Source organism: Meriones unguiculatus, chromosome 14 (assembly GCF_030254825.1).
Source record: "Meriones unguiculatus strain TT.TT164.6M chromosome 14, Bangor_MerUng_6.1, whole genome shotgun sequence".
Classification (NCBI taxonomy): Eukaryota; Metazoa; Chordata; class Mammalia; order Rodentia; family Muridae; genus Meriones; species Meriones unguiculatus.
This window is the reverse complement of record NC_083361.1, coordinates 12764444-12836532: the sequence shown is the minus strand read 5'-3', so window position 1 is coordinate 12836532 and position 72089 is coordinate 12764444. Positions and strand designations below refer to the sequence as shown.

The following is a 72089-nucleotide window of genomic DNA, read 5'->3' as shown; positions in this document are numbered from 1 at the left end:
CTTTACATTAGGACTGTGAATGTAACCCTGCTCTAATCTATATCTTTTACATATCATGAATATCAGATATTTTCAATTTAAATGAACAAACTGTGCCAACACATATCTGTGAGTACAGTGACTCTTGGGACAGTGTTACTCACCTATTTCGCTTCATTGAAAATCTCACTAACTCAGGCATCAATAAGTATACAAATATATCATGATAGCTCTAATAATGGTTTTTATATCTCATAGTCTATGATTTTGTGTGGAGTTATCCTAATGTTATGACATCATGTGATGGTTGACTGATTCTTAGATGTCTGGGTATTTGTGTTTGAACTATATTCTTTCTTTGAAAACATTCTCAGGGCATTCTATTAAGTATTATTCAGTGTATGAATTAGCACAATTAAATAATTGTGAGTCTTAGACCTGAGCCATTTTATACACATGCTCAGTGTTTACCATAGGTCAAAAATCAGTACTATTACATCTCCCCCATTGGATTAAAATACCTGGATAATCACTAATGATGGTTATTATTTTATATGATAAATATCTCTGAAAACAAGGATACTTCTCACTACCAAAAATACAAAGTGGTGCTTGTTGTAAGATTATAGGGATATATAAAAAACAAAATGCAGGATTGATTTGAGTAACTCATGAACCTATTTTTAGGGAGAGTGTTAGTTCACTATGATCTCTCTGTCCATCTTTAGATATTTTCAGATATCTATTTTACCATTTCTCAACATGAGCTCTCAAAGGCTTAACCTAGGCAACTGCCTTACTTTCTTATTTCTTAAATAATATTTTATATATAGAAGCTATTACTATACAATAATAACATTATACTAGGATGGCTTGACATAATTTTCAGAGAAAGAAAAAAAAATAAAAGAAAGCCTGCTTACAAAACTTACCCTATTTGAACAACTTTAAAAAAATAACCATTTTTCTAAGTGGGTCATTACAACAAATGTATTCAGAGCCTATCGTCTGATTTCTATGTCATGAATGATTGATGTAATTAAAGAGAAACTCGTGTTGTGGGAATCTTTCTGGAATAAGCACTCTAACACTAATGAGAGCGAAAGAGAGATGTTATCAGCGGACCAGAGCCAGCATAACCCCCGAAAGGCTGCAGGCCAAGTTTGCATTGTCATTGTGTATTCTTTGCTACAAGGCGGCAAAGGCAAGCAATCAAGATTTTGCAGAAGCTTATATGGCAGTCATCAGTGAGCAATGACCCATTGCTTCAGCTATTTCTCCAGGTCATTCCATTCCAAGTAACAACTGAAGTCAAGTGTATACTCCTGGACTCTTTGTCCAAAACCAGGTAGTTTGGGATGGAGAAAAAGCTCAGAGTTAAGAACACTGGATTCTCTTTCAGGGGAACTTGGTTCAAATCTTGTCAATCACATGGTAGCTCACAATTGTGTGTAACTCCAGTTATATGAGATACGATGTTCTGTTCTGGCCTCCACGGGTCCCAGACATGAAAGTAGTGCACTGATATCCATGTAAGCAAAATATCTACACCCATAAGGTAGTTTTAAATTAGGCTTTAAAAAATTCGGGTGGGAGTAGAAGTGTAGAATTTATGTGGGTCCTGATTTTTATTTTATTAGTCAATGTGTCTATTTTCATGTGGGTGCCATGCTGGTTTTATTAACTTGAAATTGAGGATGGTGATGATACTCCAAGCAGTTTTTGTGCTGTGATTGCTTTAACAATACTAGGTGTTTTGTTTTTCCATATAAAACTTAAGATTTTTTTTTCAATTTCTGTGAAGAATTGCCTGACAGAATTTTGATGGGAATTGTACTAACTCTGTACATTGCTTGAGGCCAGATGCCTAATTTCACAATATTAATCCTACCAATCCATGAGCATGGAAGGTTTTTCCATCTTTTGGTATCTTCAGTTTTTTTTTTTTTCCTTCGGTGTCTTAAAGTTTTCAGTGTGCAAGTCTTTCACTTCCTTGGTTAGATTTATCTAATTTTTTGAGATTATGGTGAATGGTATTGTTTCCTGTATTTCTTTGTATGTTCAAGAGACAATTCCTCTCACCACAGAAGAGGGATTGCTGAGAGTTAAGATCCAGAGGAAGTAGATATCTATAGCAAAACACTATTTAGTATATATAACAAGGATTATGTACACATTCACTCTCAATGATTAGGGACTGTTAGCACAAGACATTACAAGGTCAAACCTGTCAAATACCACCATAGATGTGGAAGGAACTCATGAAGTCTCACACCTAACAAAGGAACTATTTCCAATTGATGACTGCTGAGATAGTGAGGGCATTTAGGGCATTAATCCTGAGAGGCTATCCATGCCTCAGCAGATGCTCAGACACACAGGCTACACTAAATGGATTCAGCAGGTTAAAAAAAAGTACATGAAGTTGGCACACAAACCTTTTAAGGGGAGTAGGGGAGGAATTTAAATCAAGGAAAAAGGTAGATTTGAGTAAAACATCATATGTATGTGTTTTAAATTTTTAATCATAAAATAGAAAATAAGAACAACTTGAGCAGATCCAAAGCATTGAATGAGATTGGAGTGGTTATAAAATGCTTCCTCTAGACAAAGCAAGGCACAGATGGAGTTACTATAAATTATTCCAGACGTTTGAAGAGGAGCTAGCACAAGTGCTCATAAATCTGTTCCACCAAACTGAAAAATCTTGCACCAAATGAGGTGACTCAGGCTCAGATAGACTAACGTTTTCTCTAAGATGAAGGGCATAGCTAAGAATTTTGAGATTTGTTTATGTAATTTGAAATGTCTGTGGAAACTTGGAAGCAGTTATGGGGCCATGGTAGATGGGAAAGCCTTAATGAAAATGGAGATGGTGAGACTCATGTGATAGGAAAACAAAGCAATGGGAAACTGAAGGTGCTAAGATTTAAATAGGGATGGGGACAGATGTGGGAGAAGGTAGTGTGAAGGGACGGAGTCACTTATACCAAGGATTTAGTCAGCACTTAAGGTGTTCATAATCTGTCACAACATCTGCTCCTGTCATTTATCACTTACATTTTTAGAACCTTCAGTTTTCTTTAAGTGTAGTTTGTTTCCTTCTTATTGCTAATGACAGCAGAAATGATAAAGCGCAATTTGCTATAAAAGCTAAGTACCAGTTGGCAACATGTGATGTAAGGTCAGAGTTACTGACTGAGCAAAAGAATCTAATGGTTGGTTATATGATTAGCATATTATATAAAATATATTAAAATCCTCTTCATACTTTTGTCTCATTTTGGTTATCTTTCAACATTTTTTTTTATTTTTTATTTTTTTTATTTTTATTTTATTTTTTTATCTTTCAACATTTTAAATGATGATATTACTCTAGCCCAGTGGTTCTGAACCTTCCTAATACTGCAACTCTTTAAGGTAGTTTCTCATGTTGTGCTGGCCTCTAACCATAAAAATATTTGGTTGCTACTTCATAATTTTGCTACTGTTATGAATCAAAATATAAATATGTTTTTCAGTGGTCTTCGGTGCCCCCTGTGAAAGGGTCCTTCAGCTCACACAGGTTTAGAAACACTGCCCTAGACTAACAAATAGGAAATAACCAAGTTAGCCTCTTTAGGGGAGAAAAGAATGCAATAGGGCGTCCATAGATCACCGCCAGTCCTTCATATGTCAGACCTCAGAATTTCCTATTCCCTACATGTGAGATTCTCTTCAGAGATGAGAGAAAGAAAATAGCATTTTCCCCACTATCACACGGGGCAAAGTGTTCTCAGCAGAGTTGTTTGGCTGCTCACAGTTGTGTGTCCATTGATACTGAAAGTGAAAAGATAATTGAAGGTCTAAGGGGAGGTGAGGTCACAGAATCACAAATCCATCGCTATCACAGGCACTGGATGCCTCACTCCAGCTCTTATACTGTTTATAGGGAACATGGAACTGACAGCAGGATCCCAGACAAGAACTGCTATCTGAAAGGGTGAGCCTACAAAGGAAAGCTTGTGTCAAGAGTCTTGGTAAGTCATCACACCAGTAAATAGGACTTGAGGTTGGACCAGGTTGATGACAAAGCCAAAGAGGAAATGAGAAACCCTGAGGAAAAGTTCAGGCAGCAAAGAGGCATGGGGTCCTGGTCACACAGATAACCCTGTTTCTCATGGAAAGCAACCCACGCTAACAGTTGTTGTAAGTACTTAAAATGAATGATTATGTTTAATTAGAACTGTTTGAGAATTAATCAGTTGCTCAATGCAGTCTGGAACCCTAGACCGGATTTTCAGTACATATTTTCAAATGTGGGTTGAATTTACCAGAACTATCTAGTTCTGTGTAGAAGAGAATTTGTATGGGAATCAGCTTAGATCTTATTCTCTAACTTTATAATGTTGGGAGAGTAAACTCACCTTTCTAAATAATTATTTGATTATAATAAAATTCTTCTTAAAACCTGATGAAGACCTTTGAGAAAAAAATAACCCAGATACTATGAATTTGTAGCACTGCAACCTGATTTGTTTCATTACTTTGAAAATACTTTCATCTTAAAAACAAAATGACTCAGGTTTAGGAAATTAATGAGGAAGTGTATATGAAAGTGAAAAGATACATATAGAATCTACTTTGCCTTGTTGTTTTGGTGAATAATTTAATCCCAGCACTACAGTGGCAGAGGTTGATCGATCACCATGAGATTTTTTTTACTTGAGCCTGGTCTATATATTGAATTCCAGAACAACAAGGGCAAACAGACTCTGTCTCAAAAATAAAGTTTCTAATATTCAAAATGCAATGACACAGTCAAATTGATCTCAATTATTATTATTTATTTTTGAGATTTTGCTTTACTTAAGTTTCTTTGTTCCCTTTCTTTCCCCCAAAACTAACAAAAATACCCCCGAGTTCTCTTTTATGGCCTCTTTCTTACCAGTTGATACATATATGGACTTATAACATATATATTCATAAACATAACCCATTGAGAATTGTGTATATTTTCAAGGCTGGTTGTTCAGCCCTGGATAACAGAATGGTATGCTCTTACCTGGGGAGGTTCACTTCTCTTGCTCCCCGCTTTATTCAGTTGCTCCCCGCTTTATTCAGTTATCTGTAGTTCTCTGTGTAGAGTTGAGGCCTCCCTTTTATCTGTGGGTTTTTTTTTTTTTTTTTTTTTGAGACAGGTTTTCTTTGTGTAGCCTTGGCTGTCCTGGACTCGATTTTTTTTTTTTAAACTTTTATTAGTTACACTTTATTCACTTTGTATCCCCCCATAAGCCCCTCCCTCCTCCCCACCCTTCCACCTTCCCTCCTCCTTCTTCACGCATGCCCCTCCCTAAGTCCACTGATAGGGGAGGTCCCCCTCTCCTTCCTTCTGATCTTAGTCTATCAGATCTCATCAGGAGTGGCTGCATTGTCATCTTCTGTGGCTTGGTAAGGCTGCTCCCCCCCTCAGGGGGAGGTGATCAAAGAGCAGGCCAATCAGTTTATCTGGACTCACTTTGTAGACCAGGCTGGCTTCAAACTCACAGAGATCCATCCTTTTCTGCCTACCCAAGTGCTGGGATTTCAGGTATGTGTCACTGTGCACAGCCTATCTGTAGTTGCTTTGCCTGCATGTGTCTGTGAACAGTGGGCATACAGTGCCCATTGAGGGCAGGTTAGGGCACTGGATTTCCTAGAACTGGAGTTACAGATATTGTGAGCCATTATTTCAGCCTTGATGACATATTTATGCTGAATTTATGCCATTTTTTTCATGTGTGGGTTCTATTTAATCAGTTAGCAATCCTGCTTCAATAGAAAAATCACTAATTGCATTAATTGCACTTTAGTGTATCATCCTTTTTAATATTTTGTTAGTTCTTTGGAGATTTCAGACATTGCTGACCAATGTGTATCAACACCTCTTCCTCATCTCCTCCCAGACACACCCCATCTACTTTCCTACCCAATCTTGTATTCTCTCTCCGTGTCTCTTTCTCCCTATCAAATAAAATTTGTTGCCTATATATTATTGGGTGTGTGACATGCCCTGAAGCCACAGTCAAGAAGAAATATTGACTCTTACTCTCCCAGCAGCGATCAGTTGCCAATAACTCCTCAGCTGCAGGTGGGACTTCTTGCCCAACTCCTCTATGCTAAATTTTGCCTGAGTTGAGCTTATGTAGGACTTTTGCATGTTATCACAACTACAGTGAATTCATATGTGCAATTTCTCTTACCTAGAGAGACAGTATCAGTTTCTTGTAGTCATCTACTCACTGTCTCTGGCTCTTACAATGTTTTCATGCCCCCTTCTGTACATTTTGATTCTTTTACACTTTTTGTATTGGTCCTAACCTGGTATTATGCCTTGTTTTATGATTGCTTGAACAACTTTTTGAGTCATCATTCTGGTGTTTGAAATATGAAACATGTGAGTTCTGGGTAAATACCTGGAGTCATGCTGCACTTGGCTTACTGCACAGACTCGTCATGTTGCAGGCCCGAGATACTGTTTCCCATGGATGATGAATATGATCAAAATTTTCAGTGATCAATCTTAAATGATACTGGCTTATACAATTAATATTCACAAGCAAATGGATGCTTTTTTACCGAAAAATTCCATTAAAAGAATAATCAGAAATTACTAAAAGCAAACTGAATACATAATTTTAAAATGTGTAGCTCAGTGTGTAGCTCTTAGCTCTGGCTGGCCTGGAACTCATTGTGTAGTTCATGCTAGCCTGAAGTTCATAGATTTCCACCTGCTTGTACCTTCCACACCCTGCTTTTAAATACACTTCCTAATGTAACTCAAGTAACTAGTGTTGTGAAGGCCTGTTGAATACATGCACTCTCTGTTAACACACAGCTACTTCCTTGTTGGTACTTTATCCTTTACCAAGCTTGAATTTAGAAACACTTAGGCACTCCCTGTTCAACTCTTTTCCAAATATTCGTACACAACATCTTAGGAAAAGGTCAACATATAGCCAGAATTTGTTCACTGCAAATACTTTATAAGTTATAGCATATGTTATTAGCCATTTATAGTTCTTTGTCTAGGAGTAGGATCCTGTGAAAAATTTCACATTCCACATTACAACATTTATTGACATTGCCATTATTATAGATTTGTTTATGCAGCTAATTTGAGAACAGAATGTTTCTTCCTGGCTCTTACAATCTTTCTACTCCCTCTTCCATGTTTAAGCCACAGGTACTGAGATAACTGTTCCCAGGCATAATCCCTTATTGATTACCCAATACAAAGTGGTCAGCCCTAAAACTTTTTTTTTTTTTTAATGTTGGAATTTGCTTTTATCTTTTTTTTAATTTTTTTTATCAGTTACATTTTATTAACTCTGTATCCCAGCCGTGTCCCGATCCCTCATTCCCTCCCAGTCCCTCCCTCCCTCCCGCCCTAAAACTTTATACACACAAATAATAAAAATTGACTCAGGCTATTTTTATGTAATTTTATATACAATATGCATTTATGTATGTGTGTAACAATAATAAAGAGAAAGAAGCTATCAACTCGAGAGTGAGGAGGCAGGAACATAGGAGGGACTGGGACTAAAGGAAGTAAAGGGAAAATTCATGTAATGCTAATTTAAAATAAAACAAAATGATGTAATAAACTACAGTGTATAAGTAAGTTAACAAGAAGTCCAGAATGACTAGATGGAGAGTGTTGGGTGATAAGTGATGTACCTGAAGCCCATGCCTCATCTTCCTATGCAGGATTCCCGGGCTCAGAAATCAACAACTTACAGGATGAGGGACAGAGACGTGGCTGTAGGAATCATCTTCTTAATACAAACTTTGGCTGGAGTTTCAGGCAATTCCATAATTGTGTACAATTATCTCTCGCTTTACTTGAAGGAGCATCAACTAAAGGCCATGAACTTGATTCTGATGCATTTAACTTTAGCCAACTTCTTAACTCTCTTCTGTAAAGGAGTGCCCCAGACAATGGCAGCTTTGGGTGTCAAATGTTGCCCCAGCGATTCTGGGTACAAGCTGCTTTTCTACCTATACAGAGTGGGCAGAGGTGTATCATTTGGCAGTACCTGCTTATCAAGTGTCTTCCAGGCCATCACCATCAGACCAAGGCATTCCAGGTGGACAGAAATTAAAATTAAAGCCCCCCAATTTATTATTCCCTTCATATACTTGACCTGGATCCTGTCCTTCCTGGTAACTTCCTGGTAAACACTGATATACTTGCACACATGACTGGTAGTTTGTACAATGCAAACATTACTCATCTAAAGGATCTGGAATGCTGGTCTTTTCCTTGGGAGGAAACTGGTGAAATATTGCATGTGATCTACATGACCCTTCCTGATGCTATGTGCATGGTGCTCATGTTATGGGCCAGCAGCTCCATGGTTCTCATTCTGCACAGGCACAAGCAGAGGATGCAGCATATGGGCAGGACCAATGTCTCCTCGAGATCCTCCCCTGAGACCAGAGCTACCCAAACCATCCTTCTCCTGGTAAGCACCTTTGTTTGCCTTTACACACTGTCCTCCCTTTTTACCATTTATTTATTTTTTTTGCTTAATCCTGGTCAGTTGATAGTGAATGCCACTGGAGTATTCTCCATGTGTTTTTCCTGTCTCAGCCCCTTTCTGATCTTGAGACATCGTTCCAGTTCATCCAGGCTGTGCTGTATCTAAATAAAGAATAAAAAATTGCCCCCCTAATTTCATAAAATAGAAATAAAGTTAGAAGAATTTACATTTGTTTATAGTCACATCTACAGACGTTTAAGCCCAATATATAAGGAATCTTATCATCTGAGTGGTAACTTCTACAAAGAAACTCGCATGTTAAATGTGCATGTATAGGAATACATGGATGTGTACTTCTGTGCATAAACACATGAGCATGTATTCACTTAGATCATGTTTATTTTCCATATATAAATATCTTGTGAAAATCAGGAGGAAAATATACACATTTCAAAGGAAAAAAGCGTATAAATTTTAGACTTCAAAAGAATACTATTCATAACCACAACAAACAACATTAAAACACCTCCTTATTTTATGTACATGGATGTTTTGTCTGTATGTGTATCTGCGCACCACATTTGTGATTGCTGTCTGAGGAGTCCAGAAGAGGGTACTGGATCCCCTGGAACTAGATAAAAGCTGCCTTGTGGGTACTGGAAATTGAACCCAGGTTCTCTGTGAATCATGCAAATAGGTCTGGTATTTTTCCTGAAATGGTGTGTGCATTTGGTAAGCACTAAGCAAATTTAAAATGTCCATGCCCAAGTCAGACATGCCTTGATCAAAATGCATTAACTCAATTCTGCATGCCTCTCTTACATTGCAAATGAATACTGAAAAGTCAGAGTACCTCCGTAAGAATACTAAGGATGTGAACTACTGACATCTCACGACATAGACTGGCTTCTCACTTTTCAATTTATGTAAATTATATCATTCAGTGTGAAGTTATTTTTTTTACCGTTGGCTTCGAAAATTCCATGTGCTTTTTTCCTATACTTTCCCATATTGGTTACAGAATTAAACCACATAAAATCCTCTGTTGAAGCTCATGTGCTGAGGCTGAGACATGATTTGAGTTTCTCCAGAAAGTTACATTTGTTAAAACCTTGTCACCAGAATAAAGATAGTGGTTTGGTGCAACCTTTTTTGAGGTGAAGAGTAGGTGGTGATTATGTCCCAGAATAATATCCTCTGGATGGGATTAATGTTGGTCCCCTGGTTTGCATAAAATTTCACAACAATTTGCTGCAAGACAATTGTGTTTCACTTCCCTTTTGATCCCTGTGTGCTGTATAAGCTCTTCTGAATTTTTTTTTTTTTTGTCATTATGGCAACATGGTTGTGAAGATGCTCTTATGAAAAATGCTACCTTTCCCCATAAAGTTCTCAGAATCAGGCATTTGATTTTGACAATAGAAACAGATCCACACAGTATGTGACTGTTTTCAAATTGGAGAACCGTTAAGTGTCTGTGTGCCTTCCAAAGTATATGATGGTACTGATGTGGATTTATCCTTGGTATTTAAGTGCAGCTGCACTTAAAGGGCCATACCTTTACACCCATTTGGATTTCAGATGTAAAGCCAAACAGCCCTTACAGACTGTCATGAAATTACACCCTGAAAATAATTTATACTCATTTGGATTTCAGATGTAGAGCCAAACAGCCCGCAGAGAGAACATCTGGATTTCTACCCTGGAAAGGCTTTCATTTTAACAAAATATCACAGGACATGTTACCTTGCATAGTTACCTTTTCCTTTATTGAAGATATTTTCCTGTTTTAAGATGTTCTTCACTTCCTCCTAACACAGCAATGTATACCTTTTAAATTTATATTAGTGCAGCATTCAGAATGAAATTGTAATATATGTTAGTAATGACTTAAGTTCTGCTTTTAAGTGGGCAATATATTCAATATATTCTGAAGACTTTCTCATATTTAGTAGTTCTTTGAGAATCTTATATATTTGTATTTTGATCATGTTTCCCAGTTCCTTTTATCTTAAACCAATTAAGTCCATTTTTTTGCTACCCATATACTCTTGGATGTGTGGCTTTCCATGGGGGCATGCTTAACTCACTATAAGCCACATCCTTAGAAGGAAGTGACTGTTCTTACTAGCTATCAGTTGCTAGCAGCTGCTTCTCTGGGTGAGACACAGTTTAGTGGCTTTCATGTTCTATCATGAAAGGTTGCTAAGAACCCTCAGCTGTACTGCTCAAGGAGTATAAAGGCTGCTGCTTATAACAATTAAAAGACAAATGATGTCAGGGCTGTAGAGATGACTCAGTAGTGAGGAGCAGTGGCTGCTGTTGCATAGATCTAGATTTGGTTTCCAGCAGCTCATGATCATCTGTAACTCCAGTTCCCTCATCTCCCATGCCCTTTTCTGGTCTCCTCAGGTATTGACTGCATGGTGTATTTACGTTCATGCAGGCAAAATATTAGGATACACAAAGTGATTTTAATAATTTCCTTCTGCAAACAAAGTTATAAGATAGATTTATTCTATCTAGTATAGATTTAGGAAAGAGAGTGCTAAGTTTAGTCCTAAGTAAGGTCAGTCTATGTACCGTCCTTGGTGTAATAGTATATGGATACTTGTATTATCCCCATGACCAATTTTTGCTTGTCACCTCAAATTTTTGCCTTACCTAACAAAAAAGCAGTTCAGATTCTGGAGCAGAGCCTCCACACTGTCCTCTGCTTTCTCCCCGTCTCCACTATTCTCCATCTTTCTTTCGTTCCTCACTAGTCTCTCCTTGATGGTTTTAAAGGGCAATGTTTCTTATTTTTGCATCACTCCCACCTTGGGTCTTTTTTTTTCCTTCCCATTTTGGGAGACAGTCATTTAAAGTCTAGTATATTAAAAAGTGTGAACATATATACTGGAATTTACAACGTGTCAAACTTTTTTATTCTCCTGGTGTAACTGTGAGCTCCAGATGTAAATTTTCCTTTTATGGGCACCAGATGTAAAAACTTTTATTTGCTTGATGTAACTGTTGTCTTGGAGGTGGTAAGTCTTTATCTGCTAACCTACGCCTAGTCCTGGAAGCTCCCATTCTCTGTATAATCTACGCTGAGACTGTATTCAACCTGTGAGACTTAATGCTGCAAAAGCTCAACCTTTCTAGTTCCTCTGAACTCCGACTGGCTGCTTCAACTCAGGCATTGATGGGAACTCCTCTCCTAAGAGCAGCAGCAGCTTCTGCTTTTTTTTTTTTTTTAAATTTCGGCTTACTTACTTTACATCTGAAGGGTACCCCTTCCCTCCTCTCCTCCCAGTCCCCTCTTTCCCTAATTCCCCCCAGAAAATGGGAACCCCCATCAATTGTATCAACCTTCCCCAGCATATCATGGCATATCAGGACTGAGCACAGCCTCACCTGAGGGGATGAGGCGGCAGGCAGCGCTGCCAGGGGGAAGTGATCCAAAAGCAGGCAGTAGAGTCCATGTTAGGAACAGCAGCTCCCCTCTACTCCCAGGAGCTTTTTAGGAGAACAAAAAGTGAACAGAAATATCCCAACTGAGAATACCTGTAGCCAGGAAATACCGGGCTTTTAAGTGATTGGGGCCTGCAGTCCATGTTTCATCCTTCCCTTTCAGTCACCTTGATTTTAGAAAAATGTAGAAAAATGACACTAAGGTGGTCAAATGAAGTAGCCGCTGAAATGATTTTCTTTGTACAGACTGTGGATAGAGCTCTCCTCTCTCATTATCTCTTTACTACAGTATGGCATGCAGGCTGAAGCCCACAGATCTGATGTACTTAATTACAGCTAACTTCTTGACATTCCTATGTAATGGGGTATCCCAGACAAGGGCAGCTTTAAATTATTTATTTATTTCAGTGACTTTGTTTGCAAACTGCCTTTCTATCTCCACAGAAAGGGCAGGGGTGTCTCTTTTGGAAGTACCTGCTCTCTCAGTGTCTGTCTTCCAAAGCATCAACATCAACCCAGTACTGACTGGTGGGCACAGCTTAAAGAAAAATATCACAGGTACATTGGCTCATCTATGCCTCTTTATAGACATTTTCTGTTATAAATGCAATTGTGAAATAGAAAACAGGGCAATAGAAATATGACAGTCTGAATACTGTTCTGTATGGATACTGTTCTGCTGTTCGTTTTGACAAAACTGGTACACTGCTACTTGTAGCAAAACTGTTGCTCCCTGTTGTCCTGTGGGTGGGACTCATGCTTTGGGCCAGTTCCTTTTGTACAGACACAAGCAGAAAATGCAACACATGACAGGACCTCCAGATCCTCTATCACATTCAGAGCTACCAACACTATCCTTCTCCTAATAAACATCTGTCTGCTGTTACACGTATCTTTCAAACATTTTTGGGTCTTATGTATCATCCCAGTTGGTAGCTGGTAAACATAAGTGCACACTGTGAGCTTCTTTCTGCTCCCTTAAGAACAGAACATTATCCTGACATTATCACCAACATGTTAATTTTAAGCTTTTAGATAATTCTTATTCAATTACATTCTCAGAATAGGAAACAATTCACATATGGTTGGTTGTTTACAAAAAAGTTGATCTGTGATGTGTGTATCTCTATACAGACACATATAGGTAGATGATAGGAATATATGTGGATACATAAGCATGTAGGTTATGTGTACTATCCACTTCGCAATGTGTCAGAAAAATTACACATACTATAAATAGCCAAAGGTGAAAAAATGTGGGGATGGAGAGATGGTTCAGTGATCAAGAATGCTGGCTTCTCTTGCAAAGGACCTGGTATTCCTATCATACACATGACAGTTTCCAAATTCCTGTAACTCTTAATTGGCTTTTGCATGTGTCAAGCATGACAGCAGTACACACACACACACACTTGTAGGCACTCATACATACATGTAAAATAAAAGTTTTAAAATAAGGTGCAACATAATTGCAGGAGATACCTGATGCTTGTTTCTGGACTCCACAAATATACGTAACATACTTATATGCACACAAAATTTTATTATAATCGCATCACATCATTTTCCCCTTTCCTTTTCTCCCTCCAACCAGTTCTATGCATCCATTTACTCTCTTAAATTCATGGTCTCTCTTTCCCTTCCTCTGTCACTTTACCTATTTGTTTTTCTAAATACATAAATACAACCTGCTTAGTCCATGTTACCTGTATGTATATGATCTCAGCACTGACAACTTTGTGTTGAATAAACAATCGGTGTGTTCATCACTGGGGAAGCACATTTCTCCTCTCAGCATTCCCCAGTTCATAGTATTTTGTCTAGGGCTTGAGACCTTGCAAGCTTTCCCCCTTCTATGTCATCATCCATTGGTGCTGTTGTCTAGGTCTTGTTAGGCAGCCACAGTAATGAGACTTCATGGGTGTAGCCTGACATTTCTAGGAGACAGAATCTCAAGGCAAACTTCCCATTACATTAAGTCTTACAAACTTTACATCCTTTTTCTGCAATAACCCCTGAGTCTTAGCTGTAGGAGCTGACATAAACAAAGATAAATTTTCCAAGAAGCCTATAGTGAATGCAATGTATAGTCTAAGAATAAAATGACCTGGAGATATACAAAGATTCCAGGGAAGATATTTAGATTTTTAAGCCTATGACTTTTAGTGGGATGAGTCACATTTTCTAATAAAGACAAGAGCTGATTTTTGTGGAAAAGGACATTGTTCTGAAATGTTCATAAAACATGAAAGGGTTGTTAGGAAACAAGGAGGCAATGAGGGTACCTAGTCAAATAAGATGGTAGGTCTGTTGGTTCACTTTCTCTTACTTGTGTTTTTCCTGTTAAGAATATTCTAGGATTACAGCTCTATTCATTATTCTGTGATGACAAGGTATAGGATTTCTGTTTTTCTACTAACTAAAAATAAGTTTATTTTCGTCAATATTGAATTGTTCAGAAACATAAACCGGGAAAGTATGACTGTTGTGCTTTCCATTACATACTAGATCTATTTTTTGTTCTTTTTTTTTTTTTTTTTTAAATTTCAGTTTATTTACTTTACATTCCAAGGGTGACCCTTCCCTCCCCTCTCCCCTTAGCCCCCAAAAAGGGAAGTCCCCTCCCCCCACATCAACCCTCCCCAGCACACCAAGTCACAGCAGGATTGAGCACATCCTCATCCTGCGAGGTCAAGGGGACCCCCAATGAATAAGGTCTAATAAAATAGGGGCACAGGAACATGAGTATAGAGAATCTATAAAAATCAGTCACACAATTCCTGCCCATCCAGCTGAGCCACTTAATCTTGTGTTAATTCCTGTGAGACCCTTCTTGGTAGACACTGTATCTCTAAGCCCTTGTTCCCTTTTTAGGGGCTTTTGGCTTCCCACCTTTCTGCTTTGGTCACAATTGGTGTGATCTTTAAGAGTACTCCAGTCATTCAACAGTTCCATGGTGTCCAATAGTGGCTGGCTCTTCAATGTGAGGGACTAAGGCTCTGTCTTATTTGTCAGCCCTGCCTGGCCTAACTAAGACTTCCCTGCCTGAGATGGTGCCGTACTCTAGCAATCTCATCTACCTTCCAAGTACAGAAAGGAGAATAATGTCTTCCCCCGCTGTAAGTTGTGTATACTATTTCTCTCCATGTCATTCTGGCCAGAATTTAGTCACATTACCAGATGCTCCAGTAGAAAACGCCTTGAACCAAGGAAGTTATATAGCCAGCTAAAAATTAGCACTTCCATATTAAAGGGAGAGCAGGAGCTAGAGAGAGATGATTCAGTGGTTAAGAGTGGCTGTTGCTCTCCCAGGGGACTAGAGTTTGGTTCCCAACATCCATGTTAGAAGACTCACAAATGCCTGTTTTACACCTCCAGGGTAACTGATGCCCTCTTCTGGCCTTTGTGGCTACCTGCACACACACATGGCTATACACAGAAATAAAAACAATAAAAAGAACTTTAAAAATCAGTCTTAACAGGTACTTGAGGACAAATGGTTCTGTCTTCATACAAACTTCCTACAAAGCACTGGTACAGCCATATCCTGAGACTCCTCACAGGGCCCTAACCAAATCTCCTAGGAAGCAGGTTTGGCCAGCAGAGGCACACATGGATTCATTAGCCAAACTGACTGCATGGCAAGTGGCCCAGAAGAAGCTACCTAAACTGGTTAACTGAACCAGTTAATGCTGCACAAACCTGAGAACTCTGCCTGTGCCTGAAAGCCTTTACTGCATCCCAAGACTCTGTCCTGAGCAGTCTCTGGACCCTCTCCTCTGTGTCTCTTGCTAGACCTGTCCTCACTCTTAGGACAGCAGGACTGATAGCTGCAGGATGGTCTCCCCAGAGAAAAAACAGAGAACAAGCCCCAAGGCAGCGGTCTTTCCCCCATTCTGATGACTAAGACTAGAGGACCAACCATTTCTACACCTTTATTTCTCCGTGGAAGGAGCACGGAAAGGGATAAAATAAAAATGGCACAGTGGACACACACACAAAAAAATATGGATAAGAAGTGGGTGGGGGTAAGTAGATGGGGAAGGGTCCCCATTACAGCAGCAGGAGCCAGTGACCTAGGATGCTCCCATCTCTCCCAACATGGGCAGGAACAGCCAGCCCTTCCTTTCAGGCTGCTGCCCTGCCCCGACTTGTACTGCCCTAGCCCCTTGGAAGGTGGACAGAGAAGTCTTCCCAGGCGACAGAGAGGAGGAACCGTGCTGGGGGAGGGGCCTGGGATCAGACCATGCACAGGAAGTGACAGTCATTGGACCCCCACTACCTCCCTAAGGGAGGTACTTTGTGGGGGTTGGAGGGTGGACACCAGAGGCCAACAATGCTTCTTCTTCCAGCATCAGGCAAGAGACAGAACTGGGGAAACAAGGGACAATCAGGCCTTAGAACCAAACCACACTCTCGACCCGTACTGCTGAGGGCTGCCCCCTCCCAAGAGCCCTCACACTGTGCCATCCACCCTTCTGCCAGGGGCTCTATACTCTCAGTCTCTTACCAGTCAGAGCCTCCTGGGCAAAGTACTTGACATCCACATCCTGGTCCTGGGTCAGCTTCTCCAGGATAGGCTTGACTTCGCTCTGCAGGGTGCTGCAAAGTGAGGGGAGGGGAAGTAGTGAGTTAGGCTCGGTTTGGGCAGGGTGGAGGTGGAGGTGCTCCTGTGCAGGTAAGCATAAAGACAGAGACACACCAAATCACAAGCCAGAGTACAGAAGGACACATAGAAGCATATACATTAAAAAAAAAAAAAATCCCTGGTCCTTAGGATTAGAATTCAACAGTTCAACAAGGAAAGCTCTTGGGCTAGCACAGGAAGTGAGCAAGGTCTGGGAAAGCAGAGCCTACAGGTCTTGGAGTTGCCCAAACAGATTCCTTTACTGACTAAACGTTCACTGAGGCACTGTATGTCTGGTATGAATGCAAAGGCACATCATTCTTAATTCCTGCCCAGATGAGCCCAATAACTGGGCGTGGCAAGAGAGTCAAAGACTTCTTGATTTCAAGGGAACTAGAAGTGGAATCTATTCTTATATAAGAGACATAGGAGAATCTGTCTGTTCTTTAAGTGTGAGATATGAAGGCAGATGTTAGAGACAAAGGTATTAAGGCTGTGGAGCAAAGATGAGACATACAGACATCAAATGTCCCCTTTTAGTTGGTAGACAGTTCCTTTTCCCTCCATATAACCACTGCCCTCATTTCTAATACCTAGAGTTGTTTTGCTTCTTCTGTTGTTTGCTTGCTTGCTTGCTTTGTTAGTTTTGGGCAGGTAGGTATTATTATGTAACTCCATGTGACCCCAAACTATGTGGCCCAAGCTGTTCTATAATTCTTCATCCTCTTCCCTCAACTACCAGAGTACAGGGATTACAGTCCACTGTGTGCCACCATGCCTGGCTGTTTGACAATTCACCCCCTTAAATTCTCTCTCTGATCTCTCCTCTGTGTGCGTGTATGCATGCACACACCCTTATGTGAGTTCATGGGAACAATGTGTATGTAGCAGTCTTCAAAATCTGTGAGGGTATTTGATAGTCTAGAACTAGAATTAAAAGTATGTTTGAGCTTTTGTATAGGTGCTGGGAAGTGAGCCCAGGTCATCTACAAGAGCAGCTAGTGCTCTTGACTGTTGAGCTATCATCTCTCCAGGCCTATCTCTAACTGTCATAAACGGAATACAAATGACTTACTTCCCTATGTCTAGCTTCTCCCTCAATATGGTACCAGCACATCAGCCTCAATCATCCATGTTGCTGCTTAAAACAGGCATCTCTTTTTCAATTACTGAGTGTTTTGTTCTATAAATAAGCACAACACGGTCTGTAGTGGCATTTGGGTGATTCTGTCTTATGGCTACTGTACATAAGGCCACATTTTCAAGGGGTGGAGAGAGGAGCAGTACTGAGTACTCATCTCTCTAAAAGCAAGAGCTGGCTTAGGATTTACATCCTCTAGGTAACATGCTCAGCCTTTTAAGCCATTTGTAGCTGCAGGCATCCTAGCTGTGCCACAGTGCTCACCAGCATGGTATCTGGCAGAGTATTTCAGCTGTAACTTGTGCTGGCCCAACAGGCTATGATGCTGAGGGCCTAGTCAAATGCATGTTGTCACATGCTCACTGAGCATGTTAAGATACTACTTTTAAATCAACAGAAAAGCACAGGTTCCCGCATGACACTTTCGCAGATACTGTCCTGACTACCTGCCTACTCTCTCTACCTTACTTGCACCTTCTAGCTTCCCATACTCCCACCTGCCCTCCGACCTATAGGATACTCAAGTTTTTACACATATGAAACAGCTCTGTCCTGTCAGGGGTTTGCCTTATGATATACAGCTTTTCATTTGCATGAAAGCCGTCTTATCAATCTCTTCCTTTCATCTCAGCAAGTGTATGCCCAGCCCAAGTCATTTTGGTTCTGATTCTAAAACCAACTTCAAATTAATTTGTTTATGCAGAGGTAGAAATTGTTTGGATTTACACGGGCATCCAAACGATACAGTCATTTTTAGAAAATAGACACTGCCCCATCAAACTACAATGGCACCTACTGTTTCACATACTTGAGTGCTTTGTGTGCTCTGTACAATGTTCCAGTGAGACGTGAACATCCTTCCCTGTACCTTGCTGTTTTTTAATTATGGTTTGGGCGGAACTGAGCTGCCTCACTTTGCTCTTAGGATATGTGGGCTAATCCAGCCCTATGTGTCAGGGAGAACCGAGCTCCCTAAGTTCGTTCTTTAAGATGTGTTCAGCCCTCTGCAGTCCCAGGCTAATTCCCACTAAGAATCTGCTGATATATAATCATTTCAATGAAATCTAAACCTGGACATGAAGACAATGTATTTCCTTCCTGGGACCGTGTTTAATAGTTTCACTAGAAATGTTAAATGTATCTCATTACATGTATTTTTTTGTATCTGAAGTACAAATTTTAGATACATGCACGGCTTTCTCTGCATAAACACAGTATATAAATATTGCCTAATTTCATTTTCTAACCTTGCATTAACTATCACCCTGTTTTTTTCATTTTATTCTGTGGGAAGGAATTCTCATTCTAGAGAAAACAGACCTTGTGGAGAGGAAAGAACAGATAAGGTTCATAAAGCATGAAGTTTTCAAACCCTGGGCTACATCTTTAAATATAAATACAAAAGACGTTTAGAACAAGTCCCAGACCTCACCTGTTGTCAAGAATGGGTCCTATCTTCTGTAGGGACTTGGCCACATTGAAGCGGACATTGGCGACTGGGTCCCCAGCCATGCGAAGAACTGTGGGCAACATGTGCTTGGTGGTGATGTCCTGTCCACAGACCTCAGACAGCACCTGAAGACCAGTGAATGGCAGAAGCACAATTATGCAAGGCTCCCCACGTATCTTCTTCTAATTATGCCACCTGGGTCATTGTCAGGACCCTAAAGAAACATGGGAAAATCTCGGTCCAGAGGCATCACTCTGGGGAGAGTTTACCCTCCTGCAGTTCCAAACTCCCTAACAGTCTTCACTTGGTGATGTTTTGGGCTCTATATCTGGACTTCCATCATCCTCAAGAGTTTGAGGAGTTTTGATTCCTAAGCCCTAAGGTGCCTCCTTAATATAGGAGTCTCCAAGTTAGAGCAGAGAGGAAATGAGCAGAATATTTACTTAAGGTTGTTTTTAACCCATCTTTTAGGTTCTAGCTTGGTTAGGACTTATATATCTGTAAAACAGTATAAGAAGCCAGTAGAATGCTACTGAAAATTAGTTGTAAGTATATTCAATACAAAATCAGAACTGTTCTGTGCACTTTGTCTCTTATTACATTATCCTCCACAGCCTGGTGAGCACCAACATAAATCTCCAAAGTTGAGAAAACTGAAGCACTGACTTAGGTCCTTCAGTGTGACACAGCTGAAACTGAACTGCATTAAATCCAGAGCCACACTTGCTCTCCTGCTCAGCAGGCGGAGGGTGCTGCATCATGAACACATGTATTCTACTGTCCAGCAAGCAAAGGGTGCTCAGAATTTGAGGCTGCTGCTCTCATACAGATGCGTCCCAATCTTGGATCTCTCTCATCAATGCACTCCTTCACTCTTACAGATCTGATCTAACACTGCAGACTCATGTTCTGGCCTCCAGTTCTCAGAGACTCATCCCTAGCACCAACTCATATTTGTATTTCCAAGCCAAACATCTAGGTAGATAAGGGTCCTCCTCCACTTTCATCCCAGGGGTACTGCCATTCCCGGAGGTTGACAGGCAGTTAGGATGCTCACATTGATGCAGAAGAGCGTAGTCATGCGGTGCAGGTAGTTAGGGTCTCCAGACATGGCTAAGACCTTGGGGATGATAGTGGCGTGGGCCCACTCCTTCCCAAACTTCTCTACTAGCTTCTTGAGGTTGCTGGTAGCAGCCTCACGGATAGCATAGACTGTAGTAGAGAAAGAGTAAGAGAGGTGATTCAGGGTGAAGGCCTGACCAGCAGGGGGCAACAGCCACACCTATGTTGGAGGTTGGTCTAATGCTAATTACTGGCACTCAAGATCTTGGTTATTGCCTGCCGGATACACCCATCTTGGTATAAACCTGCATAAGACATATCGGATTGGTTGATTAAACAGCCTATACCTGGGCAGGACAGAATGGGGTAGGCATGGCTAAGGGTCTCAGGATTTGGAGGACAGAGAGGATCACAGGAAAGAAAGGACATGAGGAGAGGAAGGAGGATGCCAGGATGGGTTAGCCTGGAGAAGAAACCATGGGGCCAGGAGGAAGGACTCCAATAATGGTGTTAAAAGGCCTAAATGAGGAATAAAAGCAAGTATCTATAAGATTATGGATGGAAGATAGGATGGTTGAGGAGGATGGCATTGGATGGGGGCTGAGAGATGGATGATGAGGTGACTTAGCGTAGGTAGGACTATCTGCTTGGCCCAAGGTAAATAAGGCAATTATAAAATCTAAGAGATGTCTGTGTCTTATTATTTGTGATAGTGGGGTAGATAATACCCCTGTAATAATCATAGGGCTAAAAATAAACATCATATAGCCCAACGGCCTTTTTAAATATTTATTACAATGCACCAGTTTCAGCAAATTCAGCCAAAACAATGCAGCACTTTCTGGCCACCCACAGGGGCGGACACACGTGCCTCACTATTCAGGAAGGCTAACTGAGGGAGGCCCTGCGTTGCACATTATACGTCAAGTTACATAACACATACTACTTAAAACTCCCTGGCAGAGAAAAAAAAAGTAGCTTTAATTTTTTAACCACTTAATAAAAAACAAGGAACAAGTTTCACAGGGCCAAGAGACCATGATGAGAAGTCTTCATGTTTCAGAATGAGTGTAAAGCTAGAAATATGGGAAGAGACTTGCTCATGGTTCAGCAGACAAACCCGGGTCTTTCTGCATCCACTCCCTGCCTCTGACAGCCAATCTACACTTCTGTTTTTTTTTAACAGCAACAGGTACACAGTTCAGGTAAACACTGATAGCAGGAGAATGTGGCCAGCTCATCTGTCTGTTCTTGCAGCTCCTAACCTGTCCTGCTGTGTTGCTGGGGAGACTTACCATGATCCACCAGCCAGGCCATACACAAAGAGTTGAGTTTCTCATCAAAAAATTCCACACCCTGAAGGAAAAAAAAAATGATTGGTAAAGGCTTGAAGGGGTTGGGAATAAAAAGTAAGAGAAACAGGTCCCAGAAAAATTACAAAATACTCAACCCCACCGGAGCTGCTAGTCTTTTCCCTCTGGTTGAATGAACTCCATTCATCTTCTAAGAACCCAGTTCCTGAGTCTGGTCCTCTTTCTTTGGGCAGCTGTCACTACCTACATTGAGGCTACAAGCTACAAGCCCCCTGTGACAGCACCACAGTCTTGGCACTGGGGGTATGACCAGATCCTGCAGTCTGTCATTTCAGGGCCAGCGAAACCTGGCTCCTCACTCACGAGCTGTCCAGCCAGCAGAGGCATGTACTCAATGATGGCCAGCCGCACTCGCCACTTGGCATCCTCAGCTAGTTCCACAATGGCAGGAAGCAGGGACTGAGAGAGCTGTCGGATACCAATCACCTCGTTCACACAGTCCAGGTTGGAGATGATGTTCAGCCGTACCTCAGGGCACTTAGAAAAGAAAACACATCACATTCAGCAGGGTGACAGGAGCAAGCAAGAGCTCCTTTCTGGGAATTGTACTGTAACATGAAATATCCATTAGCCACCTAGTCTCAAGTAGCTGAGGCTCTGCAAAGTGAAATGGGAGCCATTTGGTGGGCTGAAAGAAGTACCTACTGGCTGGAATACAAAGACTTGAACATGCAGGGCTTATTCTCTATCTTTCTCATTTCTACTCACTGATGCCTGAACCCCAGACCTCGGAACACATTTGACAAATCTCTGAACTGTTGGCTCCAAGTACTGTGAACTCTGATTTACAGATTGTATGTATCCATTCACACTTATTCTACAGAGCAGCGACATCTATAGAAATACATACATGGACTAGCCCTACATCAGCCATGAAAAGCAACTTTTCTGGAAAACTGAAAACATAGATCCAGAAAGTGTGTGTGTATGTGTGTGTGTTGCTACAAACTGAACCAAGAGCTGTAAACGTTAAGACCTTTCAACTGATTTCACAAGCGCATCACTCTGGGCTGCCTGCCCAGGACCTCTAGCCACCTCTCATCTCTTCCTAGCACTGGCTACCCTTTCGTAACAGGAAGATGTCTTGCAGCTACAGCGCTTGCCTACAGATTCAAATCCAATTCCCTGAACTGTTAGCAGTGACTTCTTTTGTTCTCTGTGGTCTAGGCCATGTGTATAGCCAGGTATGGTGGAGCTGACTGGCCACGGCCAATGGGGTATGTGTAGGACACAAGCTAGAGCCAAACCCTTCAACAGGTCTATTACAGCTGTCGCCTCAGACCAAGAAAGCTAAGCTAGCAAGGCTAATGTCTTACCACGGGACCAGCTAGAATGATGTGAGAATAATAATCATAATTTATTTATGTCTCTATGGAACCTGAACTTCAAACCATGGCCAACCTAATACCTACAGTGTCTAAGTGAACTGTGGGAAAAATTATCCACCTGGTCCTCTCCAGTGGCACACTCTGTAGATCCCTAAGAACACCACTGTCTTGGTCTTTGCTTATATCCTCAACACTCAGGAAAGGACGAGTGTGAAATTGCACATGAAGCAATGTCAGACAAGAATGAGAGAATACAGACATTTATGCCTGTCATCAACTCAGCAAAGCAGGGACTGTGGTGTGTGGTGCCAAGATTCTAAGATACACTTGTACAATCTGATGAGCTGTAGCCTATTATCTCTGCAAACAGGGCTGAAAATCTTCCTAGCACTCTCACCTCATCCTTTAGCTGAGCCAGGAAGAGGGGCAAGAGGTGCTCAATGGTGTTGTCTTTGCCCAGAATGGGAGAGAGTCCCATGATGACTGAAGCCAGCGCTGATTTGACATGCTGGTTGGCATCTGACACGAGCTCCTGGAGAAGAGAAGGAAGTAGCCAAGAACAGAAAAACCTCCTTTAGTGTCAAGTGGCCGCACAGACAGCAGCCCTGATGCCCTGACGAAACCATACTCTTCTGTTTTCACATAGGCAGGGCATCTCAGGGACACACTGCACTTATTCCCAAGGCTCCCTTGTTTGTTATGGAAGCTCTGCTCCCAGAGGTACTGCCTCATTCTTTAAGCTCTGTGGACACAGGGACTCCGTGGTCTCTAAAGCTTTTGCAACCCTCAAATTTTGCCTAAGGCCAAACCCATCACTGTTAAACCCAGTCACCGTGTGTCCCAGAAGAGATGTAGACCAAGCTTTAATCTGACTGCACCCAAAAGCAAATCTTCAACCCTCTCTGGTAGTCTCAAATTTGAGCCAAACACTCCATTACCTTGATACAGGGCAAGATCTGGGTCATGATCACATTTTCCCGGCAGTCAGCTGAGAGATTTTCACAGAACTCTGTGAGCAGAGACAGGAAGGTGCTGGTGAGACTTGATGCTCTGGTCCCAGTTCTGCCTCTTAGACACCCACCCACCTAGCTGTGTTCTAGTTGCCAGCACCAACCTTTGACCTTGTGGGAGGCTGCGGCCCTCACCTCGGCCTCACAGTCCTTCATCAGGTTCTGGAAGGCGGGCACCAGATCTGTCTTGGTGATCTCAGGCCCTACTGCTTTCTGGAGCTACACACAGAGAAAAGAGGGGCAGCACTGAGGGTCTGACAGCCACTCGGCTAACGAGGCAAAAACCGAGATGAAAGCACTAGAATGAGGCTAGAACACAGCACCGGAGACAGAATCTCAGCACCACGACGTATACAACAGTATGTGTCACCCGTCTGAACTCTGGCTTCCTCAGAAACAGAATGAGGGTTACAGGACACCTACCACAGTATGTGTTCATTTATGTTCACGTTATTTGGGGTTGAATTTTTTATTATCTAAACACAATAAGCGGCTCTACTTCCACTGAAAGTCAGTATGTATCTATATTTCGGCCATAAAAAGTTGGCTATAAGAAGTCAGTATCTTTTCTTTTTTCTAAATTAAAATGAAGTAAGATTGCAGAGGAAGACATATGCCAGACCGTACGAGAGTCTGCTTTAACATGGTTGGTGGAAGACCAGTTGAAGCAGGATGACTCACTACTACGAGAATAAAGAAGTAATAACCTTGCAGGGCCTCAGATTATCTTGGGCACACATCATCTTGTATTTGCAAAAATGTTTGCAGTCTGCTGTGGGAAAGTCATTATAACATTTCAAGAGCCCTATCCTCCAACTCAGTGTAATCCACTTCTCTCCCAGACAGAAGGATCAGAAGCCCAACTCTCTTGCCTTTACTGTGGCACTAAGCCCCTAGGCAAATACACTTCTGTGTGGCCAGGTCTCAAATAACTTCGCTGGACCCACTAAAACAGTACTTAGGGCTAAGTCTTTCACCAGACACCAGGAAACTAATCATCATCAAAAAACTCTTGTCTTTCACTCTGTCCTTCTCAAATTCAATCCCAGGATCCAGCCATGAAAGCTGCTGCTCATTCTGTCTCTCACCTCCTACATCCTCTGCACAGGATGTCTTCTTGTTGCAACATAATTCCTATTTAGCCGCTACTTCCTCATCCTCATAACCAGCTGGAGCGCCACCTCCTCTTCTCAGTGCCGTCAAGCACACAGAATAACATACTCCTTCAGCACTTTCTACTGAAGTTGACTTTTAGCCTGCTCCTTGAAGGCTAGGAATGTGTAATTCACTGATTCTAAAACTTTGACCAAAAGTAGTGCTAGTAACTATGGGCCTGGGAATATAGCACAACAGTAGAGCACTTCCTAGCATGGGTAAAACTCTTAGTAGTAGGAAGAAAAAAAAATGTCAGCTAAGGAAATTTAGATTTCAGCACAAACAGCACTTGTCCCTGCTCTGACTAGCTTGTGGCATTGCTCTGACAACTAACTCTTGGGCTGTGTCTTTCTTAGGGAGTTGTGGGGTCAGGGAACACATGTTCACGGAGCTGGAACTTGACTTCAGAATCATTCTCGTTACAGCACTCTCAGATGCCAATCACACACCCACGGCTAGCTCTGCGAGATCAACAGACTGCTCATTAAGATTCAGGACTGTGCTGGCCCTAGTGTGTGCCAGCTACTCTATGTGGCTCACTCTTCCCCTCGGACACTTCAGTGTCCCAACCTGTGGACATGTCTACTTACTTCTGTGAACTTGTCGGCTACCATGTAGCGGACACGCCAAGACTTGTCCTCAGCAGCCTGGCGCAAGGTGGGCATCACCAAGGCCTCCAGGTCCTCCTGGGGCAGAAGCTGGGCAATGTTCACACATGCCTCCACTGCCAGCAGCCGCACCGAGTCCTGGAAAGAAGAATGGGTGAGGTGCGGAAGCAGAGGCCCACTGAGTGGCCCCTTCCTGAGCAAGTAAGGGCATGTTGTGAGCCGGTGACTGACGTACCTGCTCGTCAGAGGCCAGGTTAGAGAACATGGGAATGATCTCACTCTTGACATTGTCCAGCTCCAGCACCTTGGCAAACTCCCCCAGCTTGGAGGCTGCGGCCCGCCGCACCATGGGGGTGTCGTCTGAGCACAGGTTCCGGAAGTACCTGGGATGGATGGAGGCCCGAGCTTAGAATCCTAGGAAGCCCTAATGGGTGGCAGCATGGCACTGCACAGAGCATTTCTGGCTCTGCAGTACACTCTGATGCTGACAATGGTGACTTTGTGTAACTCATGACTTCATTGTTTTCTCAGCACCACACACGGGACGAATGGCGCATGCCCACAAAGATGACTTGAGGTCTCAGTGAAAGAGTGTAACACAGTATTAATGACTGGCCACATCCATGGAAGTGCTTAAAATGCCAGTGACATGTCTTCCTTTTCAGCAGCAATTGCCTCAGTCAGAGACACATGGGGACTAATGGAGACATGACAGTATGTGCATAAAGCTATAACCCACGACTATGGAGTGATGTCTCAGGATCTGGGCCAGGCTGCAAGTAACACCAGACACCATATGTTGCGTGGGATTCTATTCCAAGTGCAGCATGTGTAACCAATGGTGGGAATAAAATTCCATGAAGGCAGACCAGGCAAATTCACTCCTTGATGTGGTATCAGAGATCACTATCAAGAACAAGTCTCCCTGTGGAGAGCTAAGGAGGGGACAGGGAGAGATCAGGGACATTAGTTCCTGGGAAGACCTAGAGGGGCTGAGGCTCTGAGGAAGGTTAAGTGAGGTGATGGGGATGCAGGCTGCCAAGGGGCAAGTGAGGACTCACTGTCGAAGCTCTGCCTTCACAGCACTGGATACTCGGGGGTAGCAAACCGAAAAGAGGCCACAGGCCGAGGTACGGGAGGTAAACCAGTCTCCACCTGCCAGCCGCTTCACCAGAGGCACGAAGTGAGCCTCTAGGTCGGAAGGTGAGTGCTCGTGTGAGATGGCCCGCAAGGATTCTACCGCCTTGTCTCGCACTACTGTCTCTTCCACTGTGGCCAGTGATTCAAGGGGTGGCTGTGATAAGAACACAAAGTTAAGAGACCAGTATTTTTCCCTACTGTCTCAGCTATGGAACTCTACTCCATGGCCTATCTGTGAGACTCCTAATCTCCCATCCTATCCTTTATCACAAGCTTCCCATGAACCAATCTTTAGAAAGCTCATGTGTGTGTAGTTCTCAATGTACAATAATCATTCCTGACGCTGGCTCCAACACCCATGGTTTTAGGCAAGGCCACTGTATTGTTCACATTTTTGTCACTCCTTCTGTGGAGTCTTGTACAACAGTCCTGATGCTGTCTTCATTAATCAAAGAGCAGGAATCTGAAGTATACAGGCTATGTAATTTGCCGAAGCTGCAAACAGCCAAGATCTAAAAAACCAGTTGGCTTTCTTTCCCTACATAGTACATCCTATCAGTATCAGAGTCTATGTTGCCAGCCTGTCATTCAACAGAGAGATACACAGACAGACGGTATGGTAGGGCCTGGTGCAGTCAAGCAAATAATCTTGAAAACCCAGCTCTGCCACTTACTAGCAAGGAGTCTCTGACGGGATGGCTCAACCTCAAGGCACTCTAGGTGGTTCATCTATCAAGTGAACCTTCCTACCCAAAACAGTAGGTGATGCATCTTACCCAACCATGAAACCCACCGCACCTAACTGAGTACTGACTACATGCCAAGTGCTGTGTGGGGGCATCTAAGTCAGGTATCAGGGATGATGGCAAATACAGATTAAATGTCACCACTGACTTGAGTTAAAGTGACATCTAGGGCCTGCCCACTCTGAGGTGATCTCCAGCCTTCCTAAATCCTCTCCTTCTTGGTCCCCATGGACAAAACCACAGTTCTGACCCCAAGGTAGAAAAGAGGATTAAGGAACTTCCCGCTTTCACTCACCAACAGACAGTGTACATACTCAGGTCCTCCCACCAAAGTTGTAAAGGTTCCCAGCTGTTCAGCCAAGGCCAAAAGGACCTCGTCTTCATCATAGATGGTGTCTGTGAGACAAAGACCAAATCCATCAAAGACTCAAGCCAAACCACTAACCCAGGCTTCAAATAAGCAAACACGACCCTGCTTCTTCACTGTCGGCACCCTTATCTCCCCACCTGCTTGCCATTCCTCCTCCTCATCTACCTGGCAAGCATAGAGTAAGCCCAAGTTCCATATCTACCTTTTTTGCCCCATGCTAGGTATGGTAGCTGAGTGACACCACTATTCTAACCCCGATTTTGGCTTCCTCTCAATGAGGACAAGGATAGCCATGTGCATGAAGAACAGGATGTTCAGTGGAGCTTCTGGCAGGGTCCAGCTTAAACGTGGAATTCCTGCAAGTCTTCAGCCAGGAAATTCTTTCCTACCTTTCTGGGCTTGGTTCAGCTACTGGTGAATTGCCAAGAAGTCCCTAGACTACGTCAGATCCTTTTCCTGAACTTACTCTCTTTTTTTCCCCTTATTAGGAGTTTTGATCACCTGTGGCCAAGACTAGATTTGGTGTGCCCAGCTCCTGCCACAGTCAGAATACCATGAGCTTAAGTCAGTCTATTAAAAGAATGAATGACCAAGTGACAGGGACACTACCTACACTGCCTAAACTCAAAGGCCTCCCTCAATTCCTGCCTTTCCAGAAGAAAACACTGCCCCCTGAAAGAATGAGCAGTCATTGGCTGTTCATCAGCATTTTAACATTCTTCACCTTGGGACTTGCCATGAGGAGGCCAAGCAGAGCAGCCTCAAGAGAAACCTAGACCAAAGCTACTGATACCTTGACCTCACACTTCCAGATTTAAGAACTGCCAAAACACAACAGTTGAAGATGGCCACTCTGAAGCCTTTGTTCCTATTAACCTGTAGCCTGGTAATTTTCCCTCAAAAACCCAGCTGAATATTCATTCAGTAGACACGAGCTTAGAGACCTTTAACTTGTGCTCTCTGAAACACTACCACTGTCCTGGACATGTGCCTACCACATGGTGTTCTAAACACTGAACTCAGAGCAGAAGAAATCTGACATAACTTAGAATTCCAAGACCTCAAAAATAAATCTGAATCACAGGCCCTCTTCAATCTTTTGTTGCCCACACTTTCAGGTTCCCATAGTTCTTCCTACCTGGATTATTAAAACACCTGGATTATTAGAACATCCAAGTTTCAAATAATACATCAAACAATACATTAATACTAAGCTTAGTGAACTGTCACAGTAACTCACATGCACTATGTGATTTCTAACATTGCAGAGAAAGAAAACAGCAAGGCAGGCCGGGATCCTGGTCTACTGACTACCGGGGCTTTGCTCTCAAGACATTACCTTGCCGGCAGGCTTGCTACCTGTGCACCTCCCCTCACAGACTACCACTCACTTCTTCTGTACTCTAGCAGTTACACACAAAGGCACTGTGTCCACCTACAGGATTAAACCTCAGAGGCTCCATAAGGCACAAAAAGCCAGCACAATGCAGCCCATTATCACCTAAGTGGCTCTTCTGATATCCCTAACCCGACAGCCTTGCCACCCACCTATATTCACTAGTCACTCACAGTGGCTATTCTCATTAGTTGCATACCTCAGCTCTCTCAGATCCAGCCACAGGGCCCACTACGTGCTTCAACAAAGGAGCTAAACACAAGCAGTAGAAGGAATTTCCAGGTTCTCAGCAGGGTTAGGCTGCAACAGCTTGGTTCAAATCCAGAACTCTTTGGTTTTTTCCCCCTGTACCATTTATTCATGTAATTATTCTTCATGCCATCCTGCTACCCCAAGAGCTGTCTCTGTCTAAGGACCCTAAAGCCTTCGGGTATCTCTAGTAACTCATCAAAGGAACACACTTGTTTTGGGATCATATGTTCCTGTCAGATGCAGGTACCTACTCTTCAGGCTGTGTGTGTCAGACCTGCACACTTGGTCATGAGCTGTATGTGCCCCAAACCTTGATAGGCCTCAGCTACACATCTGTCAAACAGGGGAGGGCCTTGGCCTCTCACTTCTCCCAGTCACCCATAGGAGATAATCCAACACAAATCACTTCTGTCAGCCACAGAGCACTCAGAACCTTTAGTCCTGATTCTGACTAGAGGCAGAGTGTAGTAGGGGTGAAATGAGAGTAACTACAGCAAAACTGAATAAAGAAGCTCACACTGTGCCGGCCACTGGGCCAGGTGCTTGATGAGTACCTTCAGACAGTGAGCCTGGGAAGAGCTAAGAGAGCCCCACTTCACAGTGCCTGGCGCTGTCACTGGCGCCTCCCAGGAGCCTTAGTCCTCATTTAGATTATTGAATCATGCCTGTCTTACCTATAAACCCTCTGCAGCAGGAGGATATGAAATACCTTGCCCAAAAGCATACCACAGGAAGACAGAAAAGCAAGGTTTATGAAATCAGACCCCCAACTCTGCACATTTAACTAATGCTGCTGACTACAAAGGGAAAAAAAATCCCAGGTCACCTCATTTTTTTTTTAAGCCTTAGTTTCCTCACGTACAAGCCTGCAACAGTAGCATCCCTGCTTTAAGGTGCTGCTCTAAGAGTGAGATGAGCGGCAATGGAGGTGGACATTTGAAGGTAGAGGCACCATTATATAAACACCGTATGCGCTAACTCCGTACCACGAAACAGGTGTCCAGCGGCCAGCTGCCATGTGACAACTACGGAGTGTTAGTAATTACTGCTTTTTACTGCCCACATCACCAACATAGTGTGTAGATTATCTTTATTCTAGAGATTAAAAAAAAAAAAATCTCCGAAGGTTGTTTATGGTAAATGCTAACAATTGAAGCTGTGATTCAAGCTACACCAACACAGTGTGTAGATTATCTTTATTCTAGAGATAAAAAAAAAAAAATCTCCAAAGGTTGTTTATGGTAAATGCTAACAATTGAAGCTGTGATTCAAGCTACATTCTCTTGCTTTATCTTTCCAAATCATTGTCTTAGAGATTCCTCTGGAGTACTACGCCATGTCACAGTGGCATAGGGAAGACTTATAATTTATTAATTTACAGTGAGGTTTCTCACTCACTAGTAAGAACCACCCAAGTATCCTCACTGCATCATCTGGGTCCCCGAAGTTCCTTACCTGTAAGGAAGGGCAGGAGCTCACTTCTGGTCCGTTCAACTCCAAGAGCCAAGGCAATGGTGGAGAGCTTCTTGATACTATTGAGGCGAAGCTAATGAAAGAACAAGCAAAAGGAGAGAAAATTAGGAATTTTGGACTCGCAGGAGCTCCATAGCTCTAACCCATCAGGTCAATCCCTGGAAGGCCCAGTGCTGTGAATAAAGTTGCTCAGTGATCAACAGCAAATTCAAGTCAAACCCAACCAAGCAAAGCTGTGTTTCTAGAGGAATATTTAATAGCAGCAATGAAAACCAGAACCTCCCGGGGCTCTTTTCAAGTTTACACTAAAATTGAACCCCACTTCCCTAACCCTACTTACCGGCTCCACTGCCCACTACTGCAGAACACTTGGGATGTGGCAGAAGAGGCAGGAGGATCAGAAGTTAAGGTCTTCTTAACTACAGACTTAAGTTCTGGCTAGTGTCAGCTACAAGAGAACCCATCACAAACAACCAGCCCAGGACCGGTGGCTAAGAGTAGCAATCTGACATTACCCTAAGAACAAAGTGGCCAGGATCAGTAATGCATCACTGTGATCCAAGCACTCAGAAGGCTGGGAAACGAACATCTTGAGTTTGAAACCAGCACGCACTGTACAGCAACAGGCCGTCAAAACAAAACACCTTATTGATACTCCTATAAGCAACCCTAATTAAGGTGATTGTAAATAGAAGGAAGACTATGGGAAGAAGGAGATCAGGAGAAATGGCAGAGAACAGGGGATTAAGATAAAAATGCATCATGCAGATGCAGAATGCCATAATGAAACCACTCTGCATAATTAATATATGCTAGTAAAAACAGAAAGCATGACTAGCATTAACAGCTCTAATCCCTCTAGTTCAGGGGGGCTGACCCACAACATAAAGGTATACATGCAGTTTCCATGCAAGCATGTACTTTTGCTTGCTGATTCTGGCTTGTAGCTTTTTCTTCATATAGGCCGTAACAGTTAGAATGTCTCTCATCCAAAGCCAATCACAGAAAACCTCATCTTCCTCTGCCTTCCTGTCTTATAGCAGCCACGAAGGATTGATCCCCATCGTCAGCTATAAATACCATTTCAGCATGGATTCTGTCCCATATCATAAAGGAAGTAATGCTGCTGAGGCCAAGAAGAATGCTGAAACCTTTCTAGGTTTCCCTCATGCAGTCAATCACCACGCAGGATATGTGGAAACCTCGACTCACAGCCAACTGATAAAGAAGCACAGGTGAAGAGAACTGGGGCTTGCAAGCGGCACCTGAAGGTTGGGGACATTCTTGGGGATGAGTCCTCAACTATGGGATCTGACACTCTCCCAGTAGACAGCATCACAACTGAACTAGGTTACAGAGCACTGGCTGGTGGGGGCTGCTGCAGAATTGAATGCTTGTTTGCTAGTGGGGAAATCATGTACTGTTTAGGATCATGAAACTGAACTGTGCTGTGAGAGCAGAGGAAAAACCAAACAGTGTTGTTTTCCTAATACACAGCATGTGGGAGACACACACCAGCCTAACACCTTGTCCTTGTTAATGTGATAGAATATCTCTGTGAGCAGTTATTTATCTTAAGATGAAACCATCCCAATTCAGAGTTGGGCCTATCCTCTATGAGCATCCTTATAAGCAATAGAAATGGAGAAGACATATTTGCAGAAGGCATGGTCCTATGAAAATGGAGGATGAGGTTGGGGTGGCATCTATACACGGCAAAGAACACCCAAAGTTGCCAACAGCTCTCTAAAGTTAGGGGAGATATATGGAGCAGACCTAGAGGAACCAGCCCGGTGGAAACCTTGCTTTCAGATTTTTAGTGTTCTGGAGTTTGAGAGAATACATTTGTTGTTTTAATCCACCCTACTTGTGGTGATTTAAGACAGCAGCCTTAGCAAACAACTGTCTGGCTAACGTACACAACTAACTTGGTCTGTCTTACATTCTAGGTTCTCACTCGACTGTCTCTACCCTAGGCATGTGTCACTGTGCCTCTCCACTCCACAGAAACCAAGGCTTGGAAAGAGACACCTCCTCAGACCAGCAATGAAAATTGATTATGACATGTCCCTGTCTGTTTCTTACTCTCCACAGGGTGCTTTGTTCTACTTAGCTCCAGAGCTGTCCCAAGAATATAGTAAGATCATTCTATGACGAAGACAATGCCTGAGGGATTAAAAACTGAATTATCACACAGGGGAACCCTCTTTTTTAAAAATTATTTTTATTAATTACAGTTTATTCACTTTGTATCCCCCCTGTAGCTCCCTTCCTAATCCCTCCCTCCCCTTCCTCTTCCCCACCTGTGCCCCTCCTCCAGTCCACTGATAAGGGAGGTCCTCCTCCCCTTCCCTCTGGTCTCATCAGGAGTGGCTGCATTGTCTTCCTCCGTGGCCTGGTAAGGCTGCTCCCCCTCAGGGGGAGGTGATCAAAGAGCAGGCCAATCAGTTCATGTCAGAGACAGTCCCTGTCCCCATTACTATGGAACCCACTTGGACACTGAACTGCAGTGGGTTACCTCTGTGCCATGCGTGGTTCCAGGCCATCTCCATGAGTGGACCTTGGATGGAGTATCAGTCTCAGAAAAGATCCCTGTGACCAGATTTTTTGGATATGTTGCTCTCCTTGTGGAGCTCCTGTCTCCTCCAGGCCTTACTATCTCCCACTTCTTTCATAAGATTCCCTGCACTCTGCCCAAAGTTTGGCTCTGAGTCTCAGCATCTGCCTCGATACCCTGCAGGGTAGAGCCTTTCAGAGGCCCTCTGTGGTAGGCTCCTGTCCTGTTCCCTGCTTTCTCCCTCCTCTGATGTCCATCCTCTTTGCCTTTCTGAATGGGGATTGAGCATCTTAGCCAGAGTCCTCCTGCTTGATTAGCTTCCTTAGGTGTACAGAGTTTAGTATGTTTATCCTATATTGAATGGCTAATATCCACTTATGAGCGACTTATGAGTGAGTATATACCCTGTGTGTCTTTCTGCTTCTGGGATATCTCACTCAGGATGACCTTTTCCAGTTCCAGGGGAACCATCTTATGGAAGGAAAAAGAAAACAAAAGATTGAGAGAGGGGTAGGAACAGGCTCAATCAGCTCTCTTCAGAAAACTGGAAATATGTCTAAAAGTGTGATCCTGGAAAAGTATGACTCACATAAAGGTCTCTTGGCTCACAGACAATTCTGAGACTCTGATAAAATGCTATGAGGAAAATTGTACCTAATCACAGAAGTACAAGCCTGTAACCCCAGCACTTGGGAGGCTATGGCAGGAGCAGCATGTGTTTCAGGTCAGCCTGGGTTATAAAACAGTATCTTAACAACCTAGATGTCCCTCAATGGAGAAATGGATACAGAAATTGTGGTACATTTATACAATGGATACTAGTCAGCATTTAAAAACAAGGAAATCATGAATTTGCTGGCAAATGGTGGGAACTAGAAAAGATCATCATCCTGAGTGAGGTAACCCAGAAGCAGAGAGATACACAGTGTGTGTATATATATATATATATTCAAAAGTGGATATTAGCCATATAATATAGAATAAACATACTAAAATCTATACTCCTAAAAAAGCTAAACAACAAGGAAGACCCTAGGGAAGATGTTCAATCGTCATTCAGAAGGACAAATGTGATAGACATTGGAAGCAGGAGGAGACAGGGAACAGGACAGGAGCCTACCACAGACAGCCTCTGAAAGACTCTACTGATCAAGGTATTGAAGCACAGAGAATCTTATGAAAGAAGGGGACGACAGAAAGACATGGAGGGGACAAGAACTCCAAAAGGAAACAAACAGCCATAAAAACTGAGCCCTGGGGCCCCTGAAGAGAATGATACCCCAACCAAGGACAATGCATGCAGAAGACCTAAAACCTTGGCTCAGATGTAGCCCAAAGACTCAGTCTCCAAGTTGGATCTCTAGTAAGGGGAGCAGGGACTGTCTCTGAACTCAGTGGCTGGCTCCCTGGTCAATTCTCTCTGGGTATGTGTGGCCTTGTCAGGTCACAGAAGATGAAAATGCAACCAGTCCTGATGAGACCTGATTGGGTCTCATTTTGGCTAGGGTCAAATTGAAGGAGAGTAGGTCCTTTCCTATCAGTGGACTGGGGAAGGTACATAGGGGGAGAAGAGGGAGGGAGGGTAGGACTGGGAGAAGATGAAAGAGGGGGCCACAGCTGGGATACAAATTGAATAAATTGTAATAAATGATAATAATAAAAGAAAAAGAAAAAAAATAACAGTATCTTCACTTAAAAACAATCATTTTCCATTCAATACCACCATGTCTTTTAGAGCAGTAAAATGACCAAATCTCATTTTGGTAGTAAAAAGACTTTGAGACGACTATAAACCCAAAAACAGTCTCACCAAGGTTAAAAAAACATTGCAAACACTAACAATCCCTAGATGCTGGCAGTAAGCCTGCAGGTGCTTGAGTACCCAGCAAAACTTGTTTTCTAAATTGCTAGTAAACGTTCATAGCCTCACAGGATAGTTTCTGAATCACTCAACCTGTGCTCACAGCACAAGGGCAGGGATGGGAAAGAGACGTTATGTAAACAAACTGGCATGGCTTGATATAGTACTGTATCTTTGTACTATAAAAAGGCTGTATTTTGTTGACCCATTTACTAGTTTTTTAAAATGTCCTTGCCTCAACTGTTTTTTTTAGATGTCTGTGCTCCTTTCCAAGCAGGACTATGGGAAATGCATGGGCCAGGGTGACAACTGGTAAGCAGTGCGCAGCAGCCCTAAGGATGATGGGCGGTGAGGACCATCCCATTCATAATCTTAATGCCAGTAATAACAGCACACAACATCTACAGATTGCCCCTGTGTGCTCCGCTGGTTTACTTACACTCAGCTCTGTGGTCATCTAGAAAGATCACTTTAACAGGTAAGGATGCAAATGCAAAGAAAAAAAGCACTTGATGGAAAACAGTGGATTCCCGAGCAGAACCTAAACAGTCTGACTGTCTATGCACACTGTCATTGTGGAAGTATGTCTTAGAGCTGGAAGGTCCTGAACATCAGGCTTCTGCTCCAGTTGTGGGCAGCAGTTCTTTCCCTCTAGTTTTGATTTTGTTAATGATGTTCATTGTTTTCTTCAAGAAGACGGTACTGTGAATACTGGAGAAAAGTGGCAGAAGGCTGTGTAACCATGTTGCCTGAATTCAAGGCTATGCTGTTATGAGGTCATCTTCGCCCCGTGAGACAAGTGACAGATTTCTGATCTCTAGAACTATATAATAAAACTCTGCTGTTTTACAGTGTTAAATTTATGGTGATTTGCTACAGAATCCTTAGAAAACTGGCACACTGACCTAAGCTAACCAAGTTCCTTACAGTCTCTGGGTGAACATTTTCTCTAGCAGGTTCCATCAACCTTAGCACAGAAGTCTTTTTAAGTGGGACATTTTTTTTTTTTTAAACCTGTGAGGGAGGCCCTAGACACCTCAACCATGTATAACAGCATTTCTGACTTCTAGTTACTAAAAGCAGCAACAATCTCCCCAAACATCCCTAGACACTACTAAACATTCTGGAGGCTGAAAGCTGAGAACTACAGCCATTGCATACACAGACTCCCTCTTTCCAGAAGTATCTTCTCCAACTTTTCAAACTGGAAGGAGCCTCTCCTGACCAGCCCAATGCCTCACTCAACTGCCTACTTGCTATGCACTCTGTGCAGAATCTCATGGCTCTTTCCACAAGCAGATACTGTCTCAAACATCAGCTTTTCAATAAGACTTTCCCCAGTTCACTCTGATATTTTACCTACATTATTTTTCATATTTTCCACAGTCAACACAATACATATTTATCTGTCATACCTCACTACAAGGTAAATTCCTCTTAAGGCCAGTTTTGTCCTTTTGTGCCCAGCTGTATAAAAGCATCTAGAGCACTGCTCAGAAGACAGGCCCAGCAAACATTTGCTGACTCACTATCTCAACAGTGACAGGTCTCATCAATTCTTTACATGTGGTAATATGTATATTTAGTTCTCTTAACCTGTTTCACACCTGGCTCTTGTACAGCAACCATACTTTTTTATTGTTGATGCAGAATGTCACTATGTAGACCAGGCTGGCCTTGAACCTGCCTTTGGCTCCTGGGCGCTGGCAATGCAGGCATGCACCACTATAACGGCTCTAGTCTCCTTTATGATCCCAACCACATTCCTGATACTTTGCATGTTTACTGAATACATAAATTCATACACTATCCCTAAAGCCATACTGTCATTCCCATTTAACAGAAGAGAAACAGATTGCCCGAGTCAATTAGCAAGAAATGCAAGACCCAGAATTACACTCCAGCCTGTCTGACATCAGAACTTGAGTCATATATGTAAGACTTAGAGTTGGGTCTAGGCTCAGGTTACCCAGTGCAGCAGAAACAATTCTATATAAAAAAAGAAATAGCGGCCCTTAGAGCATAGTACAACAGCCACTCCCCAAAATAACAGCTAACATTTATGGGGCCTTTACAAGCAGCCTGTTCTATTTTACTACATTTCCCCAGCCACCAGGACTATTATTAGTCGGTATTTTGTAGAAAACGGAAGCTAGGGGCAATGAAATAACGTGCACACAAGGTCATCCTCAGGCGAGAGGATGCGGCCTTGAGGTCTGCCCTTTTTCTCAAACCCACAGCAGTCGATTCAGAGGCCCTGGGTCACTCTTCTCTCATGAACCAGAACTATCAACTCGCTCGGTGGCCCGGCAAGGGACCGGGTTGGTGGAGAGGTGGGGTTGTACACGTGACCCATCCCAGATTTGGCTAGTTAAATCTCGGGAGAGGATACCTTCAGGTTCTCTCCTTCAGGAGAGCTACACCAAAAATGCGAGACGAGACCCGGGAAGAATGGAAGGAAGTTCCGGTATCAATCCTCACTTGCCCCAGTTATACAAAACACTAAAAGCAATGGGAAAGCTACCCCGGCCCAAAGCACCCATGAGGGCTTCCCCTACTCTGCTGGTCACGCGCCCCCGTCTCTCTCCTACAGGGGACCATTCCGAGTCGGCCGCCAATCACCCGACTGGCAGGCGACCGCAAGCCCTCCCACCCCATCTCGGGCCGTCCAGGCCCAGATCCCGGACCACCGCGCGCACTCAGGTGGGACCCTCGAGGCTTGCCCTCCGCTGGCTCCAGCACCCAATCAGGGGCGCCATCTCATCGAATCTTGCCACCTAGGAAGATGAGAACTGAATTCTGATTGGCCGCCGCTGCCTCCCGCCCCTCCCAAAGAACCCAGAGCCTTCTCTCCTACATTCCGCGAAGATCCCCGACCCCGATCTCCCCCACAGACTCTAACGGAAGGATTCCCGCACCTGAACGTCCTCATTGCGGAGTTCATCTATGAGCACCGCAATGGGGTAGAGCGAATCGTCGCCGTCGGCAGCTGCCATCTTGGCTCCCTGGAGTTTCGGTCAGGTTGCGGCTAGCTCCGGGCGGATTCCGGGCTCGAGCGGGGCAGTGCCGGGGAAAGGACGCAAAGCGGCCGTGGGGGCGCCTGAGCCACGTTACAGGGGCTGTTCCGCCGCCATTGGCAGTGCAAGCTCGCGTCTGTTTGGTCCGAAACAACCAAGTCCCGCCTACTTCCCATTCACCATTGGACGGAAGAACCGGATATGCTTTCCGCTGGAGGGGCGGAAGCGGAACTGGAGTATCTTAGCGACCAGTGTTGTGCCCGCCTACATCGTTACTAGCAACCAAGGAAATGACAGAACTGTGAGCCAATTACAGTCGAGAGTGGGAGGTGGCCAATATGGCTCCTTGGGGAGGCACGGAGAAGGTTATCCCCGAGTCTTGGGGCCTATGCGAGAGGCAATGAAGGATAGGCTGGCCGGGTTGTGTCTCTGTGGCGTTGTCCAGGTCTCTGTGAAGCGGGGAGTCCACTAAGAAGGGAGACTTGCCTTGCTTGCTGTCTTCCCACGACGCGAGCTTGTGGTTCGTGGCGTTCAAGGCTTTGTTAGGCCACCTGCCCTAGTATTCTGGATCAGTCCTGGAGAAAGAGCACCCAGAGCAATTCTTACTTTTCCTGTTGGCGAGCTTCTGGGTAGCTAGTTAGAAATAAGCGAGGCGGAAAGTATTTCAGGATGGACGCCCAACCCTGTGACCCTCCTGCAAGGCTAACCTGGAAGTACCACAATCCTTCCTCCTTAAGGTTGAAAATGGAAGTGTGAAAGGGAAGAAGGTGGAGGTAGCAGGGTTGTTGAAACCTATTAAGGAAAGGCAATGCATGGCTATTTTTATGCTCATTTTTTTTTTCCCTCTCCACTTTCGAGCCTCCGTTTTTTTTCTCCTTGCCTCCCTCTCTCCAGAAAAATCCACCATTATTTTTATTGATGAAAACGTGGAATTGATCTTTTGCAATTACGAAGATACAGAAAAAGTAGAAAAGGAATAATTTTTCTTTGGGGGCTGTAGGACAACAGACACAGAGATATACAGTTCACAAAAGACACAATTACTTCTGACCAACCTGTAAACGTTCAGTTCCCAGAACTCTCTGAATTTTAGTAATTCATTTCAATAAAGAAGTCCCAACTTAGAAAAATATTCTGTTCATGACCAAGCTTTATTAGACAGAAAATACGTTGGTTTGAGTGAGAAATATCCCCCACTGCCTCAGAAATTTCAACACTAGGTCCCCTAGTTTATGTTGTTTGGGCAGGATTGGCTGGTGCAGCCTTTGGGAAGAAAGCACTTTTCACTAAAGTGGGCCTTGATATTAAAACCTTTGTAACTAACATACAACATATAGAAGGTAATCCATGCTTCATATGTATGTTCTTCAGTTTATTTTTTGAGGCAGAGCATCACTATGTAGCCTTGGCTGTCCTAGAACTTACTGTGTAGATCAGGCTTGCCTTAAACTCATAGATATCTGCCTTTCTAATTGTTGGGATTAAAGGCAAGCAGCAGTACACCTGGCTTACATTTCCTTATTTAGAAGACAAAAGTTCATATATGTGTGTGTTTTTAATTTATTTTTTCTAATTTATTCACTTTACACCCCAATTGCAGCCCCCTCTCTCTTGTCCTCCCAGTCACACCCTCCCTTTTCCCTCTAGCCCCCTCCCCTAGTCCTCAGAAAGGGGGAATCCTCCTTACCATACACTCCACACATAAAAACTGATGCACACATACAAAACATACTTGTCTTTTCCTTACACATTCAGATTGATGATGTCTGAATGGAAGTTTTACTTTTTTATGACCTCCTAAATATAACAACCCCTTTAGGGAAAGCAATGAGATGAGAGCAGACCCGGGTATAATGTCACCTACATTTGGAGGCACCAAAAGCTTGCCAGCTACATGGAATATCAGTGAATCTCAAAAATAGAAGTTCAGATATTAAAAGTCAGACCAAAGTACACATGCCATGTGACTGCATGTGTACTTTATTTACATAAAGTTTTAGAAGCAGGTGAAATTGAGCTAGTAGTTGGGGGTAAATGCTTCAATGATAAAACTATAAATAAAAGCAGTACCGTGGTTTCCTCGGCAAGGAATGAGGAAAAAAACTGACTGATAGGGATGTGAGATGTGAGGGCACTTCTCCAACATTGGCAATATAAGTAAACTGGCTCTGTTATTAGAAAAATAAAAGAGAAAGAAGCTTTTAAAAAGCTTTGTAAATTTCCAGCAGGTTTCCTCCGCTTCCTGATGCTTTTCAGTATGTGATTACTCTGTTCTTGCTCCTGTTGCCTTGCCTGCCACTTGTTCCTCTCTCTCCCCACCATGATGTCTTATCAGAGCACCAGAAAAGTAACTATGTAAATTTTTACCAAATAGTGGGATGTTGCTGTGAAGACTCTGGTCATGTTGGCTATAGTTGAAATGTAGAAGAAATTTGGATTAGAAAAGCAGCTGAGTGTTGTGAGTAGAGCATAATGTTTTATTCTGGTTGGAACCTGGGAAACTACAGAGATGAGAAAAAAATGAACTTTACTGGTCAGCTCAAGGGGTTTCAGAAGAACTCAGGGACTTTAACATAATTGTGTTAAAAGGCTTTATTGTGATATTTGGCGAACAATATGGCTGTATTATGCCCACATCCTGAGAACTGACATGAAGCAGAATGTGAAAGTGATGGATTGGTTTGTTTGGCCCACAGAATTTAAAGAAAGTACAACACAACTCTGTGGGATTATAATTAGTGGTAATTCTTATGCAGGCCTACATTGAAAAATAGCAGGTGCTACAGAAAGAAATACAAAATATATGGTTTGGAGAGGAAAAGATTACAAGGAGGCTTACTGCTATAGCAAGTGCAGCAGGCTTAAGAAGAGGCAGTAGTTGGTAAGGAGAGTAAGGGCACCAAAGAGAAGTCTACTGATCCTTACTGGTACTGTGAGAAGGTTGCTGTCAGGACAAAACTATCCAGCTAAGATTCAAGGAGCAAGAGAAGAAATATTGAAGGGTTGCTTGATCCTAGGGTGTAATTGTTTCAAAATTCTAAAGGTCCTGCAAATGTGTACCAAACAAATGTATATCAAATATCAAGATGACAAATGCAAGAACACTGAGCCTTCCTATCATTTCTTTTTTAAATCAATGAGGCTATTCAGTGTGTGTCAGGGAGGCCATCAGAAACCTTTGGGTAAAGTTGTGAAAATGGATTCTGGATTGCAATGTAGAACATTTGAGATCTCTTGACATCCTGTTCTGGTTATTTTGTAACCAGAACAGCAACATAAAGGTGATGCCTTCCCTCCTTTATCCAATACCTCCTTTATGCATTCTCTCTCAGGAATCATTAGCTTGAGTAAACAATACCTTTAATCATTTGGCTTAGTCATGGTATTTTAACATAGCAAGAAAAAGTAATTTACTCATACTCAGGATGCTGTTCTCCCAATTATCTTTATTTTTTCTGGCCTCATTGTCTTCACTCCTCCTTAACTCGCCTTAGCCCAGTTGCTTTTACTGACATAGCTTGACTAAAAGTCTCCCCATACAATTAGTGTTTCAATCCATGGTTCAAAACTGATAGGGAATTTCTTGAGGTTTTAGGAGCTAGGATCCACCTGGAAGATGCAGGTTATTCCTTGGCAGGACTGTAAGAACTTTGACTCTTTCTTTCTTTCTTTTTTTATTAATTACAATTTATTCACTTTGTATCCCAGCTGTAGCCCCTTCTGGGCTTTCCCAGTACTTTCCCAGTCCCACCCTCCCTCCCTCTTCTCCTTCCATGACCCTCCCCAAGTCCACTGATAGGGGAGGTCCTCCTTTCCTTCCCTCTGACCCTAGCCTATCAGGTCTCATCAGGACTGGCTGCATTGTCTTCTTCTGTGACCTGGTAAGACTGCTCCCACCTCAGGGGGAGGTAAACAAAGAGCCAGCCACTGAGTTCATGTCAGAGACAGTCCCTGTTCCCATTACTAGGAAACCCACTTCAATACTGAGCTGCCGTGGGCTACATCTGTGCAGAGGTTCTAGGTTATCTCCATGCATGGTCTGTGGTTGGAGTATCAGTCTCAGAAAAGACCCCTTTGCCCAGATTTTTTGGTTCTCTTGCTCTCCTTCTGGAGCTCTTATCCCTTCCAGGTCTTTCTATCTCCCCTTCTTTCCTAAGATTCCCTGAACTCTGCCCAAAGTTTTGCTGTGAGTCTTAGCATCTGCTTTGATATTCTGCAGGATAGAATCTTTTAGAGGCCCTCTGTGGTAGGCTGCTGTCCTGTTCCCTGTTTTCTTCCTCTTCTGATGTCTGTCCCGTTTGCCTTTCTAAATGAGGATTTATCATTTTACTCAGGGTCCTCCCTCTTGCTGAGTTTCCTTAGGTGTGCAGATTTTAATATGTATATCCTATATTATATGTCTGATATCCACTTATATCCACCATTTGTGTCTTTCTGCTTCTGGGATGCCTCACTCAGGATGATCTTTTCTAGTCCCCACCATTTGCCTACAAATTTCATGATTTTCTTGTTTTTAAACGCTGACTAGTATTCCATTGTGTAAATGTACAACAATTTCTGTATCCATTCCTCAACTGAGGGACATCTGGTTGTTTCCAGATTCTGGCTATTATGAATAAAGCTGCTACGAACATGTTTGAGCAAATGTCTGTGTTGTATACTTGATCATCTTTTGGATATATGCCTAGGAGTGGTATAGCTGGATCTTGAGGAAGCACTATTCCTAATTTTCTGAGGAAGCGCTGGATTAATTTCCAAAGTGGTTGTGCAAGTTTTCATTCTCACCAGCAATGGAGGAGGGTTCCTCTTTCTCCACACCCTCTCCAACATGTGTTGTCACTTGAGTTTTTGATCTTGGCCATTCTGATAGGTTTCAGGTGAAATCTCAAGGTTGTTTTGATTTGTGCTTTCCTCATTACTAAGGATGTTGAGCATTTGAAGTGTTTCTCTGCCATTCGAAATTCCTCTGAGAATTCTGTTTAGTAAATTTTTATTTTGTTTGTATTAATTACAGTTTATTCATTTTTTTTACCCCAGCTTTAGCCCCCCTCCATTCCCTCCCAATCTTACCCTCCCTCATCTCCCATGCTCCTCTCCAAGTCCAAATGATAGGGGAGGACCTCCTTCCCCTTCCATCTGACCCTAGCTTATCAGGTCTCATCAGGACTTAGCAGCTCTCCTTCTGGAGCTCCTGCCCTCTCCAGGTCATACTATCTACCCCTTCTTTCCTAAGATTCCCTGCACTCTGCCCAAAGTTTGGTTATGAGTCTCAGCATCTGCTTTGATACACTGCTGGGTAGAATCAGAGGCCCTCTGTGATAGGCTCCTGTCCTCTTTCCTGTTTTCCCCTTCTTCCAGTGTCCATCCCATTTGCCCTTCTGAGTGAGGATTGGTCATCTTACCCAGGGTCCTCCTTGCTTAGCTTCTTTAGGTGTACAGACTTTAGTAGGTTTATGCTATATTATATGTCTAATATCTACTTCTAAGTGTGTATATACCCTGTATGTCTTTCTGCTTCTAGGATACCTCACTCAGGATGATATTTTCCAGATCTCACCATTTGCCTGCAAAATTTCATTATTTCCTTGTTTTTAATTGCTGAGTAGCATTCCATTGTGTAAATGTACCACAATTTCTGTATCCATTCCTCCGTTGAGGGGCAGCTGGGTTGTTTCCAGATTCTGGCTATAGCGAGTAAAGCTGCTATGAATGTGGTTGAACAAGTGTCTTTGTTATGCACTTGAGCATATTTTGGATATATGCCTAGGAGTGGTATAGCTGGATCTTGAGGAAGCGCTATTCCTAAATGTCTGAGAAAGTGCCAGATTGATTTCCAAAGTGGTTGTACAAGTTTACATTCCCACCAGCAATGGAGGAGGGCTCCCCTTTCTCCACATCCTCTCCAGCATGCGTTGTCACTTGAGGTTTTGGTCTTAGCCATTCTGATGGGTGTAAGGTGAAATCTCAGGATCGTTTTGATTTGCATTTCCCTGATGACTAAGGACGTTGAACATTTCTTTAAGTGTTTCTCTCCCGTTCTTTATTCCTCTATAGAGAATTCTATTCAGCTCAGTACCCCATTTTTTAATTGGATTACTTGATTTGTTCCTTTTTAACTTCTTTAGTTTTTTATATATGAATATATTATATTTATAAATATATAAATATTGTACATATACATATAAATACATATACATATAAATATTTATATATTCTGGATATATTTTTATATATTCTCTCAGATATAAACCCACACACCTATGGATACTTAATTTTTGACAAAGAAGCCAAAACCATTCAATGGAAAAAAGACAGCATCTTCAACAAATGGTGCTGGTCTAACTGGATGCCTATATGCAGAAAAAGGAAAATAGATTCGTAAGTATCACCCTGCACAAAACTAAAGTCCAGGTGGATTAAAGACCTCAACATAAAACCAGACACACTAAATCAGTTAGAAGAAAAAATGGGGAAGAGCCTAGAACTCATTGGCACAGGTGACAACTTCCTGAACAGAACACCAACAGCACAGGCTCTAAGAGCAACAATCAATAAATGGGACCTCATGAAACTGAAAAGCTTCTGTAAAGCAAAAGATACTGTTGCTAGAAAAAAATGACAGCCTACAGACTGGGAAAGGATCTTCACCAACCCTATCTCTGACAGAGGGCTGATATCCAGAATATATAAAGAACTAAAGAAGCTGTTTGGCAATGCAGATTTTTCTTTTAACTATTAATTTTTAACTTGGGGTGGGAGGGAACACCAATGTCCTAGCTGTGTTCTGACTGCAGTGAAGACACTGCATGTTGTTTTCACTATTGTACATGTGACCTGCACATGCAAGAAAAAGGTGGAATGTTTAACACACCATAATCAGCTCAGGGTATTTGCCAATCTGAAATAAAGTGGGATAGGGAAGTGTGTCCTTCAGGTCCAGGGTACTAAACTCCCTTTCGCTGCAGTGCGTGAGAGGTATGTTGTCTGTGACTGTATGGATGTGTGTTTGCGTGCATGTTTGTGCATGTATGGCTGTGCATGTTCTGTCCATCCATGTTGAAGAGGATTGGAAATGTAAGCTTTTATTTATTGTTTTAGAATGTGAAATAGTGAGCAGCCACAGTTGGGGGAGGGGAAGGTAGGTGAAGCTGTAAGATTGCTCCAGATGCCTCAAACTTATGCACAAAGCTAAGTGACCAAACTTCTTGTTTTGATTTGAAAAGTGCATTGTTTTCTTGTCCCTTCCTTTGATGAAATGTTACCCTTTTGTGGGCCTTTTGATGTGAATAGATGTTTTCTAGGATAAAATTTAAGGACTAATTTTAGACTTAAATCATCCCACTTTTGTAATTTGTTTTCAATGGTTTTATGTATAGCAAGCACAACTGTAATCTAGTTTAAGAGAAACAGTGCTTCCTTTTAGTTAATCTGTATTTCCCTTGTTACTGTAAAAGACTGTTTATTCATAATGTTTACAGTTTGTTGCAACAGCCATCTTCTTGGGAGAAAGCTTGAGTGTAAAGCCATTTGTAAAAGGCTTTGCCATACTCACTAAACATGTGCCTGTTGCTGTTAACTTTTGACAAATAAAAACTGGTCTTTTCTCTTTTTTTTTAAAATTTTTCATCAATTACACTTTATTCATTCTGCATCCCCCCATAAGCCCCTCCCTCCTCCCCTCCCAATCCCACCCTTCCTCCTCCCTCTGCTTGCATGCCACTCCCCAAGTCCACTAATAGGGGAGGTTCTCCTCTCCTTTCTGATCTTAGTCTGTCAGTTCACATCAAAAGTGGCTGCATTGTCCTCTACTATGGCAACAAGTCAAGCAATCCGATTAAAAAATGGGGCACAGAGCTAAGCAGAGAATTCTCAGTAGAGGAATACAGAATGGCAGAGAAACACTTAAGGAAATGCTCAATGTCCTTAGCCATCAGGGAGATGCAAATCAAAACGACCCTGAGATTTCACCTGACACCCATCAGAATGGCCAAGATCAAGAACTTTGACTCTTAACACCTGTCAGTTATATTGAACTCTTCCAGTATTTTGGGATCGTAGCGTTTTGCTGTCTTTTCCAGTTTCAGCTGTGATACTCGTTCTAGGCACTCTTTCAACCTTGTGGCTAGTACTGTAGTTGGAATCCCCCACTTAATTGTGTTGTACACGGGCGGTATACTTAGCTTATCAGACCCATGAAGAGCAGCACATGTAGGAATACATTATTTGTTGTAAACCTTTGTTGAGACTAATGCAATAAAACAAGATGAGGACAGTAAGGAGAAGCGTAGATTATTTAGATTGATAAAGGAACAAAATGAAGTCCCACCTTACATTACCATAAAAATATTACCTGCAACATACAGACTGTAATTCCACCAGTTACAGCTAGGCATGTTCATGACTCCTAATCCATTTTTGTAACTCAATCATAAACCTCACATGGGAACTAATTGCAAACCTTCAATGGTAACAGTTTCCTAGTTTTCATCAAGAGTGCTGACAGGAATGACACGCTGACATGCTACTCTATCCCACAGTGTATAGATGACAGATATGGTGAAGTCAAAGCAACAAAAAGGTACTTTATTAGTGTAGGTGCATAAGGCTTACTGAGATCTTTTGGCTGCAGATTAGAACAGCAGGGCTTCATAAAGTGGAATGTTGTGGCTTCACCAGCCACCATGATGGCAGTACCCTTTACATTGGATGTTAAAGTTTATGAAGTCCTTGTGAAATGCTCAGAGCATCCAGTATGATCTGATGATGATCTGATGATGCCACAGGAATGTTTGATCTCCATTTTCTCAGAACATTGTGACTTTTAAAAAAATTTATTTTTATTTTTTATTTTTATTTTTTAAATATTAGTTACAGTTTGTTAAATTTGTATCCCTGCTGTATCCCACTCCCTCTTTCCCTCCTAATCCCACCCTCCCACCCTCATCTCCTCCCTGCCCCTTTCCAAGTCCACTGATAGGGGAGAATCTCCTCCCCTTCCATCTGATACTGGTTTATCAGGTGTCTTCAGGACTGGCTGCAAAGTTCTCCTCTGTGGCCTAGCAGGGCTGCTCCTCCCTGAGGCTGGAGGGAGGTCAAAGAGCCAGCCACTGAGTTCATGTCAGAAACAGTCCCTGTTCCTCTTATTAGGGTACCCACTTGGATACTGAGCTACCAATGGCTACATCTGAGCAGAAGTTCTAGGTTGCATCTATACATGGTCCTTATTTGGAGAAACAGTCTCATAAAAGACCCCTGTGCCCAGATTGGATGTAGGAGCAAACAAGTAACAGGACAGGAGCTTACCACAGAGGGCCTCTGAAAGACTCTACCTAGAAGTATATCAAAGCAGATATTAAGACTCATAACAAAACCTTCAGCAGAGTGCAGGGAATAAAAAAAAAAGGGGGGGGAGGGAGTTAATGTGACCTGGAGAAGACAGGAATTCCACAAGGAACATTGTGACTTAAGGCAGTATCTGTGAGCATTCAATCAAAGAATCGTATTCAACAGTAAATTGGCTTTAAAGAAATAATTTTAAAGGTCACTAGTGACTAAATTCTTAGATACTCTACATTATTAAATAGATACAATTGGCATTCTTACTACAAGATTATAGTATTTGTATATTCCTTATCCAGGATAAACAGAATCTGGAAATAGTGATATCACGGCTCATGACAAAGGGGCCTAAAGTAGGAAAATACATAGAAATGATAGCTGTAATATTTATTAGCCACCAACTAGGATTTTGTGAAAAAGTAATGCAGCCTTGTAAGATGGAAGAGAGGGTATAAAAAACTAAGGCTGCTTACCTTGAAGATCTCTCAACATAAAGTTTTGTGACAGTATTTAACACTGTTCTTCTCTTCATCAAAATTTCTAGAGAGAGTTGTTTCCCTAGAATATGTTTCTGTTTCTGTAGACAATTTCTGCACACTGCATGTGTGGGGGCATAATCTCTCTTTGTTGGGGGGATGTATTTCCCCTTTACTCTTCACAAACATCAGTACCTTCATCTTTATCTTCTTAGCCATCTTGTTTATTCATCTTTTTAAGAAACTGAGACTTAACCCATTTACTTAGCCTCAAGGAACACTACTTAGTAATTTCTGTGAACAAATTATTGCTTGGTTATGCAGAGTACAACCCTGTGATACTTTCACCTATGTTTTGCTCCTTTTAGTACCATATGAAAACTCAAACAGATATTAGAGTCTACATTAGAAATACAAGTGGCTTCCCACAACATTTTTACATTTTTAATCAATTTATTTAGAATTTCATACAATGTTTCTTCATCATATTCAACTTTCCCCCAAATTCTCTCAGAACCATCCCCACCTCCTTACCTCAAAACTTTAAGTTATTTTATTTTTAATTTTATTAAGTTCAATTTGTTTTGTCCAAGTTCTCTGGGTTGTGTTGCTGGCCACTGATTGTGTTTAGCCTACCTGTGGTCACACTGTTAAAACAGACTAACCCACTCAATTTCCCAGCTGCTATCAAATGCCAACATTCTATCATGTAATGCTATGACTTCATGGCTATCTCCTCCCTATTCCCAGGGCTAAAAATATTATTTGATCTCAGCTTGCACAGTTCTTGTGCCTGCTGTAACAAATAACTGCGAGTGCATATGTGTAACTGCAAAATTCTTGAGTCACAAAACATGAAGAAACCAAGCAGGTGTTGACCTGTAAGCTTTATCTGTACTGGTTAGCTTTCATAGTACTAGAAGGTTCTATGCTCTCAACTGGAGGAAAAAGTTAATAGATATCATCCAACCATGAGCCCTGTAAACTACAAAATGATTTGCCTGACAAGACAGGCCCACTTAAACAACCTATGGCAGAAGTAACCAACCATATTATGATATGCTTAAAGGAACACTCAATGTAATGGAGTCTATAACTAGCATAGTGAGTGTGGCTGAGAAACTGTGGATCTCTAGACAATAGTTTAGAAGGGAGAATATATTACTATTAATCTGTGGAATTATCATAGTATTAAAACAATCTCCCCTGAAATTATTACACTGATATTTTAAAGGTCACTAATGACTAAATTCTTAGATACTCTACATTATTAAATAGATACAATTGGCATTCTTGCTACAAGATTATAGTATTTGTATATTCCTTATCCAGGATAAACAGAATCTGGAAATAGTGATATCACGGCTCATGACAAAGGGGCCTAAAGTAGGAAAACACATAGAAATGATAGCTGTAATATTTATTAGCCACCAACTAGGATTGTGTGAAAAAGTAATGCAGCCTTGTAAGATGGAAGAGAGGGTATAAAAAGCCAGAAATGTGCACAGCAGGAATAGAATGTTCTGGGTGGCTCTGGACTCAGGGGAGATTCTGAGGGAAGCATGAGAACTATGAATATGTTGAACCCGCTTCTTGTGTCCATACAGTACAATAATCATGGAGCTGCTGGAAATGACCAGGAGCACAGAAAGTAAGACTTCGGGTAAGATCCAAAATGCTGTGTACAGTGATTCTACTATAGTATCTCGACCTGGAAAGGAGGAACATAAATCAAAATTTCTTTTTTGTGTAATATTATTATCATTCCTCTTGGTAGATGGATACATAGGGAAAATCATATTCACCATCATGTGTAGGATCCAGCAGAGAGAAATGAAGAAGCCCATGAACCGTGGAGCTTTGACTATGATATTCTTCCAGCACGAGTTTCTAGGGCTGATGGTGATAGCCTGGAAGACACTCAAGAGACAGGTGGTGCTGGTAGACATACCCCTGCCAAGTCTGAGAATATATAAAATGATTTTACATCCAATATCATTGAAGAAATGATTCCATTCAAAAGCTCCCGTTATCTGTAGCATTCCTTTGGAGAAAATTATCAAAGAGTTGGCTGTGAACACATGTGTAAGAATCAAGTCTATGGTCTTTAATGTGCCTTCACTGTAATAAAGGAGTAGATAGTAGAAAAGAAGAGAGAAGTTTCCCAGAATTCCAAGTGCACTCTGAAGTGAGAGCACTATTCCTATTGCCAAGTTCCTCGATTCCATCCTGTCATTCAGCACTTTCCCCTTTGAATTATTAAAACAAATACATCTCAGAGTCAAATCTTTCAATGACATTTCTAGACTTGATTGTGTGTAAGAATCACTTGATCTCAAGATTGCAAAGCTAAAGTCTGAACCATTGCAAGACTGTGTTTTAAAACAAATATTTTATCATTGTTAATAACTTTCAGTGAGCTAAGCATGGTGGTTCATGCCTTTAATCCTAGTACTCAGGAGGCAGAGGTAGGCAGATTTCTGTGAGACTGGCCTAGTCTACAAAGCAACTTCCAGGCCAGCCAGTGTTAACATGGAGAAACTGACTAAAAAAAAAAAAAAGGTACAAATAAAAACCAAAGAACTTTCAGTGAAACTTTACAAGCCAATAAATGCATGTATTTATGGACTGAACTTCCAGTACTCTATGTAGAAATCTTAGCATCAAGAATAGGTGCAGTAGACCTTGGGAGAAGCAATGGCCTGTGTGTTCAAATGGCAATAATGCTCACTTTTATAGTCCAGAATGACCAGGTTTAAGGAAAAGGAGGCTTTAAATCACCATCTTCAGTGTGAAAAAAAACCTCATGCAGTCCTCATGTGATGTGAAACATTTAAAAATGTACATAGTTCACAATGTGTGAATATGTATTCTTAGTGAAAATGTTTATTAGACATGGCAAAAGACTCTAACCATATGATTTAAGTTAAAAATTAGAAAAGATTAGACTGAGAGCTAGTTTTTCAACATCAGTTTTCATGAAAACCTCACAATAATAACCCGTGCAGGCTTGCTTATTTGTAGTCATGATGTGGGAGGGAGCCACAGCAAATATGTTCTATTTGTTGAACACTTTACCTAGTTACAATAGAATTAAAATGGTGAATTAAACCAATAAAAAGTTGTGTTCAAGAAAACATACATTCAATGAGTAAACAGGGAAGCTTTACTACTTTTCTTAATAGATCCACTGTTTTGGTGTCGCCATGCAGTAACATAAAGGAAAGATCGTAGGACACACCAGTTCTTTCAGGATAAGGAAAAGACAGGCATCTTATGAACTGGTGCTAGTGTTGCCATTGCTGAAAACACTTCAGATGAACTGGAATAAATATATCTGTCAAAGTCTCACTCTTGTGCTGATGTCTGCAAAGCCAAAGTTCACATGCTTATACAAATAGTATTTTCTGACCAAAGACCTCCATACATGTGTGTTAGAAGTGTAGCACCACAGAAAATACAGAATGATGGCCTCTAGCATAATGTAAATGAAATAGAATCCTTAAAAAACACCCAGAAGAATTTGAGATCATAATAATTGCATTTATGCAATGCACAACATAGGATGGCATTGATCAGATTTCTTAAAGGTTAACAGATATGAACCTATGTCTCCATATTTACACTCTAGCTCATAAGACCACAATTCTAAATTATTGACTTACTATCATAGATTTATAACAAATGTAGTTGTCAGTATCCTATTTTTTATTTTGTGGAATTGGAGAAGTTTAGATGGGATCTCACTCGAAATATAAACTGGAGCTGACCTGTATCTTTCTACAATCCCACTGCCTCAGCATATGGGATTGCCCCCTCTAGGAATGTGAGTTTTTGGATATATTGCTTAGAAATGATGGGTAATGAGTAGGGGTTTGCACAAGATAAACAGAAAGAAATACAGAGCCAGATCATGAACCAAACAATAGACTCATGGATATTAGTATCATGCACACTGTGAACTCATTATGATGCTCATTCAAACAGGGTCCTGAATCTTTGTTACACTTTACAACATTTGGGTGCTTTTTCAGATAATTAAGTCATGGAAAGAAGGATATTTGTCAGAATACACAGCATCTTACAGAAGCAAACTGAAAACAAAGTATGGGGACTTTTTAAAAGTCCACCCACCTGGAATCCTTGGCTTGCTGAGGTGGTTGCACACATGGTCCAAAGCATGTTGCAGAAAAATCTGCCATGGGAGCTCTGTGAGAATAGAACTATCAATTATAGTCACTGAAAAACACTCAAACCCAAGAACTTCCACAGTATTGGAGATACCTTGAAGTAGATACCTTAGGAAGTAGAATACAACCGATGCTTAAGAAATGAGCACAGGGTCCTTAACCCTTATTCAGTGAAGAGAAAGACAAAATGATGGGAAGAATACATTTGATTTCATCTTTACCTTGAATAATTTGGAATTCTCATATTTCCCAATATCTCAGTCACTCTGCCAATTTCCAATGACTGCTTCTGTTTGTCTTCAGAGCCACAGCAATTTTTACAGGATCACACAGTGTTGCTATATTTATTACAGCAATCAAGTAATCTCAGTACTTGATTAGAGATTCATTGTGTTAAGAGGCATCCTACAGTTTAACTTATCACCCCGCACAAAACTAAAGTCCAAGTGGATCAAAGACCTCAACATAAAACCAGACACATTAAATTGGTTAGAAGAAAAAGTGTGGAATACCCTAGAACTAATTGGTACAGGAGATAACTTCCTGAACAGAACACCAATAGCACAGGCTCTAAGAGCAACAATCAATAAATGGGACCTAATGAAACTGAAAAGCTTCTGTAAAGCAAAGGACACTGTCATCAGAACAAAACGACTGCCTACAGATTGGGAAAGAATCTTCACCAACCCTTTATCTGACAGAGGGCTAATATCCAGTATATATGAAGAACTAAATGAACTGAAAAGCAGCAAACCAAGTAATCCAATTAAAAAATGGGGAACAGAGCTGAGCAGAATTCTCTGTAGAGGAATATAGAATGGCGGAGAAACACTTAAAGAAATGCTCAACGACATTAGCCATCAGGGAAATGCAAATCAAAACGACCCTGAGATTTCACCTTACACCCATCAGAATGGCCAAGATGAAAAACTTGAGTGACAACACATGCTGGAGAGGCTGTGGAGAAAAGGGAATCCTCCTCCACTGGTGGTAGGAATGTAAACTTGTACAACCACTCTGGAAATCAATCTGGCACTTTCTCAGACAACTAGGAATAGTGCTTCCTCAAGATCCAGCCATACCACTCCTAGGCATATATCCAAAAGAGGCTCAAGTACACAATAAGGACATTTGATCAACCATGTTTGTAGCAGCTTTATATGTAATAGCCGGAAGCTGGAAACAGCCCAGATGCCCCTCAGCTGAAGAATGGATGCAGATATTGTGGTACATCTACACAATGGAATATTACTCAGCAATGAAAAACAAGGAAATCATGAAATTTGCAGGTAAATGGTGGGACCTGGAAAGGATCATCCTGAGTGAGCTGTCCCAGAAGCAGAAGGAAACACATCGTATATACTCACTCATATAGACATGTAATATAGGATAAACCTACTAAAATATGTATGTCTAAAGAAACTAATCAAGAGAGAGGACCCTGACTAAAATGCTCAATCCCCATCCTGAAAGGCAAAGAGGAAGGACATCAGAAGAAGAAGCAAACAGAAAACAAGCTAGAAACCCGCCACAGATGGCCTCTGAAAGGCTCTACCCTGCAGACTATCAAAGCAGATGCTGAGACTTATGGCCAACTGTTGGGCAATGTGCATAGAATCTTATGTAAGAAGTGGGAAATAATATCTGGAGAGGACAGGAACCCCACAAGGAGAGCAACAGAACCAGAAATTTGAACACAGCGGTCTTCCCAGAGGCTCATGCTCCAACCAAGTACAATGCATGGAGATAACCTAGAACCCCTGCACAGATGTAGCCCATGGCAGTTTAGTGTCCAAGTGGGTTACATAGTAATGGGAAGAGGGACTGCCTCTGACATAATCTGATTGGCCTGCTCTTTGATCACCTCTCCCTGAGGGGGAAGCAGCCTTACCAGGCCACAGAAGACGAGAATGTAGCCACTCCTGATGAGATCTGATAGACTGAGATCAGAAGGAAGGAGAGGAGGACCTCCCCTATCAGTGGACTTGGGGAGGGGCATTCGTGAAGAAGGGGATGGGAGGGTGGGGTCGGGAGGGGAGAAGGGAGGGGCTTATGGGGGGATACAAAGTGAATAAAGTGTAATTAATAAAAAATAAGTTGAAAAAAAAGAAAACTTCAGAGAGGTGGCTGTGATCACTGTATAACTGAGTTCATTTGCCATCTTCTACAATTTCTGTAAATGTTGGGTGTGGACAATGATGTTTCTTTTATGACCAAGACAAGGACTGAGAGAAGACTTTGTAGATTATTGCCTTAATTTAAAAGGTAGTTTTGGGCGATTTGGTGACTTGAGAAATGGGAATGTGACCTGGCTCCTTGCATAGTCACATAATTTTGTGTTCAATGATGCTATCACATTTTGCGATGTTCAACTGATATTCATGCGATTTCTACTGCATCACAAATTACTAGCATCATATAAACTATAGTGTTCATTATACCATCTAAATCAACAGAAACTGCCTATCTCTAACTTGAATTTGTTAAGTGCAAGAAAAACCCATTTTTTTTTATTTCTGCATAAGAATATTTCTATGATTTCATGGTAGAGAGCATGGTGACATCTCTCAAATGAATACTTGAACAGTATTATTTATTTTCATGAGCCTTGTTCAAAATTCATGATCATCTCTAATACATGAAAACTAAAGTGTCAAATAACATGAGAATAATGTATTTTCATATACTCTTAAAAAAAAAGCAGATTGAAACAGATGCTAAGATTCATAGCCAAATATTGGATGGAGCACAGGGAGTCTTGTGGAAGAGTTGGAATGGGGGATAGAAGGACCCAGAGGGGACAGGAGGTCCACAAGACCAGTTAACTAGGGCCTAGGGGGTCTTGTGGAAACTGAAGCACCAACAAAGGACCAGCCATGGACAGGACCTAGGTGCCCTACACGGATATAGCCAATAGGCAGCTCTGTTCTCATGTGGGTTCCCTAGTAAGGGGAGTGGGGTCTGTCTCTGACATGGACTTTGTTGCCTGCTTTTTGATCACTTCACCCGACAGGGCTGCCTCACCAGTCTACAGGGGGAGAGGATGCGCTCAGTTCTGATGTGACTTGATGTGCTGAGGTGGGGTGGGGGCTCCCCTTTTCTGAGGAGTAGATGATGGGCATAAAGGAAAGACAGAGGAAGGGTGAGACCGGGAGGAGAGGAGGGAGGAGGGAGGGGCCTATGATCAGGATGTAAAGTGAATACATAAAAAATTTTATTTTACTTTTTGTAATTATAACATAATTACATCATTTTCTCATGCCATTACTCTCTACAAAACCTCTCATATACCCTGCCTTGCTCACTTTAAAATTCATGGCTCACTTTTAATACCTATTGCTACACACACACACACACACACACACACACACACACACACACACGTATTGTGTATATATTTGTGTAGCAATATGTATATCTGCCTATATGTATATGTGTATATCTATGTGTGTATATTTATATGTCCTCAATACATAAATACAACATTCACAGTTCGTCTATTGCTACCTGTATGTATGTTTTTAGGGTTGACCATTTGGTGCACACCACAGCAAGCTGAAATGTAGAGTTGAGGATTCACATTCTAACTGGTACATCTATAATTCAATGCTCACACATAAGGTTCACAGATCATTTCTGAAAAGGTGAAAGAGAGATTGTAAGAGCTAGAGGAAAAGGGTATTTACTATGACCCTGTCTCTCCTAGGAACGTTAAAAGGTATATTCATAAAGCCTATCCAAGTGCTTAAACATGAGCTCAATAAGAATTATAGATAATAGACATGCTAAAGTCATATGCTTTTTGATCAAAGCACTGGGTAGGCAGACATCGAAAGGTATTTTGAAATCACTGACTAGTGTACCTAAAATTCCAGGCAAGTGAGAGACCTTGTTCCAAAAAGAAGAAACAGAAAGAAAGAAAGAAAGAAAGAAAGAAAGAGAGAAACAAAAACAAGATCAAACTTATATAAGGAAGGCCAACGGAGGTTCTCCTCTTAATCAACAACCACAATCAAATGTGACCACACCTGAAATAAATATATATATATATATACAAACACACACAAACAAAAGCAATTAGATTATTAGCAATTTGGAATTAAAGGCTTGTATTTATGCTTGTAACTTAAGCATTGTATAAGTTTAATAAAAATAGATGTGCTGTGAACATAAATGATCACATCTTTGCCTGCCATGCCTAGAGTTATAAGCACCAACAATATCAGTTATGAAAACTGGCAAAACCAATCTGAGGTTGGAGTGACATTTGAATATTTCCAAACAAGAGGAAGTGACAGAAAATGCATTCTTCCTAAATGAGCATTGTGCAAAACTCACCATAAGAATTCACCTTCATTTCTATATGTGTTTCCACGTTGAAGATGTACAACAGCCTCCTTAGTCATCACAGCACTGACTTTTAGGACCAGTACAGGCTTTTTCCAGGACATACATGTAATTCTGCATACAAACATGTTTCTTTACTATGAAGGCAGTTTCAGATTCTAGTCTTTTTCCAGGATTAGATGACTATACTTTTATTTTAATCTTCATTAACCAGGTGAAGCTTTTATCCAGCATTTATGACTGTCATATTAAAAAATTAGTGTATGATTCATACAAAAATATGGAGATCTGGAAATGTGAATGACATAATTACTATGATCCCAAAGCACCTTTGAAGTCAAATTTAATAAATCACTGGGATGATTCACTAATAGTCAGCATCAGACAAGATTTTATTACTCTATGTTTGGAATTTTATTACGCTATGTTTGGAACATCAGGGATCAGCTCTAGGCTAGAGACACTGTTCTCGTTAGCAAATTTGCTTATCGCCCAGAAAATTTTCTATTCTCTTAAATGAAAATTGTGTCTGTGTGTTTCCACCCCGGAATCTCTTTCCCAGATTTGAGCACTTGCCAGACCTCCCTTCTTTGCTCTTCTTCAGAGACTCAGTAAAAACTGCATACCTCACTCCTTCCTTCAGCAGAACCTTCAGCTGAGTGTGCAGATCCTGGCATGACAACCAACACTGTGAGAGAGGGAGGGAGATTAGCCATGAGATAAAGGTTCCTAGCTCTGTGACTTCACCATCAGAACTGTAATCTTCATCTCACTTGTAATGACAATGGCAGCACTTGCTTTGGGATCAAAGAACTTTTGTGAGATGTTTTCCTGTTGATAATCACCAAACTCATTTCTTGTTTCTTGTGCGTGTCTCAAAAGACAACCTATTTGGAGAGCCTGCTAGGATTTCATGATCTCTGAAGGCTGACAGTAAGTGAAGTTACTAGCAACATCAGGATTGGATGTCTGAGAGTCTTACAGAGAACCTTGTGTGTCTCATTGGACTTCAGTCTTCTCTGTGTTTTTCTACATAAAGTAAACTGTTAATTTTTAGATTTCAGAGATGTCCCATTTTAGAACACTCTCAAAAGCAAAGTCAGTCAGCAATTCAGGGATAGCTAATGAAGCATCAGTGAGAGGAAAACACCACACCATAATCTGCACTAGAAACCCTTTCTTTCTTTGTACAAATAGATAAAAATTAGCTAGAAATGCTGGTATTTAACCATGATAGGGAATATTACAAATATCCGCTCAGCAGTGCCAAGAAATCTGAACACAGTCCTATTCCTATAAACATTTATGTATGTAACTATACTACATAAAATGTCACAGTATTCATTAATTATCACATAACCCACCCCTTCTTTCTTAACCTAAAGTCATGAAATAGAAACCTGAAAATACTATAGTTGTTTTTCATGAGGAAAATAATGAACATTGCTCAGAAATTAATGGATTTAAATTAAAAATTTTTAATATATTTTTTATTACAATTTATTCACTTTGTATCTCAGCTGTACCCCCACCCTCATCCCCTCCCAATCCTGCCCTTCCTCCCCGCCTCATCCCCTCCCATTCCCCTTCCCCAGTGCACTGATAGTGGAGGACCTCCTTCCCTTCTATCTAACCCTAGCCTATAAGGTCTCATCAGGACTGTCTTTCATAGTCTTCCTCTGTGGCCTGGTCAGGCTGCCCCCTCTCAGGGGGAGGTGATCAAAGAGCCAGTCACTGAGTTCCCTCTCTTATTAGGGAGTCCCTTTGGAGACTGAGCTGCCATGGGCTACCTATGTGCAGAGGGTCCAGGTATTCTCCATGAATGGTCCTTGGTTGGAGTATCAGTCTCAGAAAAGATCCCTAGGCCAAGAATTTTTGGTTCTCTTGTTCTCCTTGTGGAGCTCCAGACCCTTCCAGGTCTTTCTATCTCCCCCTTCTTTCATAGGATTCCCTGCAGTCTGCCCAAAGTTTTGCTATGAGTCTCAGCATCCACTTTAATACCCTTCTGGGTAGAGTCTTTCAGAGGCCCTTTGTGGTAGGCTCCTGTCTTGTTCCTTATTTTCACCTTCTTCAAATGTCTATTCCATTTGCCTTGAATGAAGATTGAGCATCTTACCCAGGGTCCTCCCTCTTGCTTAGCTTCTTTAGGTGTACAGATTTTAGTATGATTATCCTATATTATGTCTAATATCTACTAATAAGTGAGTATAATTTCAGGCCAATCTCCCTTACAAACATGAAAAATACTTAAGAAATCCAAACTGAACCCAAGAACACATCAAAGATATCATCCACTATGACCAAGTAGGCTTCATCCCAGGTATGCAGGGGTGGTTCAATATATGAAAATCCATCAATGTGATCCGCCATATAAACAAACTGAAAGAAAAAAGCCACATGATAATCTCGTTAGATGCTGAAAAATCATTTGACAAAATCCAACACCCATTCATGTTTAAAGTCCCGGAGAGATCAGGGATATAAGGCACTTACCTAAACTTAGTAAAGGCAATACACAGTAAGCCTATAGCCAATATAAAACTAAACAGAGAGAAACTTAATCCCACTGAAATCAGGGACAAGGCAAGGCTGCCCTCTCTCTCCATATCTCTTCAACAAAGTTCTTCAAGTCTTTGCTAGAGCAATAAGACTACTAAAGGAAACCAAGGAGATTCAGTTCGGCAAAGAAGAAGTCGAAGTATCAGTATTTGCAGATGATATGATAGTATACATGAGTGACCCTAAATATTCTACCAGGGAACTCCTACAGCTGATAAACACCTTTAGCAATGTGGCTGGATACAAAATTAACTTAAAAAAAATCAGTAGTCCTCCTGTATACAGAAGACAAATGGGCGGAGAAAAGAAATTAGGGAAACAACACCCTTCAGAAAAGCCACAAAGGACATAAAGTACCTTAGAGTAACTCTAACTAAGCATGTCAAAGATTTGTATGAAAAAAAACTTAAAGTCTCTAAAGAAATAGAAGAAGGGGGGAGGGGCAAGATGGCGGAGCCGGGAGGACTCTCATTCTGAGCAGCAGCACAGCAGGATCAGCACAGTGACCAGCAATCAGAACTCTCGGCCATAAAACACAGTCATTGTGTTTCCCAGGTGAGAGGATACCCCACGGTGGGGGATTCAATCAGCTTTTAACTCACCCGGCTAAACCGCGGAAGAGATCCCGGTTCCGCCAGAGGCTTGGCTGCCGGCCACCAGCCCCAGCCCCAGCCCAGAGCCACAAGCCAGTGTCTCTGGTCACGGTCCCAGACTGAACAGTGGGCACCACACTATCAGAGACTGGAATTTTCAGTCGAGAGATAACCCCAGGGTACAGGAAACGATTGGGACCGGCCTTAGGTCACCCAGACATCCCCTGGAAAAGACTCGGGCGGGTTCCACGGGCACCCCAGGAGCCAGCCCGGAGCCAGAGCCGGGGACACAGGTTCCGGCACAGAGCCCTGCCTGCCTGCGCGCCTGATTCGCCGCCGGAGATAGAAACGGCGGGTCTGATCTCAGAGCACTCAGCTCACCCCCAACCTGCAAAGGTCCCCGGAAAATTACCCAGCTTAGGGAGCCACTCAGGCTCCCAAAAGCCGCAAAGGCAGACACAGGCAGTTTCTGCGCACCAGACAGCTGGCAGAGACTGAGCCGCCATCACACAGCTGTGCTCCAGGCACAGGCAGTTTCTGCGGCCAGCCAGCTGGCGGACACTGAGCAGTGTGTACCAGGGCAAAAAAAGACACTAGGAGTCCATGTCTCCAGAGAATCCACGGGGAAGGAAGGAAACTGTACTGATCTAAATCACCCAATCCTTCCCTAGAAAAAGTCTAGCAGTCTAGTGGGGCCAAGGCGCCAGCACTCAGCTGTGCTCCAGACACAAGCACAAACAGTTGAGGCGCGCCTGATGTCCAACTGGGTCACAGCAGCTGATCATTAAATTTGCAACAAGAAACCCAGAAACAGGGCAGCTGCCCTCAGGACTTCCCTGGGTGAGAGGAGAACCCTCTCAACTAACAAAGACCACAGTTACCACTCAGGTCTATATCCCTGAGGTGAGCAACTCCTGAAAAAACACCAGCCATTCAGGGACTATACCCAAAAAGCTGAGAAGACATCCTTCAGGAAAAACCAGCTTTCTGCAAAGGGGATTCTCTCCACCACAGGATCCCCAGGAACCACCAGAAAATAACCCCAAACACATAAGATAACACAATGGGTAGAGGCCAGCGTAAAAGCTCAAGCAACAAAAGACAGAGCAATATGGCATCTCCAGAACCCAGTTACCCAGAGGCAAGTAGCCCTGGACACCCCACCATAACTGAAATCCAAGAAGATGACCTAACAAGTATGCTCATGAAGATGATAACAGAGGAAACAAATAAGATTCGTAAAGACATAGAGGAAGATAAACTCAAACAGAATATTGCCATCCATAAAGAAATAGAGGAAGCTGCAGCCAAACAGTTTATTGCCTTTAGAAAGGAAATGCTTAAAACACTGAATGAAATGATAGAAACAGAGTTGAAGGAACTAAAAGAAAAACAGGAAAGTACAATCAGACAGGTGAAGGAAGTAAACAAAACAACTCAAGACCTGATGATAGAATTGGAAAAATTAAAGAAAACACAAATGGAAGAAATAATGGAAAGGAAGAATCTAGGGAAGAAAACAGGAAATACAGAGGTAAGCATAACCAACAGACTACAAGAGATGGAAGAAAGAATCTCAGGTGTGGAAGATACAATGGAAGAAATCGATGTATCTATCAAAGAAAATGTTAAATCCGAAAAATTCCTGACACAGACCGTCCAAGAAATGCAAGACAATATGAAAAGACAAAACCTAAGAATAATAGGTATAGAGGAAAAAGAAGATTCCCTTCTCCAAGGCCCAGAAAATATTTTCAACAAAATCATTGAAGAAAATTTCCCCAAGCTAAAGGAGAGGCCAATTAGAATACATGAGGCCTACAGAACACCCAACAAATTTGACCAGAAAAGAAAATCCTCCCGCCACATAATAATCAAAACAGTAAGTATACAGAACAAAGAAAAAATACTAAAAGCTGCAAGGGAAAAAGGCCAAGTAACATATAATGGCAAACCCATTAGAATCACACCTGACTTTTCAACAGAGACTATGAAAGCCAGAAGGGCCTGGACGGATATCATGCAGACCCTAAGAGAACACAGATGTCAGCCCAGGCTACTATACCCAACAAAACTCTCAGTCCTCATAGACAGAGAAAACAAGATATTCAGTGACAAAAACAAATTTCAACAATACCTACAAACAAATCCAGCATTACAGAAGACACTGGAAGGGAAAATACAACCCAAGAAAGCTAGCTACATTCAAGAAAACACAGGAAATAAATAACCTCACTTCAGTAAAACAAAAAGCAACCAAGCACACAACCTGATGACCACAGCCAACATCAAATTCAAGAGATCTAACAGCCACTGGTCATTAATCTCTCTCAACATCAATGGACTCAACTCTCCAATAAAAAGACACAGATTAACAGAATGGATACGTAAACAAAACCCAGCAATCTGTTGCATACAAGAAACACACCTAAGACACAAAGATAGACATTACCTGAGGGTAAAGGGTTGGAAGACGACTTTCCAAGCAAACGGACCCAAGAAGCAAGCAGGAGTAGCCATTCTAATATCTGATAAAATAGACTTTCAACCAAAATTAATCAAAAGAGATGGGGAAGGACACTTCATACTCATCAAGGGAAAATTCCACCAGGAAGACATCACAATCCTGAACATCTATGCCCCAAATACAAGGGCACCCACATTTGTGAAAGAAACATTGATAAAATTTAAAGCACATATAGATCCACACACATTAATAGTGGGAGACTTCAACACCCCACTCTCAACAAAGGACAGGTCAACCAAACAGAAATTAAACAAAGAAACAATGTCTCTGACAGAGGTCATGAATCAAATGGACCTAACAGACATTTACAGAACTTTACACCCAAACACAAAAGAATTTACCTTCTTCTCAGCACCTCATGGAACCTTCTCCAAAATAGAGCACATAGTGAGTCACAAAGCAAGCCTCAACAGATACAAGAAGATTGAAATAATCCCATGTATCTTGTCTGATCACCATGGAATAAAGCTGGACCTCAACAATAACAGAAATAACAAAAAGCCTACACACACATGGAAACTGAACAACTTGTTACTAAATGACAGCTGGGTCAGGGAAGAAATAAAGAAAGAAATTAAAGTCTTTCTAGAAATCAATGAAAATGAAGACACAACATACCCGAACTTGTGGGACACCATGAAAGCAGTGCTAAGAGGCAAGTTCATAGCACTAAGTGCCTTCAAGAAGAAATTTGAGACAGCTCATTCAAGCACCCTAATGGCTCACTTAAAAACCCTAGAAAAAGAAGAAGCAGACACACCAAGAAGGAGTAGACGGCTGGAAATAATCAAACTCAGGGCTGAAATCAATCAATTGGAAACAAATAAAACAATTCAAAGAATCAATGAAACCAAGAGCTGGTTCTTTGAGAAAATCAACAAGATCGACAAACCCTTAGCCAGGCTAACTAAAAGGCGAGAGACACCACCCAAATCAACAAAATCAGAAATGAAAAGGGGGATATAACTACAGACACTGAGGAAATCCAAACAATCATTAGGACTTACTTCAAAAGTCTATATGCCACAAAATTTGAAAATCTAAATGAAATGGACAATTTTCTTGATCGATTTGACTTACCAAAGCTGAATCAGGACCAGGTAAATCAACTAAATAGTCCTATATCCCCCAAAGAAATAGAAGCGGTCATCAAAAGTCTCCCATCCAAAAAAAGCCCAGGACCAGATGGCTTCAGCGCAGAATTCTACCAGACCTTCAAAGAAGAGCTAACACCAATTCTCTTCAAACTATTCCACAAAATAGATACAGAAGGAATATTACCAAATTCATTCTATGAAGCCACAGTCACCTTGGTACCTAAACCTCACAAAGACTCAACAAAGAAAGAGAATTTCAGGCCAATCTCCCTTATGAACATTGATGCAAAAATACTTAATAAAATACTTGCAAACCGAATCCAAGAACACATCAAAGATATTATCCACTATGACCAAGTAGGCTTCATCCCAGGTATGCAGGGGTGGTTCAATATACGGAAATCCATCAATGTGATCCACCATATTAACAAACTGAAAGAAAAAACCACATGATAATCTCCCTAGATGCTGAAAAAGCCTTTGACAAAATCCAACATCCATTCATGTTCAAAGTATTGGAGAGATCAGGGATACAAGGCACATATCTAAACATAGTAAAGGCGATATACAGCAAGCCTATAGCCAACATCAAACTGAACGGAGAGAAACTTAAAGCAATCCCACTGAAATCAGGGACAAGACAAGGCTGCCCATTCTCTCTATATCTCTTCAACATAGTGCTGGAAGTCCTTGCTAGAGCAATAAGACAGTTGAAGGAGATCAAGGGGATACAAATTGGAAAGGAAGAAGTCAAATTATCACTATTTGCAGATGATATGATAGTATACGTGAGTGACCCCAAAAACTCTACCAGGGAACTCCTACAGCTGATAAACACCTTCAGCAAAGTGGCCGGATACAAAATTAACTCAAAAAAATCAGTAGCCCTCCTGTATACAAAAGACAAAAGGGCTGAGAAAGAAATTAAGGAAACAACACCCTTCACAATAGCCACAAATGACATAAGGTACCTCGGAGTAACCCTAACCAAGGAAGTCAAAGACTTGTATGAAAAAAATTTCAAATCTCTGAAGAAAGAATTAGAAGAAGATATGAGAAGATGGAAAGATCTCCCATGCTCATGGCTTGGTAGGATTAACATAGTAAAAATGGCCATCTTACCAAAAGCAATCTACAGATTCAATGCAATGCCCATCAAATTACCAACACAATTCTTTACAGACCTGGAAAGAAAAATTCTCAACTTCATATGGAATAACAAGAAACCCAGAATTGCTAAAACAATCCTCTACAATAAAAGATCTTCCGGAGGTATCTCCATCCCTGATCTTAAGTTGTACTATAGAGCAACAGTTTTAAAAACTGCATGGTACTGGCATAGAAACAGAATGGTGGATCAATGGAACCGAACAGAGGACCCAGAAATAAACCCACACACTTATGGACACCTGATCTTTGACAAAGACGCCAAAACCATACAATGGAAAAAAGATAGCATCTTCAACAAATGGTGCTGGTCTAACTGGATGTCTACATGTAGAAAAATGAAAATAGATCCATACTTGTCACCCTGCACAAAACTGAAGTCCAAGTGGATCAAAGACCTCAACATAAAACCAGACACATTAAATCGGCTTGAAAAAAAAGTGGGAAATACCCTAGAACTCATTGGTGCAGGGGAAAACTTCCTGAACAGAACACCAACAGCACAGGCTCTAAGAGCAACAACCAATAAATGGGACCTCATGAAACTGAAAAGCTTCTGTAAAGCAAAGGACACCGTCATCAAAACAAAGCGACCACCTACAGATTGGGAAAGAATCTTCACCAACCCTTTATCTGACAGAGGACTCATATCCAGTATATATAAAGAACTAAAGAAGCTGAAAAGCAGCAAACCAAGTAATCCACTTAAAAAATGGGGAACAGAGCTAAACAGAGAATTCTCTGTAGAGGAATCCCGAATGGCAGAGAAGCACTTAAAGAAATGCTCAACCTCATTAGCCTTTGGGGAAATGCAAATCAAAACAACCCTGAGATTTCACCTTACACCCATCAGAATGGCCAAGATCAAAAACTCAAGTGGCAATACATGCTGGAGAGGTTGTGGAGAAAGGGGAACCCTTCTCCACTGCTGGTGGGAATGTAAACTTGTACAACCACTCTGGAAATCAATCTGGCGCTTTCTCAGACAACTAGGAATAGCGCTTCCTCAAGACCCAGCCATACCACTCCTGGGCATATATCCAAAAAAGGCTCAAGTACACAAAAAGGACATTTGTTCAACTATGTTTGTAGCAGCTTTATTTGTAATAGCCAGAAGCTGGAAACAACCCAGATGCCCCTCAACTGAAGAATGGATGCAGAAATTGTGGTACATCTACACAATGGAATATTACTCGGCAATGAAAAATAAGGAAATCATGAAATTTGCAGGTAAATGGTGGGATCTGGAAAGGATCATCCTGAGTGAGTTGTCCCAGAAGCAAAAAGACACACATGGTATATACTCACTCATATAGACATACAACATAGGACAAACCCACTAAAACCTGTGCATCTAAAGAACCTAAGCAAGAGAGAGGACCCTAACTAAAATGTCCAATCCCCATCCGGAAAGGCAAAGAGGATGGACATCAGGAGAAGAAGAAAACAGGAAACAACCTAGGAACCTACCACAGAGGGCCTCTGAAAGCCTCTGCCCTTCAGACTATCAAAGCAGATGCTGAGCCGGATGGGCAACTGTTGGGCAGGTGAACGGAATTTTAGGTAAGAACTGGGAAATAGTAAGAGCTGGAGAGGACAGGGTCTCCACAAGGAGAGCAACAGAACAAGAAAATTTGAACACAGGAAACTTCCCAGAGACTCATACTCCAACCAAGGACTATTCATGGAGATAACCCAGAACCCCTGCACAGATGTAGCCCAGGGCAGATCAGAGTCCAATTGGGTTACATAGTAATGTGAAGAGGGACTGCCTCTGACATAATCTGATTGGCCTGCTCTTTGATCACCTCCCTTGGGGGGGAGCAGCCTTACCAGGCCATAGTAGAGGACAATACAGCCATTTTTGATGTGAACTGACAGACTAAGATCAGAAAGGAGAGGAGAACCTCCCCTATCAGTGGACTTGGGGAGTGGCATGCAAGCAGAGGGAGGAGGGAGGGTGGGATTGGGAAGGGAGGAGGGAGGGACTTATGGGGGGATGCTGAATGAATAAAGTGTAATTGATGAAAAATTTAAAAAAAAAGGGGAAAAATAATTTAAGAACCTTAAATGACTTTCAAAAGTGGAGGAAAACATGGAGTTAGTCAATTGGCATGGAGCACGTCTCGCCCCTGGGGGCAATGGTCTCCTGAACCTACTCAGACCTCGGACACCACCACTGCTAGTTCTAGAATTGACGCAGGATGTTCCAACGAGGCGTTAAGGCTTCTCATAATATTTCCTATAAGCCCACACCTGTTTGTCTATATCCTCCATTTTTATTCATTATTAGCCAGATAGAGCCAAGTAGTTGTGGTAATGATACTTGCTTTTTTGCCCAACGCTGGAATGCTAGTAAATTTAGGTATGCCCTGGTTACTCGCATGCCTCACTGGGTGCTTGTGCCCATTGATGCCCCTCACGCTAGGACTCTCTTCAGACAGAAAAGGGATCTTGGAACTAAAGCCACCATTGTTACTACCATCTCATTGGCGGCTGTTGGAGCTACCACCAGGGCATTAGCCATGAGTCATAGTGGGCAGACTGCTCAGACCCTGAATAATCATTTAGCCAATGTAGCTCATGCCTTAGTTGTACATAAAGGAATTAATGCTCAACTAAAATGAAGCTTGATGGTGTTCAATCAGAGGATTGACCTCTTGCAGGAGCAAATTGATACCCTATGGCAAATTGCTCAACCTGGCTGTCAATGAAAGTATGCTGGACTTTGTGTCACTAGCATACAACATGAGAATTTTTCCTGTGCTGCAAATCTGTCTAAACAATTGTCGAGCTATATTTTAGGTAATTGGACTGGAGAATTCGATACTATGATGGAGCAGCTGAGAGTGGCCATTATCACAGTAAATTCTACCAGAGTGGACGCAGGACTAGCCACAGGATTATCAACATGGATTGCTGCAGCCATGAATCATCTGAAGGAATGGGCGGGCATGGGAGCGTTAGCAGGCCTTCTGGTGTTGGTCTCCTTGGTTTGCCTGTGGTATATATGCAAGATTAGAGTCTCACAACAGTGTGATGCAGCCATGATCATTCAGGCCTTTACAGCCATTGAAGCAGGACATTCTCCCCAAGCATGGTTGGATACCATAAAAAGCTAAAATGATACGCTCAGGATGCGAGGCTAAGCACTGCACTCAGGGTCAGCCGCTTTGGACCCAGAGAAGAGCATGTCTGATTGCATGCGGGTTGATGCCCCAGGTCCCGCCTCTGAGAAAAAGGTATCGGACGGGTCTGATGTTCTTTGGGTGGATGACACCTAAATGAACATCGGTACAAAGTCCCAATTTATTTCTAATATCAGAGATCAGACCTCTACTCTTGCCTGATGTGTCTAAAATAAAAAGGGGGAACTGTAGAGAGCTGCGGAATGCTATGCCTTAAAGATGGAGCTGGTTTCCGCCTTCCACCTTCCCGATGGTGAGTGCTCTCTGTCACGAACAATTCCACATTTGGCTAAGGCTGAGGATCTGGCTTGCTTCCATATATGTGGACCTATCTGCATTGCCCACGTGGCACGCCTGGGTTGGCTACCCAGAGGCTATTTAAGCTGTGGGCTGGCTTTCCCCAGGGTCCGAGGATTGTTCAAGGTTCCTGAATAAACTGCATTGAAAAAAAAAAAAAAAAGAAATAGAAGAAAATTTAAAAATTTTAAGATGTACCATTTGTGGAGTAAACATTCCTGTATTAAAATGTTGATGGTACTAGAGAATTAGTGAGCTACAGCCTGAAGATCACATTTTCCCACTTTTTGCTCTCAGTTTCCAGATATCCTTGAGATTCAGTAATTCACTAGAATAAGTTAGAAACATAGAAAATTGTACTTATGTTTACAGCTTGTTACAGGAAAAGTATCTTAATTAAGATAAGCTGTTGGAGCAAATATAAAATAAATGAATGTTGGGCTATATAATGTTTATTACTAGTCCTAAAATTATCATGGTGTTATTATCTAAACAGCTATCACAAATAATAAGACACAGGCACCTATTACATTTATACTTACCTTATTTAACCTGGCCAGGCAGATATTTTTCTTACACGGTTTCAATAACCTCACCACCCATCTCCCAGCCCCCATCCAATGCCATCCACCTTAATCCTCCTCACCTGGTTTACTTTCCATACATAGTACCACAGTACATGCTTTCATTCTTCATTTGGGCCTTTTCACACCTTTATTGGAGTCCTTTCTCCTACCTCCAGCAATAAGCCAAAGGGGAAAAAAAGTATCATTTGTGAGTTAAAGTTTCTTGTCTTTATTTACAGACATGTGATCTATCAATGAGCTACTCCTTAGAAAACATTTTTGATACAAATACACAGCATAGCAACAGGCTGCTAAAATAAATGAAAATTTCAGTACATACAGTTCGAAGAACAATGACATGACAGGCAGGCCCAGACAGGGTGCTAGAGGAGGCAACATTATGTGACTTTAGTTTTAAAAAGAAGGGGTTGGTTATGGGATATTTAATGAATAATCTTGACATATATTATGTGGTATAGTTACATAGAGATTTCTGAGGTGTTCCAGGAACTTGGAATTGTAGAAATTGAGTGATTTAATGTAGTCAGACATTTTTGAGCTATTTCCCACATCTTGCGCTAGCCCTAATTCTATTGGGGCAATCGCAAGGGCTTCAGGAATAATATAAAGCATGAAATATTGAGTAGAAGAAAGATGCTTACCACCAGTGGTTGAAGGCAGTGTTTTAGGCTGAGGAAAGGAACCAAGCGAAAGGCCTGGGTACAAGAAATGGGAAGAGGCGTGTGTTGGTCCAGACAGATATATGGAGGAATTAGATACACGAAGGGAGTCTAAACAGTACAGCTGATATATAAGACAGTGTTTCTCATACACATCAAAATAACTCTGGACACAAATATTCTTTATTCATTTAGAGTAAACATACATTTTCAACATCAAATACATTGAAGCCTTTATAACAGGGTAATATATTCTCTGATTTATACTCAGAATGTTCAGACTCTTTGAGATGTGATGGCTTCCTGGACATTATTGGTAGAGCAGTTCACTGACTCAATCAAGACTGAAGAAGTTGGGGATGATTGTTAGGTTCCAATAAGACATTGTGAAGCCAACCAGACATAGCATGAATGAAGTCTTTGAGATCTCTTTGTAGAGGGAACCAATATATACAGCTGGAGTTTCAAAGCTATGGTGTGAAGTGATAAGAAAAGTTCGTGTGTTGGACAGGAGCAGAGAAGGCTCAGGGAATCAGACAGAGGATACCACAGTTAGATGCTTCTGCAGTTTCAACACTAGGTTTACATTTTCCTGTTCTGTGGGTTGTACAAAAGTATTTCACTAAACCTTATTAAGTAACATTTTTATCAATTCTTGAAGAATTGTAATCAATTTTGAACATGCTTTAATAACATCATCTGTTTCAGCCCATTCCCACTTAGCTTTAGCTGCTTCTTGCTCTTGTGCTCTTCTTCTTCCACTTCCTCCTCCTGCACTTTTCTCCCTCCCCTCCTCCTCTTACTCCTCCTCTTCTTCATCTTCTTCTTCAACTGAGACCAGATTTTTGTGTTGTCCAGCTAATCTTAGGACCTTTCTAGTGTCCACCTATCAGGAGTCTCATCATTAAAGAAAACTGACTTTCCCCCAGCACCTACCAAACGCTAATCACTCCTAAGCTTGTGGTGCAATTTTTGCATACTTCCTCCAGTCAATTCTAGAATTATGTCAAGCTAGGGCTTTCACATTTGTTTAAGATGTCACAATTGCTATAAATTCACAGATTTCCAGGTACATCCAGAAAATATTGTTTCCTTGATATTATCAACTATATCTGCCTCTTATAATCTTTCAATTCACCCTTGAGAGGAGATCGATAAGCTTCAGTGAGAGTGGTATGATATATGTCTCGTTTACACCTGTGCACTCTCTTATTTTCTAATTGGTAGACATCCCTGTGTTAATTGCTATCTATTTCAAGAAACCCATATATAGAGAATTAAGAGAGTCTGTGAACTACTGTTATAGAAGTAAGTCATTAGGAGTCATTGGAATGATATTTCAACTTAGCAGAATGCTAACATCCCTGAAAAATACCTATAAAATTGAAAATTAATGCCTTGTATTAAATAAAGATAATTATCAAGATCTTTAATGCTTACTATGTAACTTCAGGTATTAGAATTTTTAATTGAAAATAGATTTTCTCACATAATACATCCCTGAAAAATACCTATAAAATTGAAAATTAATGCCTTGTATTAAATAAAGATAATTATCAAGATCTTTAATGCTTACTATGTAACTTCAGGTATTAGAATTTTTAATTGAAAATAGATTTTCTCACATAATACATATCTACCACAGTTTTCCCTCCTTCCATTCCTTCCAGCTCCCCTAGACCTACTGTCTTCCCTGGATATACTCCCCCTCTGTCTCTCTTCAGAAAATAGGAGACCTCTGAGAAACAACAACCAAACACAGCATAACAAAACTCAGTATGACAAGGCAAAAGCCCTCACACAGAGGCTAGACAAGGCAAACCAACAGGGGGAAAAGAGTTCCAAGAGCAGGCAAAAGAGTCAAAGACACACCTAATCCCATAATTAGGAGCCCTCCCCCACAAAGCAACAGCTAACAGCTAATGTATATAGATATTACATATATACATATATATGACCAGGTGAAAACCCCTTCAAGCCCTATGCTTAAAACTTTCATCTGAGCCCATAGTCACTCTGTTTTGTTGATTCAGTAAACCATGTTATCCTGAAGTCTTTCATCTCCTTTGACTCTTCCTATGACTCTGCTGGCTCTCTTGCCCAGTTCCCCAAGCTCCGAGGGGAGGGATCCGGTGGAGAATTCCAATTTAGACTCCCTCCACATAATTTCTGGATGTAGGTCTCTGCATCTAATCCTATCTATTGCCTGACAAAAGTCTCTATGATGAAACTTGACAAGGCACTTATTTATGAGAATAGCAGAGTATCATTAGGAATCATTTCACTGACTCTTTGTTTCTTTCACTCATTCTTCGATTCTTTGTTTCTTTTCTTTTCGATCAGTCATGTGTGGTTCTACTCTAAGTGCCTGGTTAGGAAGTCTCTAGTTCCTGGCCATCCGAGCAAGGCCTTCGTCTCATAGTGTGCCTGAAGCTAACTGAGATATTGGTTGGATACTTCCACAAGTCTGCACAAACACTGCCCCAGCACATTATGCAGACAGGACAGATTTTAGGTCAAAATTGTGTGGCTGGGTTGGTGTCCACATTTCTCTT

At 41.8% G+C, this 72089-nt stretch overlaps 2 protein-coding genes and 1 pseudogene across 2 annotated transcripts; 1 reads left to right on the top strand and 2 right to left on the bottom strand.

The window, feature by feature from the left end:
- Window positions 1-7674: 7674 nt before the first annotated feature.
- Window positions 7675-8716, top strand: LOC110565707 (vomeronasal type-1 receptor 4-like; annotated as a pseudogene).
- Window positions 8717-15861: 7145 nt separating this feature from the next.
- On the bottom strand, window positions 15862-38625 carry Ppp2r1a (protein phosphatase 2 scaffold subunit Aalpha). Its single transcript, XM_021663447.2, has 15 exons — window positions 38410-38625; window positions 31056-31146; window positions 27878-27978; window positions 26758-26990; window positions 25932-26079; window positions 25679-25834; window positions 24038-24152; window positions 23862-23932; window positions 23321-23455; window positions 21899-22072; window positions 21518-21578; window positions 20218-20372; window positions 19143-19285; window positions 16453-16544; window positions 15862-16313 (listed from the first exon to the last, which is right to left on the bottom strand). The coding sequence occupies exons 1-15, from the start codon at window positions 38485-38487 to the stop codon at window positions 16297-16299; spliced, it is 1770 nt and encodes a 589-aa protein (XP_021519122.1). The 5' UTR covers window positions 38488-38625; the 3' UTR covers window positions 15862-16296.
- Window positions 38626-49627: 11002 nt separating this feature from the next.
- LOC110565708 (vomeronasal type-1 receptor 4-like) lies at window positions 49628-50566 on the bottom strand. The gene has a single exon (XM_021663451.2). It carries the CDS (start codon window positions 50549-50551, stop codon window positions 49628-49630), a length of 924 nt encoding a protein of 307 aa, XP_021519126.2. The 5' UTR covers window positions 50552-50566.
- Between the last annotated feature and the right edge of the window lie 21523 nt (window positions 50567-72089).

Excerpts from the sequence above, each read along its gene's own strand:
- Ppp2r1a (XM_021663447.2), bottom strand. The coding sequence starts at position 38,487 with ATGGCAGCTGCCGACGGCGACGATTCGCTCTACCCCATTGCGGTGCTC. Across the intron at positions 26,080-26,757 it reads GTGAAGGCAGAGCTTCGACA|GTACTTCCGGAACCTGTGCT; the intron begins GTGAGTCCTCAC and ends CATCCATCCCAG. Across the intron at positions 24,153-25,678 it reads TAGCCGACAAGTTCACAGAA|CTCCAGAAAGCAGTAGGGCC; the intron begins GTAAGTAGACAT and ends CTCTGTGTGTAG.
- LOC110565708 (XM_021663451.2), bottom strand. The coding sequence starts at position 50,551 with ATGGAATCGAGGAACTTGGCAATAGGAATAGTGCTCTCACTTCAGAGT.